Genomic DNA, 67,598 nt, shown 5'->3' on the forward strand with positions numbered 1-67,598 from the left:
TGGGTGACTGAGTGTGGTTCTGGTGGGTTAAAGTCAAAGTTTATGTGCTGGTTTGTTGTTTTGAGAGGGTTCATATAGTTCCCACAGCCTCTCATTTGAATTCAGTCCGGGTGCAAGGCCTCCTGGGAGCAGGGAAGTGGTTCCCACGGGAATGGATACAAAGATAGAAAGGGGAACAAATACAGAGTATGACCGGGACAGATACAAATACAAGGTAAAATAGTAACATCTAACAGCAGAAACAAAAGGCAAGTCTTAGAATTCTAATCTTCCAGGTTCAACAACAGACTAACACAGGGTACAAATACAGAGTATGATGAGGAGAGATACAAATACACTGCTGTTGGTAAAATAGCAACATTTATCAACAGCAACTAAAGGCAAGTCCTAGAACTCTAACATTCAATGTCCAACAACAGACCAACACTTCAAATCAAGACCTTATCAACTTCATTAACAGCAACTCTGAAAAAGAGCTCTCATCTCCAGGATTTCATTCCTTACAAGCACCTCAGGCCATCCCCAGCGTTACAGCTGGGGACATGTCCTGGTGCAGGACGAGGCTGACCAAGAGCTGCAACCAGCGGAATAAGAGGGCGAACCCCAACTGCGGTGAATCCCAGCTCTAACCAATGCCAGGGAACCCAGCAGAAGAAGACGAGAAGGGCGAGATTACAGCAGGTTTTAAAGGGTGAGGGTACAAGGGAGGAGTCAGTCTCTGGACCAATGGGGACACTGTGGGGAGGGGGATCCAGGGGACTGGCATGAGGAAAACACCAATTCAAAGGAGGGGCCCTGGTCCCTGAGCCAATCATTCAGCTCTCCGGCTGGAAGTTTCTAGAAATAAAGGAGGGAGTGGAGAGTGAGTGGCAGGGCACCAGGAGGGGTTGGGGGAGGATGCATTTGGTCACCAAGACAACCAGGGTGGAGTTGGGGTAACTGACAATACCTGGGAAGGAGGGAGGAGTTGGCGCAGAACCATCACAGAATTGGGGGAAACAGAAATTCCAACTCCACACAGCACAACACCACCCTCTTCAGCTTGTAGTAGTAGGTTTAAACAATTAAAGGATGTCCAAGACATACCAGGAGAGGAGTCTTTTTTCTCCCAAAATAAACCCACAACTTTTTAACAAACTCTACTTTTGTTTTCTATATAAGTGCTATGATTTCCCCTTTGACATTTAAGTAAGGATTTGTATTTAAACTTTCACGTCTGTAGGATGTTTTACAGCATACCCCGTGCACATAAAAAACCATTTTCTGTTCAATACACTCAAAATCAAAGAAGCAGTAATCTGTTAGGCACTTATTCCTCCAAATAAAATGATAATTTATGTCAGTATGAGTATTTTTTTTCCTGTTGCTAATTGTATAGTTTCGTGGTGAGCGCATAAAAGCTGCAAATGAACATAATGAAGTTTCCTTTGATAACTGTCTCTACTGCCAGATGTGTTCAAAGAAGGAAATAAGGAAGGCAGCAGGAAAGACAGAGGGAGCCAAGTAATCCCCACAATGCTTGTATGAGCATCATTTCTCTATGGGATTTCCAGAAGAGCAATTCCAGTTTTGCATCCTCACCACAAGCACCATTGTATTTTGGACAAAAATGTGTCATTCCTCCATATGCTTACAGAGATGAAATACCAGCTGGAACATAAGGCTAAACCTGCCTTAATTCTCAGAAGAACAAACCCCTGTGGAGATATAAGGTGCAGGGAGCCTGCAGACTCTTTGCCCTGCACTCAAGACCACTTACCTCTCCTCAGATGGCAGGTGACAACCACATGCACCACTGCAGTGGCTTAAGCACATCCCAGAAATGCATCTCAGTGGATTCTCCCAACCGCAGAGAACAATCTCACTCAGCTCCAAGAAAGCAGAGATTGTCTCTTACTCACCTGTATGCTGATTTTATCCTGCTCTCACTCCTCTTTTCTCACACCCAGCCAAATGAGCCAGCCATCTCCACCTGGATTTCCCAGTTGCCACTGATTTTAGTACAACCACACTGCTGAGATACAAGCCTGTTGCCCCAGTGCACCTCAGAGCTCAGTCCTGACAGCGCTTTGGCTCAGGCCAGTGATGTGCTGCAGGAAAGGGAGATGGTGGAGGTGTGATGGGGAAATGTCCACAAAGCAGTAATGCTGTGACCTTAACATTTACTTACACTTAAAAAGATGCTTCTGAAGTCCTGTCTCTGAGCAGGTTTCTTTCTCTCTCCCCTGAAAGTGACTGCATGCCTCATGCCCCACACTCATCCCAAAGCCCTAGAGGTCAGGACAAGTCCAGTTTAGCCAGCAGTGGGTGTTACCTGCCCTTTCTAAGACTTAATTCAGCAACCCAGGCAAGGAACAGCGCCACTGCCAGCTTTCCTGAGCACACCTGCATGGAGAAGTAGCCTCATGAACCAGGTTGTGGACTTGACTGGAAGGTGAAATTTGCAGCCTTTTCAAAAGGATTCCTTCCTCTCTTGTCTCTTTGTGGACCTACGGCAGCTTTTGAAAAATTAAACAATGAGGAAACACAGAGAAAAACATAGATGGCTGTTTGGTTTTCTAAATTGTAGTCCTCATAAAGTGTCCCTGAAAGCCTAACAAAGCACTTGCACACGTGAGTCATGAAACTCTGGACATTTTTGGCCACAAAATGTTTTTATAGAAAAAGGTTTTCATAAAGATTTGGAGAGAAGCCCAAGTACACTGAAAGATAAAAAAAAAATTACGAGGTAAAACTCCAGAGTGTGGTGTGATCAGGGAAATTATTTGGAAAAAAAAAACTGCAGAAGAACAGGCATTTTAAAGCTTAGAAGATTCAGATTTCTTCACAGTATTTTGGCAGACAATGTCTATACTATTATTAAGTTCCTTAGTTTTCTGGAACAGGATGGAGCACTGAGTGACAGCGAACACAAGAGTGTTGATGGAATAGCGCACAAGTGGATGCATGTCAAGAGGCACTGCCTTTGATCTGTTCTTTGCTATGAAGGATGACAGGGAGTTGTTATCCCAAAAGCACTTTGCACAGGAAATCAGGATGTGGCTGTAACAGATATTAATCCCTCAGGAGAAAGCTAAGGAGTAATTCAAGCACGGTAAATTGCAGTGACTGCGCAGTATTCAGCTACAGTAGGTGTAATACTGGAGGTTTTGGTAATGCTTGCACTCATCCCTGTGCAAAGGGGTACTGATATCTACTTCAGCTCTGACTTAGGGGTCTTAAAGAGTTGTCTGGGGGAAAAAAAAAGCTCTCAAGGCTTCTAGAGGTATTTAGCAAACACACAGGCATGACATGGCACCACTGTAACTTGGGTTTGGAACTTATGTGCATTAAATGCTAAGTAAATATTATTGTGAACTAAAATCCAGCTAATATTTGAGCTCATTGAAAATACTTTGTTCTACCTGTAGTCATAACAACTTTATCAACTGAAAAGCATTTTGTCTTGTTAAATGGCCCAAAAAGAGCCCATCAACTTTTGCAGTGTTGTTGAGCCCCTCCATATTGCTCTCTCTCCTTACTGAAAAAGCAGTGCAGAGACCATATTGCAATCAATACTGAGCGATCCCACAACTTTTGCTTTGTATTGCATCTCTGCACCCTCTAATGACTTTCATATTATCATCAGCATGCTCTCAGGAAGTTTACATGTCAGGGCTAATTAACTAGGATGGTTGTCTTCCCTTATTAATCCCTTAAGTACTGAAAACCCATTCCCCTTTGAGCAGGAGCAGCTGTGACCAACATGGCATCAGAGATGCAAAGCCAGCATTTTACTCAGAAGCACTTACTGCAACATTTCTGAGAAAATAATTAAAGTAACTGTTGCTGTAATTCCAGTAATAAGGTTAAAATTAAAGGTCTTTACAAACTGACTTCCCAAAACTCCATCCAAACGATTTGTGAATGTGTATGTGAAAGCCTGTCATGCACAATGTTGCTCTAAAAATTGCTACCTTCCATCTGCAGAGATACTTTCCAAGTCTGTACTTTTGCAATTAGGCTCTACCTAGAGCCAAAAATTTGCTGAAGAATGAAGCCCTTGCCTTTTAATTGTATCAGTATTGCTATTTTTAAAAAAACAAATAACTTCTTTTGATAGATCTTTGTTTTGCTTACTAATGCATGTATCAAGTAAAGTAGCCTATTTTCCGTAAGGAGATTATAATTCTTTTGTCCTCATTTCTTAAAGGGAAATAGTATAGGAAAAAGAAAATTAGTATTTGCATACTAGTTAACACATATTTTTTGAATTTAAATACATTTGGCTTGTTTAAAAAATGACTGATTCAAAACAAGGGTTATCTAAAATACATTCATATTATGGACTAGAACCAGAGTGTTTTTCAGCCCGTAGAAGCATCATGTGGATCATGGCTACCATGTTTCTTTAATTAAGGCGCAGAGGTTCACCAGCTCTGCCACTACACCTGTGACTTACCAAGTGCTGGGCTACAGCTCATTTTCTGAATCCTCTCTAAATGCTCAAATTAATTTTTTTTCCAGCTTTGACCAGTTCCTCCAATACAGATTTACCTCCTGGGGTAGGAGCACACAGGCTCCCACCTGAGAGCATGAGAGTTATAGCTCAATCAGCTCCACATGAAGTTCATTCCACAAAATCGAAGACTGAGACAAATGGTGCTTTGCTATGAGAATAGGACAGAGCCTTAACTGTATCTCTAATACAGCTCTTGATAGAGATAATTGGTATCTTTTAGTTCAGTCTCCCTGACACATGTGGTACTCAAGATGCATTTTTATATATACAAATTCACTGAAATCACAGAATTCTAAAAAGAAATTAAAAAAAACCCCAAAATTGGTGAAGTACATTTCATTTTTACCCCACAGGTATTATGGTTAGCAAAGCCAACAGTCTGCTACTATAGTTCACATACATATAGTTCACTGTACTTAGTTACAGTTAAGACCAACAGAACAGGGTGTTCTGATTTAAAAATACATGTTGTTTTATGTTTGATTTACTAATTGAAATTAGTTTTACTTTGAAATGAATGAACCCTGTCTTTACAGTACATCTTCTACCCCTCTACACAAGCTCTCCTTTAACTCCAAATGATTACACGATGCTCTTTCTTACCTTCTGCAACAGCAATGAAAAGGGGTACCTCATTCAATATGGAAAATCTGTTCAGAGTCTGTCTTAACGTCTGTTGTCTGAGAACAACTCTATTTGAAACAGAGGGACAGAAGCAGATGGTCTCTGCAAGTTGTATTTATCAAGTAATCTTGTTTCCTATTCATTTTACCCATTTATCAGTAATTTAAAAGTTTTCAGTTAAGAATTTTCAGGTAATAAAATGTATTACTTTTGGTAAACTGACATTGTTATTTATCATTATTTGCAGTGTTACTGCTGTAGCATCCTTAGCTTTGGTGATAACTTGGTTTGTGCTCCCAGGCACCAGACAAGGGTTCACAGCCTGAGCCAGGGGTGCACAGAGCTCAGGCCCTCTCTGCCCTCCCTTATTAAGACAAATTCTATGATCATTCAGGAGATGCAGTCTCTCCAGGCATTGCATATTGATTGATTTGGTAACTAAACACAAGAAATTGTTCAGCTGGAGAAGGAGATACAGGAACTGCTATTTTTACTTTAGGCACTCTGCATCCTCTTCTTATTGCTAGACTGTATGAGTTCAATTCCACCAGCTTAGTTTTCCTCTTTAAAAGGAGTTTGAACCTCAGCAGAAATTTGGGAAAATGACATGAGGACAAGGACATTACTCTTTGTATCTCCTCAAAAGTAAAATAGTTCCCATTTCCCCTCTTACTCCCCCAGTAGCCAAGGGGCAGCCCCAGAGATGTGGCCACTGTCCCTGAGGCACTGACCTAAGGATGCTCTCAGACTGTTCTGTCACCTCCACCAGGAGTCACTGGGCTGCCTTTTGCACCTGTGTGGTCTAAAGATATTCTGCATCTATTTGTAAATGTCTCGGGTCTGTGTGCCATTTGTAATAATGCAAAACTGTCAGAAGCACGAGACACAATGATGTCATCTTGCACACTAGATTTAAATCCCCAGAAGCAGGAATGCTGACAACACAAGTAAAACTTCCAATCCCTTAATGTGTGTTTTGGTATTGCATGAGGTTTTAAGGAGGGAAGAAGTGGGTTGTATAACTTGAATGCAGGCTTATTCAAAGAAGCTCTGTCAAGATAAATTTTAGAAACAATAGGGAATTATATAAACAAAAAAACCCCGGACTATGACACTTCTAATTGCTAGGGAGTTGAGACCAAACATCTATTATTCTATGTATCAGTTTTGTGCAATTCAATAAAAGAAGTAGTAGCTATTTTTTGTTATATTATTTAAAATCTACTATTTGCTCTGTGATTTTCAAGAGTTGTCAAAGCTAATTAGTACAGCTACCATCTACATGTCCACACATATCACAGGCAGGACTGCTACAAATACCTTCTATAAAAACTTCCCAATGCCTCCCTTTATGAGACTGGGCTTTACTAAACTTGCAGCTACCCCATTTGGGGTTTGAACAGAACTTCCTATATCAAGTGTCATTTGGATAAAGCTAAGGAAAATCATGAAGCTCAGTATAATACAGTTGCCTAAAGAAGAAAAAGTTAAGGTTGAAAAGGCAGCCTTAAGTTCAAATCTTTGGTCAATAAAAACTAAAATTGAAGTCATTACTACAATTGTGGAGTGAAGAGTGAGATTGGGAAACACTAATGGCAAATACCTTAAAAAAAATTGAGGCAGAAGACTGAGTGTGTTTTTCACATGAGACTGACACAACAATGATGGTTGGTAACAGCAACACAGCTTTGGAAACAGTTTCAAAATCTCCCACTGAAAACACTAAGATACAGGCTTCAAAGGAACATAGGTAAATAAAACGGGATATTCTCCACCAGGTAAACATAGAAATTTCCAGCTAGTCAGCAACACAATACTAAATTTATAATGGCAAAAGTCAAAGTAGAAATAAAGCAACCATAAAGAAGCAACAAAAAAAAAAAACCACACACATTTTTATTTATTTTATTTTATTTAGAAGTAAAATAAAACATGACATTTCCATCTAGAAACCATTGGGATATGCTGCAGTAAATTCAAACATGGAGAGGTGGGCTTAGCTTTTGGATTCCTCCCAAATTCAGCTCCCTCTTGTTGCACTGGAGCTCTGTGCAAGCTCTGATCCACCTGAGGACACAACTGTTTAAGGCAGCCGCTGGAGCTCGAGCTTATCAGCAGATGGTGCTTCAAAGACATCATCTTCAACACTCTCCTCGATGGGCTTCATCTTTGCTGAAGTTCTCAGGTAGGGAGATGTGCGGCCTGGGCCTGCCACAGGTACAAAGAAATTGCCAGTTAATTTAACAACACACACCTGCTACATAGACCTGTTTGTGACAAAGTGGACACAATCTGATGATCCTGCCCTAGTTGCTTTATGAGAAGATTTCTAAGTGAAGGTTTCTTTGTTATCTGGCCATAAGCACCAGGAAATTCTAGACATGGAACAGCCACACTGCTACAAACCAGCAATGCCTGCTGCTAACCACAGCCACAGCAGGTGTAGAAACATCTCCCCAGGTTCAGTGCAAACCCCAACTGCAGGGGGTGCCCACTGCTTGTTCCCCAGAGACCATTTTCTCATCCTTACACTCACTCACTGACTCATCTCCATTCAGCTGCAGTAACACGAGAGGCTGCCCCAGGTACAAAGGGTGTGTGCATCTGCACCTGGCCTGGCTGCAGGGAAGGCTCCTCAGTGCACTGGGCAAACCTTGGATGGGCACAGCTTCAAAGCCACAACTGCCTTTAAAGCATAAGGTCATTGAATGGGCTGAGTTGGAAGGGACTCATGGGGATCAAGTCCAGCTCATGGTCCTGCACAGGACACTCCAAGAGTCACACCATGTGCCTGAGAGCATTGTCCAGACACTGAGACACTCTTGAACTCTTCCAAGCCCAGTGCTGTGACCACTCCCCTGGGGAGCCTACCCAACCACCCCCTGGGTGAAGAGCCTCATCCTAAAAGCTGACCTAAACCTCCTCTGACACATCCTCGTAAGTTTTACACAGCATGATAATGTAAAACTTATACAGATTTATACTCCCATAAACAACCACAGAGAAAACAAGATTTACAGGCAAAGGCCACATAACTTTCAACTGACACTGATTTCACTGCAAAAAAACCACCTTTCAGAAAGGCAGCAACTTCTCTGCCAGAGCAGGGCTCACACCACAGCTATCCCTGTTAAGACATCAAATGGAGTTTTTGTGCAAGTTACCACTGCAAACTACCTCTGTTACAGTTAAATTTTCAGTATGAGGGTCAAACCAGAGAACTCCTTTGAGTCATCAGCTGAACAGTTCTGTTTTCCATTGTTCATTCTGAAATCGAATCTACACATGGACATGTATTTTTCTCAGTACCCTCTTGTAAACTTAGACACCACAACAGTATGAGGTTGCAAACAGCCAGTATATGACGACCAAAAAGATTATGGAAATCTCTGAAATCCCATTTGAGAAGAAAACAACAAGAGATAAAGGCCATGCAAACAGACTGCTAGCATACAAGCTAAAAATTTAAATATTCTTGAAAAAAATACTGATAGCTGTAACACACTCTTATTTTTAAGAAATGTTTATCAGATATACAGTAAAGTGCTGTGTTAAGGAAGCTCACTTATGGGCAAAGACTCATTTACACTGAACTGGATCACATTTACACTGTATGTGATACACACAGAGAACAATATACAGACACAGGCTACACCAGCAAGTTATGACACTAATGCATTTTAAAGTCACATTGACAAAGAGACTGTTTGGAATTGGAATTTTAACATAAAGAGTTTCAGAACTCTTTATATTAAAAATGTATTAATGTTTTCTTTTGAGATTCAAAAATTACTTAAACTGCCACAATACAGCGTTACTCAAGCACATTTTTAGACACAGAAATTATGAAACATTTCTTCCCAGACAGATGTGTTTTATGGCCTAAGCAAAGGATAACTAGATCAATTATTTGGTGAATGTGCCACACCCAGCGTCTGTGGGTACATTTGGATACAAAATTGGCTTTTCTGGGAGATACCTAAAGGTAAAAAGGCGCCTGAAAATGCTGAGTTACAGTTCCAGCTTCTTTTTTTTTTTTTTTTGTAGCTCTTTGTTTCTGTGTAGTTTATTGTTATTTTTAAAATGGTTTTCTTCTGCTTAAAGCCACTTAATCTCTCCAGAAAACAGAAGTAAGCAGCCATAAGTTTGTACAACAGGATCCAATATAAGGTCTAATTCTCTCAGCCTGTTTGTTTCAAAGATGCTCTTATTTGCTCCAAATACAAAATTTTGTCTACTGATGCCATTATCCAGTGTTGGACAGATGTTCAAGTGACTGAGTCAGATCTTCCTTTCACTACATTTTGTTGCCCCTACTTGAGGGCCTAAACCAAAATATATATTAAAATTCCTGTGAAATCCAATCCTGCTTTTAACCACAAGCAGGGAGCATATAATTTGATAACACCACTAAAAGCATTACCAAACCAAAACCTTTTACATTCCTGCTCAGCTTAGAAGTTAGCAAATACAGATGCATACACCAGCAAATCTGAGATGTCTAAAACAAGTACCACAGAAGAAGAGAACTGTATCTCTAATAAATTTTTGAGTGGCTGTCAAGCAAGAGAATTACAAAATAGAAACTAATACCAAAATATTATTTAAAGGACTGACATTCAGGTGAAACTAGGCTTGTGATCAGGATAAACTATTTTGGTTAACTAAAATTCTGGAAAAAGAGATACCTCTATTTCACTTTCTAATGAATTACATACAGGTGGACCATGGATGTCAAGCACAAGTGTCACATGATAAACAAACCCCACTTTAATACCTTTTTGAGGATGCCTGCTGAGTTAATGTGATGTTATCAACAGAAAACATCATGCTGCAAACGACTCACTCCGTAAGCATTATAGAACTCTTGTTGGTTATTTCCTTAATATAAAAGCAAACAGTTAGTTTGGTTTCTTAATTAATTAAATGAAAAACATACTTTTATTAGTAATTGTAGCTTGGGACCTACTAATTAGTAATTTTAACCCTTTTATTCCTAAACACTTTGAAATAGGATTAATTTCTCAAGAAAATGAGTCAAAAGCTTATCATTTATAGCACTGATAAATGCATAATTTTAAAAGATGGGATTATACAAAAATATAAATGCTCATTTTTTCAAGAATGTGGAAATTGGGAGAAGAAAACTTATTTGGATTATAGTAGTCAAAGTTATATTTGTAGTGGGAGGCTTTGTCCACACAACAATCACCTAGCAATGACAAAACAGTATTCCTACAGAGTTCCTGTACAGGTAAGTTCCCTTCATTCATTTTTTATTCTAATTTTATAAAAATAAAATAAATTGACATTTCCATATGTTTCTCACAAAATCTTTTGAGGATTTTGGATTGTGCTTGTTTGTTCTAAATCAACAAATGTATGCCTGTAGAAGGAGGATCCAGGGAACAGCACTGGAACTGGAAGCCTCAGCATGTACCTTATAGTAAATCTTAAAAAAACAGACAAAAAAAATACCCCAGCTGTTGCACTGAGAGCACCCAGCAGAAGATTTTTGAAAACATACCAGTGACAAGGCAAATGGCAGATATTTTTTTCAGTTTTCCCTGTGATCTGAAAAAAAGGGCATACATGGCCACAATCCACACTGAATACAAATCTTCAAGCAGAGCTCACCTTGGCACCAACTCCATCATTGCAAATGACAGTACCCAGGAAAAACTAACAAGCTATCTTGGCAAAAACAGATATTGAGGCATTACAGTTCAAGGAGATGAACAAACCTTTTACAGAAGTCAGAAATTTCACAATCAAAATACAAAGAAGAAATAAATAACAATGCTTCCCAAGGTGTGTGTTGCACTGCTGTAGGGGCAATCCCTCTGCCTCCCCAAAAGTAAAGGAAAGCATTGGACTTGGGAGGCTGCTGCCTCAGCTGGGCTGACGAATTTCCGAACATAAAAGACACATAAACCCCTTCTCTTGGGTAAAGCACACCCTGTATACCAAAAAAAGGTACACAAACCAAGGAAAAGTACAACAGAGGAAAGTGTATTTATCAAGAATGTGCTAAGCACAAGTGCATCTTGGAGATTTATACAATTACAGCTCAACTTGTCATGCATTTCAAGTACTTTCTCCCAAAGCTGAAATACTGGTGTAAGAGTTTTGCTGTTAAGCCTGAAAGAGACACTTTAATTCTAACTAATCATACAAACACAGTTTTACAATTTCTGAGTGTGCAAGTTCACCCAAAGGCTCTCTATGCAAAGGAGTGGCTTCAATTCATGGAGCTTTGCTGTGTGTGGAACAGGTGAAAAGCCACTCAAGGGTTTAAAGGCAAAGATCAGAGAACAGACCAGCACAGGAGACTTCTCAGCAGGAATCTCTACAGGCTGCCTGATCAAGAAGAGCAAGGAGAAGGGAGCCTTCTTTCAACAACTGGATCACAGGCCTTGGTGCTCCTGGGGAGTTTTAGCCACCCTGGTATCAAGGTGGGAGCAGGCAGTCCAGGAGATCCCTGAAGGTAGCAGGCAATTCCTTCGTGATGGATGAGTCAGCTAGGGAAGGCGCTCTGCTGGACCTGTCACTGATGAACAAGGGAGAACTCATCAGGGAGCTGAAGGCTGCTGGCAATCTGGGCTGCAGGAGCTGGTGGAGTTTAAGATACTGAGTGGCAAGACAAATAGCTGAATTACAACCTTACAGGACAGGGAACTGTGGCTTGCTCAGGGTTTTACTTGGCAGGAGCTCATGGGACAAGGCTGCAAAGGGACGTAAGGACAGATGCTTGATCTTCAAGGACACCTTCCGCAAAACACAAGGACAGGCCGTTCCGGTGCACAGAAAGCTGAGCAAGCGTGGTAGAAGGCTGGCAGAGATGAACAGAAAGTTCTGACAGATCTCAAACAGACACACACGAAGTGTAAGAGGGTATGAGCTCCTTGGAGGAAACACAGAACCATGGCCCAAGCACGTGGTGATGAAATGAGGGAAGCCAAACCTCAGCTAGACCTGGATCTAGTGAAGGGCAACAAGAAAGGCATCTACAAATAAATCAGCAACAAAAGAAAGACCAGGGTAGCTGCGAGGCAAGAGTTCAGTGATGCACAGGACACAGGAACACGAAAAAGTCTGAGATGTTCAGGAACTTTTTTGTTTTGAGTTTTTTCCTTTAGAGGTTTGTCCTGAGGCCTGTTGGGGCTCTGTATCCAGAGGCAGAGACAGAGAGTGATGTTTGACTGACAGGAAACCTGGACTGAATTAGGAACACCTCAAGTCTAAAGGGTGAACACAAGATTGTGGAACCACACGGGCTGCATCCAAGGGTGCCAAGCATTGCTGATACAATTGCAAGGCCCCCTCTATCATCTTGGAAAAGTGATTGAAGTCAGGGGAGACAAATGGAAATGCCAACATCACAGCCATTTTAATGAAGGGGAAGATGGAACACCCAGGCCTCATAGTCTAAATTCATTTCCCAGGAAGATTATGGAGCTTGTCTTCCTGGAAGCCATGCCCAAGCAAGGGATGGGAAGGTGACTGCAGAAGCCATCATGGATGCTGATTGCATCTGACCACTCTGGCCACCTTCCACCTTTGGTGGTGAGATGATGGCCTCTGTGTATGAATGGAGTACAATGGATGTTGTTTACATGGATGGTAGCACAGCCCTCCACAGTCTGTCACTGGGTCCTTCCAGACAAATGGGAAACAGACTGGATAGATGGACTATGGCTTCAATGGAAAATCTGCTGTACTGCCAAGTTCACAGGGTGGTGAACAGCAGGACAAAATCCAGCTGTCAGGTGGTTGGTTACCAGCAGTGTTCTCAGGGGCCAAAGCCAAGGCCTGTAATATTGAAGAGATGAATGACCTGGTTGATGGGATGGAATGCACTCCTGCCAAATTCACAGACAGGAGCCAGGTAATGAGGGAAACTGCTGACAGGCCAAAGGGTAGAGCAGTGAGTCTGGACAGCCCATTGGAAAAAGAGAAAAGAACTGACAAAAATGACAAATCCATGAAAGACAAATCCCTGAACCCATAACACACCTACACAGCATTACAGCCTAGGCGCCAGCTGGCTGGAAAGCAGCTTTGCAGAAACAAACTGTGGTGGACACAAAATGGAACAAGAGTCAGCAGAGTGCCCCTGCAGTGAATATAGGCCCATCCCTATATTGGGCCACATTAGCAGCATGTATTGAACGCTACAAGCAAGAGCATAGCCAGAAGAGATTAATTCTCTCTAGCTGGCAATTGTGAGCCAGGATCTGGAGTGCTGCACCAGTTTTGTGCCTCCCTGTACAAGAAAGACATGGACATGCTGGAGCAAGAGCAGCAGAGTGCAACTCCAGAGGCTGGAGCAGTGACGGAGAGTCTGCAGGAGCTGGGTGTGCTCTGCCTTAGGAACAGAAGGCTCCCAGGGCTTCTGACTCTTGTCTTTGGCTACCTAATGGAAGAGAGAGCCAGACTCTTCTCAGAGGCATGCACTAAAAAAAGAAGGAAAACAAGCATGAGTTGCAATAAGGGAAATTTTTTCACTGTGAGGGTGGTAAGTCCCTGGAGCAGGTTGCCCAGGGAGGCTGGAAAATCTTCCAGCTTGGAAATATTCACATCTTCACTGGACATGGCCCTGCTGTAGCAGATCTTGCTTTGGATATGAGGCTGGACCTGGTAATGTCCAGAGGTCTCTCACTACCTCAACTACCTCTGAATGTCCTTGCAGCAAACAGAGGAGAAAAAGAAAACAACACTGGAATTTTCATCAAACTACATCCCAGGTGTCACCCTTGATGTTCTAGTAGGGTGAAGCATTAGTAGGGCTTTTTCTTCCATTTATCTGGGCATGCAGACTACACCAATGTTAAGGAGTAAAACCAGACAGGCCCTCCAGGTCTGAAGGTGTTACTGGATGAGAACTGTGAGGAACACAATGGAAAACAGATAATTAAACAGAAAGATGCAAATATTTGAAAATATTTCCTCTTCTTAGCAGAGACTTCAACCATAACAAATAACATATAACAAATAACAATAACAGTGGTTTTTCTCTCATATATTTGAATTCAATTCACTAAAAATAATATTTCCAAAATCAAAAGAAATAATCCTATATGATCCTTTTAAATGCTGTTAAACTAACAGCTTATGCCAAATGAGAAAATAGAGAATCCTCTGTGGCTTTTTAATTTAAACACTGCTTTCAGAATTCAGGCTAATGTTAATGTTTAGAGTCAGATGATCTAAAAACACATGACAGCAAAAGCCTAGAAAGAATAATTTAGAATGTTTTCATAAAGAAATTAATTAAAAGAATAGAAGTAAAAAGGTCAGACATGGTTTCTTCTCTCACTTCATCTGTTCTCTACTACTCCTGTCATACAAAGCACAGCAGAGGAGAACCCGCAAGGATACTTGGAGATTTTCCAGGTAACATCAAAGTATTGGTTGTATACCACATTCCTCCAGACTCTGCCAATACAAACTATCTCAGGAGGAAAAGCAGGACACTGAGATGCTGAAGGAAAATGTTTTGTTTGGGTTTTTAGTTTCTACAAGCACCAGTGACAGAACAAAGGACATACTACTGTGACTGGCACTGTACCTTCAGTTTTGCCCCATTACTATAAGCATTCCATATCATGCCAAAGATTATCACTACACATGTTGTGGTCTTTTCCCAGTATGTACAGGAGGTATCTGCATTTAGAACACAAAACCTCATGCACCTGACTGCCCTATAGTTAAGTCCCTTAATTCAGCTGATACAGCAGCACCAAAAAGCTGCAGTGTGCTCCCACAGAGGGCAACAGGAGTTCTGCAGTGTCTCTAATGGTCAGCCTGAGCCATATCCAAAACTGGCACAAACTATCCTGAGCACTCACGAAGAGAGGACGCAGAGGAAGTCCCACGAAGGAACATCTGCAGGCCGTCCTCGCTGTCACTGGTGCTGGCCATGCTGTTCCTCATCTGCATCACCGAGAGCTGAGAGCAGAGGCTGGGCTGACGGTCAATCTTCTTTGAAGCCTAAAAAAGAAAAAAATGATTACTTGAAAAAAAGATATCAAGCAAATTAAAATAAAAATGGAAAATTACTACTTCCCTTGTGATAGATGCTCCAGTCTCAGCCGTGATTATACAAGAAAATTGTTATAGGAGAAGATTCTATGCAGTGTAAATCAATTTAAATGACAATAGAAAATGCCAGTAATATACTGGAACTGGAACATTGACAAGTATGAAACTGCACATTAATTATTCAATCTCAAATCGCTTTTGTACTGAAATTTTCATGTATTTTCTTACAGTAAGCTTGGGGTTTATTATCTGGTAATTCATTATTTAAATATAATGCTCTGCAATTAAATGTAGTCTTTATGATGAAGCTGATCCTCCTTGCTGAACAAAACAGCATGCTATATATAGAGGCAATTTATGCCTTAACAGAAGCATGGTTATTTTCCTGGCTTTCCATATCAGTATGTTAGAAAAGTGGTGAATGTCCCTCCTTCCCAGCAGATGACCATTTGGCTCTTGATCCTACTGCAGACTAAGTGCATCAGGTGAGCATTATCCTCTCCCTGTCAAATGGTCTGAGGAGCTTCCATTTTGCTTTGAGTAGCCTTCCTGAGAAGCCTTTATACTATAACATTTATATGAAGCCATACATTGTACCTTGTGAGGTATCACTGCAAGCCAGAATGCTATTTTAGGTGTATGTGAAAGGTAGCAATCAATGACAAAACTATAATGGATAACTCCATTATAGAATTTGACAAGTCAGGAGCTAGTATCCTATTTCATGCAGAAAGGAATGACAATTTTTCCAATATTAGTGAAAGTCTCCTTAGGCAGGAAAAAATCACAAGTTTTCTTACAAAATAAATTATATTTTAATAATATATTTAATAAAATAGAATATACTTTTAAAAATAAATGTATTTTAAAAATAAATATACTTAAAAAAATAAATATACTTTTTTAATAAATAAAATACACTTTTCTGTTTTCCAACAAAAATTATTTGATAGTTTTACCTTCTTACTACCATATTGAATAGGAATAAATCAATACTCAATTGATTTCTGTAGTCCCCTACGTACACAAGTCAACCCCAACATTTTCTGATGAGATTGACAACAGTTAAAAGACATCAAAGACACCAATAATATTTATATGTGAAAGTGAAGCTTTCAAATATAATATATATGTACATATATACAATGTATATGGCAATGGGAAAATGAAGAATTTATTTAACAATTCTCTTGCCGAGTTATGTAGGAAGAGCTCATGCGACAGGATTTTTATTTTAGGAAGAATAATAAGATACTACAAGTTTCCCAAATGCTCACTCAATTTCTACAACATACATTTTCAAAACTTACTATAATAAACCAACTATAATAATCTTAAATTTATGTGCCTTTTGCAACTAAAAACAAAGACAGCACAAAGTGAAGTTGAAATGTGCAGATGTTAAGTCAAAAGAGGGGGAAAAGTTGTTGGATTGTCTAATTCTTCAAAATTATGATAAGGAATAAGTAAGGAGGCAAAATGAAACTAAAGCAAGGTAATTCATATTCATGAATATGAGTACACCCAGACCACCTAATGTTTTATATATTTATAAATATAAAAATTATATTTTAATTATATTTATTTATATTTTATATGTATTTCATTATTCCTTCCACTAACTGCATCACACCAACATAATATTTGCTTTTTTTTTTTTGCATTTGCAACCCTCAAAGACATGTTGAAATTGTTCTTCCTAGCAATCAGTACTACATAATTATTTGCCCCCAGTAAGAAATTTTTTTTAAAGGGAAAAACTCTGAAGCTTCTTTTTACAAAGACACTAATTTGTTAGTGAGAAGGGATACCCAGGGAGAAGCACCTTTTTAGCTACTGGCATCACATCTAATCGTTTGGCAGAAATATTTCCACAAGCTGATCAGTTCTGAATCTCAGTTACTCATTTTTCTTGTACATTACTGTGCTAACTTTGCTAAATATTGCTTCTGACAGAAATGTTGCACTGACTCACACCTTGGCACTAAAAGGGAAAAGTGTGCATTAAGCAGCTGATGGCAACAAGTTAAAATAAGGTGCTTTAAGAGCATTCAAAATTGAAGTAAAACCACATTTGTATGTGGGAGGAAAATTTCCAAACAAAACTTGAAGTTGCTTACCTTGTCATTTAAGGTTGGGTCATTCAATGAATAAAGTTTATTTGTAATATCTTTGCCAATAAGGTACTTAAAGATCTCATAAAGAAATGGCTCAGACTCCAGAAAGAAAGTCAGCCTTTCCCTGGACCAGCACAGGAACTTGCAGTTATCATCTGCAATAATGGTAACCTGGAAAAAAATACATGCTCAGAATTAGCACATTTAAAAATGTTTTAAGATAAGCACGCTTAAACAGGCTTTAAAACAAGTGATTACATTTTATTTGTGACTCCAGTTAAAATAACTCTTAAAGCCATAAAGCTTTTTGTTATCTCTTTGTTATGAATGTGATATTTACAAATGTAAATATTCTCAGCAATTTATTATCATTATATTTTTAACTGATATGTGTATCCAGTTTGTTTTACAGAAAACTTGTGGGACAATAACAGGGGAAAATCTCTCATGAGTTCCCAAACCTAAAAATACTTAGGTAAGAGGAAATTTATTTATGAAGTCAGTCCTATAGTGATGACAAGCACTTGCAGTAGGCCTATATGTAGCTTAGTTTTATTTTACGTCGCTGTCACCAAACAGGAACAACTGGTGTCACCTAAAAGTCTCCATCAAAGAGTTTTTAGTAATTAAAAAAAAAAAAATCCATTTTCTCTCATAACTGTCAGCCCTGTGATGCCACAAGTACAACCCAGTAGCAGCTGAGCCAAGGCTCTGTTTGCTCAGTTATTGGTAATCCAGTTCTGGGCAGTTACAGGGGATTTTGCCCCCTCTCATGGGAGGATGGACTTGGCAGGTTCATCCCCCTGTGCCAGCAGAGGGCAATGCCGCACCAAAACCCACACTGCTCATAGCCAGGGGCAGGTTTTGCAAGGGGGAGTCAGGCATCTATGAATAAATCAAAATCAGGTGCTCTCTGCGTTTACAAGATAACATTACATCCTTTAAAAATTTTAAAAACCCATTAAAATAAGTCCTAGAAACAATGAAATTCTGTTATATATCCATGGATTTTCAACTCCATGGACTGTAATATAAGCCCAGGGGCTGAGGAAGAATTCACCAGCATTGCCAGCAGATGGGGTCCTTAAGACTGAATCCGTGTGCTCCTGCAAGTCTGCTGGTGTTCACAGGGCAGTGACAAGCAGAACCCACGAGTAAAGGACACACAGATTAACTCCTAAGGCAGGCAGGAGCTAAGCATGACCCTTTTCCCTTGGGAGGGACCGACTCCTACTCAGCTGCTCCCAGGAGGAAGGGGCTGTGCCAGGAGGGATGTGGGAGGCCCCACTGCTGCGGGGCGAGTGCATCTGGGCAAGTCTCTCCCCTGGCACTGAGCCCAGTGTTTGACTGGAACATATGACACCAATCACTGATTTTCGAGTCTGCACTGCTCTGCCTCCCTCCCCTCTGCCACAGTATCAGTGTGGATGCACCAGTCAGTCACAGTCTGGTCATTACTACACACACCTAGCTAAACATCAAGTAAGAGGTAGCAAAATAGCCATTTCTATGGGAAAGAAACACCCTTCGCTAAAAGTATTCCACCTCCCCAACTACAATAAAATATATTTAATATACCAGCATAATTACACTGCTAGAGAAATATACCCTTATTGTTCCCCATATGAATATTTTTATTCAAAATACTGAGATAATTTTCAGCTTATGTTGCTTTAACAAATTGCAAAATGACAGAAGTATTCATACACTTTTATAAATACCAATTTCTAATTACTAGTGCCAGAACTTCTAGACTTTCATTATTACAGTACCTCTTCTTCCCTTTTCTTTTTTGAACCACTGATGAAACCTGTCCGTATCATCTTTTTCTATCAAAACTGCCTCTTAAATTATTTGTCCTGAACAATCTCTTAATACAAAACAAACTTGGAAACAGTAAAAGAGAAAATAGCAAAAGCCAGACTGCTCAATACACACCATTATAGTACTGTTTAGCAGCATTTAAAAGTTATTCTTGACATGGTCCATTTCCAAAGAGCTATACTAGAAGGATAGCAAAGTTATGCAATTCAAACAGTTCACTGTTGATCAAATTTATACTCTATTTTTTTCATGGTCTCACTAGCTCATGTCCAGTGACATTTAAAACAAAATGTACCTGGAATTTCTCACCCCGGTTCATCTGCGTTGATCGAAATTCAGGAGAATCTATAAAGGCACAGGGGTAAATATTATGCAGAAAATGCCCTCGATAAGACACCTTCATTCTGGAAATAAAAATGGATGAAACAACATTTTAAACTCATGGAGGCTGATTAATTTAATCAAAAATTGGGTAGGACTACTAACAACAGTAATGCATTAGGAGCAGGAATAAATACATTCATCTTCTGGAATATCACTCCCAGAGCTACCCTGTTTTCTGCCTAACTGATTCCAAGCAGAACAGGCTGCCAGACAAATAGAGAATTGATGAACATGGCATGTATCCACAAAACATTGTTATTCAATATGAGAAAGGTCATGTTACACAGCCAGACCAGAATCAGGCTTCCCTTAGGTAAGCAGCTTTGTGGTAATGAGTAAGAAAAGCAACGAAGCCTGACATTGCTGCTGCTGTACACAGAAACTGGCTAAAATACTGGCCAGAATTTAGCAGGAGTTTCAAGATTACAGCTTGGCCATGGGCATGTTTTACCCTTTCTCACTTGGATTCTGTCTGCCTCTGGGCAGTGCACCTGCCCCTCTCTACTTGCATGTACAACTGCAATGAATCAATTCCAAAGGCCTGCTGTTTTAAATCCTGCTGGAGACATACTACTTCTTCCCTCATGCACTGTATTTTTTAAACTTAAAACCTGAGAATGGACAAGTAGGATATCTAAGACTCAAACAAATCTCTTGTTCATTTTGCATGAGACACTGCCTTTGGTATTACACAAATATAATTCCCACTAAAATCCATACAGCTGCACACATAAGCACATTGTGGATACACAATATGCTCCCAGTAAGAGATATCACTGCCACGTGAAAATGGTGTCACAAAATAGACTGTAAGTATAGATTATTTGACTATAGACCATAACATACTACAAACAACTGCAACCTCAATAATTTACTAATTTATTTAGCCATGACACAAAGCATACATATAAAAGCTTGTCCCCAAGCTTTTATAGAACCTACTTCCCCTTCAGCAGGATGCTTAGCCTATCATCAACTGATGTTTTATCTTCTGCTGCATAGGCTTGACCTGTCTTCAAAGTCTGAATGTTGCAGAATTGTCCAGTTAGTCTTTGGAAAAGCTCTGGAGGCACATGGAGAGGTTCAAACATTCTCTTGTAGAGGCTGCTAAGCTCCTTCTCTATCTTGATCTAGATTGGAAAAACAAGAGAGATCAATAAACACAGATGCATTAGTTAAAAATGAGTAAGACTGCACACATGATTTAGCTTGAGGGACATCTTTGGCTTCATTATGCTTAAGCAAGGAAAGAAGTGGTCAATGTGTGATGTCTATCCACAAACACTGCCTGTGATAGGGTGACCAAAACCTTATCTAAAATGAGCCAGTTTGGCACACTGGTGCTTTAGAATGCTGTCCCATCCAAGTGCCACATTAAATCACACACAAGGAGCCCTCTGACATGTCTGTTGATGCAATAGTGAATAGGAAGGACTTGGGCAAGAATTAAGCTTTAAAAAAAAAAATTAGTTTGTCTTTCACACTGCATGAACACATCACTGTGGCTATCCCTCAGGCCCTCCTGGGAGCCCCTCTCATCCCTGAGCTTCCTGGCTTACTTGCAGTAGAAAAGCAAGCCCTGAAAAACAAACCAATTATATTGAAACCACATGTGATGAGGGAGGACAAAAAAACCCAAAAACCACTGCCAGCTGAACATCCCACATCTAAGAGCCCACCCAAACTCAGGCAGCTGCAGTGAGGGAAAGGATGTTGGCTGAAATCCTAAGCCTGGAAGCCTTCCTTGAATGAAGGGAGGGGATGAGACATTACAGCCTTCCTGAAAGCAGGAATACAGCCTGCATTCAGGCTGCATGAATACAGGAATACAGCCTGCATTCATTTACCATGAGGAAGACAAATTAGAACAATAAGCATCAGATAATGAAAAAAAAGAAAATATACATAGAAGAGAGAATAAGGAAAAACAACCAAGGAAGAATGTCAGAAAAGAAGAGACAGAGGCAAGTTTCTGACTCATATTCAGCTCTTCCCCCAGGACCTGCAGGTCCTTTTCCACAAAGCTGCTTTCCAGCTGGTCAGTCCATGGCATGTGCTGATGCATGGTTATTCCTCCCCTGGTGCAGTTCTCCACACTTTCTGTTGAAATCCATGAGGTTCCTGTTGGTCCATTTCTCCAGCCTGCTGAGGCCCCTCAAGATGGTTTCCCAAGCCTCTGGCCTATCAGCCACTCCTCACAGTTTTGTGTTATCAGGGTCCACATACGCCCCACCACCCAGACCATGAATGAAGATGTCAAACAGCACTGGGACCAGCACTGGCTCGAGGTTACACACCACACGCTAATGTATGTGTAGCACCCAGCTCCACCTGGACTTCCTATCTCTGATTACCACACTCACCCTGCCATTCAGCCAGGTTTCAATCCATCTCACTGTGTCCTCTTCCAGGCCACACTTCAACAGATTCTCTATCAGGATTTTATACAAGACAGGGCTGAAAACCCTGATGAAATTAGGGCTGAGGATATTCACCATTCCCAGTCAGTCATTCTCACCATTCTCATATATGGCCAGTCATTTCATCGTGGAAGGTTATCATAAATATGGCTTGGGTTGGAAAGGACCTTAAAGGTCCCAACCCCTCTGCAATGGGCAGGGATATCTTTCACGAGACCAGGCAGCATCAGAGCTTCAACCTGACCTTGAACACTTCTAGGGACAGTGCATGTACAGCTTCTCTGGGCAACCTGTTCCAGTGCCTCATCCACCACACAGTAAAGATTTTCTTCCTAATATCTAATCTAAACCTACTATCAGTTTGAAACCATTCCCCCTTATCCTATCACTACAGGGCCTTGTAAAATGTCCCTCTCCATCCTTCCTGTCATTTCCCTGCCAGCAAGGAAGGCCACAAACTGGCCATCCCAAAGCCTTCTCTTTTCCAGGCTGAACAACCCAAATTCTCTCAGCCTTTCCTCACAGAGCACCTCTTGTATCTCTGTGCGCGGGACCTCAGAGCTCTCCCACTCTGATGGGATCTCATCAGAGCAGTCACTTCCCTCACTCTGGTGGCTATGCTGCTTTTGATGCAGTTCAGGATACAACTGGGTTTCTGTGGCTGTGAATGCACATTGCCAGGTCAAGTCCAGCCTCTCATCCACACCCAAGTCCTTCTCTGTCCATCCCTCAGCCTGTGTTGATATTGGGGGTAGCCCCAACCTTGTGCAGCACCTTGCACTCGGTCATGTTACATTTCATGAGATTTCCATTAGCCCACTTCTCAAGCTTGTCCAAGTCCCTCTGGATGGTATCCCATCCTTCAGGTGTGTCAAACAACTCCACTTGGTGGCATCTGTAGACTGCAGAGTGCACTCAATCTCTTTGTCTATGCCATTAATGAAGACAATAAATAGCACTGGTCCCAATACAGACCCAAACGGGACGTCACTTGTCACTGATGTCCATCTGAACCTTTGGCCATTACCCTCTGGAGGTGACCAATCAATCAGTTTCTTATCTATCTATCTATCTATCTATCTATTATCAGGCTGGTTAAGTGTGGCTTCCCTTTGGTAAATCCTTGTTGACCACTCCTGATTACCTCCTGGTGCTCCATGTGCATAGAAATGTTCTCCAGGACTATCTATTCCTTCTTTTCAGAGATCAAGTTGAGGCTGACCATCCTGCAGGTCCCTGTTTTCTCCTTCTTGCCCTTTCTGAGGAAAGGAGCAACATTTGCTTCCTCTGTTCCTCACTCACTTCTGTCAGTCACCACCATTATTCCAAGATTATCAGGAATGGCCTTGTAGTGACACGAGCTCTTGTGGCTGTGTGACATCAGGGCTCATGGACTTACTACATGCAGTGCATCACCTGACCTAAAGTTACACTGGTTTCACACTGAATCAATTACTAGTTAAATATTCCACAAGCAACTACACTCATATGAAACCCAGGTTTTGAGTTTCCTGCATGTTCCTTATGCCACAATCTTTAATCCCTCAGAGGACATCTACACAGACAAAGCAAGGATTAAAAACAAACACACAAGAGAAACTGTATTATGTTAAGTCCTGAGCTGTTTGATTTCAAAATATGTTCCATATACCCACAAAGCCAGATGACTGATTTACCATCATGCTCTCCAGGAACTCCTACATTTTTAACAGCTGTACCAATGTAATTTGCACCTTTCCATACTGCAACTTAAGGAAATACATTTCCATCTGAAAAAGGAATTTATGTAGCTCCCAAGACTCCTGAACCCAAAACCAGGCACAGAGTCATGAGGGCAAATTTTGGCTCTGGAGTGTTAGACCAATCCCTTAACTAGCACATGGTTCATGTTTCCTGATCTTCCTCTAGTGTGTAATACTTTGAGGGGAAAGCAGGTGTAGGCACTTTCTTAAAGACCGATCAGATTGCAGGCTGGAGCTGTGCTTCAGATGGGCTCCCTGTAACAGAGCATTCCCCTTCCCAAGCACAGCTGATGCTCCTCCAGTCATGCTCGTGGGTCATATTCCAAACAAACCATATGGGTAGGTGTAATGTTTTCTTCAGCAGGGGCTGAAATATTCTGGGATGCTGCCAGAACTCCGAGCCAGACTGATTAGAATCAGCTTCCACTCTGACTAAAAAAGCCAAATTTGTAAAGCTCCAAGGAATCAAAACCACTGAAATAATCTTTTGGTCAGAAAAGAAACTCACTGTGATTTTGCATGCTCCATTTAATAAAATAAATATTTAACAACTAAACGTATCAATTATTCATTTTGTAATATGACTAACTTGTAATTATTCTGCCATTCCTTTCTTTCCTTGGAAAAATCTTTTGTGAGAATTACCAAAACTGATTGAGATGGGCAATACAATAGCTGCAGAGAGAAAATCTCATTCAAAAATTAATTCCTAAGAGTTCCTTTAATTTTTTCCCCTATTCCTTGTCCTCCTGTAGGAAAAACACTTAAAACAGCCTTGGGGTTTATAATAAAAAGACTTGCGTGACTATCAGGCATCACTTCAAGTATGCTTGTTGATCATAGTTTGCAGCAAATACTCATATATTTTTAATAATTACTGAAAATATTATGTATTACAGCAATTAAAATAATTTTTTCATGCAGTGTTCATAAACAGTGTAATTTCTCAATGGAAAGAAGACTATTGAAATGAAGCCTTAATATGCAAAGGAACAGCACTACCTGGCTAGTCTATCAGATCTAATTTTTGGCTAAGCTTTTCAGTTTCTCAAGTCACAGCACAGCTGATGGTAATCTTTGTGTGAACCTGTGTTCCATATTGGAGGAACACGGCTGTAGGTAGAGCCTCTTCCTTTTTTAACACATGTACTCAATTTATCAGCTTGTTGTAGACAGATGCAATTTAACCTTTAGCCTCCTTTTACACGCTGTGGTTGCCTGCCAGAGTGTGAGCAGGGCAGAGTTTATGGGAGAGCCAAACACCCCAGTCCTGCTGTGGTTACTCTGACACTGGGCAAGGGCTACAGAGAGAGAAAGCAAAGTTAAAGGAAGGTGCTCCAGGCCTCCCCCTCTTAGATGCAATTTTTTACCAACTTTGGTGACTGAGTTTATCAGTTGAGTTTCATATTCTCACAAAAATCCTTCTTTTTGTATCCACCCACAGAGTACTTGAATCACTTCTATCATTTGACCTAACTCCTACAAATAATTCTGCTAAGAAATTTTTTAGAGGATTTAGTGAAAATAACTGCCTCTTCAATAGGATGAAACCTATACCATAATGCACAAATCTGTGCCAACACAGCTTTTAGTAGACAACTGTAATTACAAAATAATGTATTTCCTTCTTCATTCAGTATTGATTTACACATTGCAGGGTGATTTTTTTGTTTGGTTGCTTTTTTCACTCAAGGCCAAACCAGCACATCATCCTCCCAGGATGCTTTTTCACTCACCAATAACATTTTATTTAGATTTTTGGAAAGGGTTGGAGAGGTACAAACTCAAGGACCATTACCTATTAAGGATGGCACAATTCACTTTTAAAATACAGGTAAAATGAAAGGTTTCCCAGGGAAATGGGTTTCTCTCAGCTGAGCACTCCATTTTGCAATAATTTCTGACTTTGGTGGCGATTTCCTGTCCCATCTGACAAAAGATTAGAAGCCACAAGATTTATTAAAAAGGCTTAATTGGTGGGGGTTTGAAGGGAAGTACAGCATGCTAATTTGGTTGAGAGAAAAGACTGCAAATAAATTAATCCCATATTAGAAACCAGAGTTCCTGCATGGGATATTTAATAGTGGACAGCTACAGAGTAGGTGGAGTCTGGCCTCACTGGCTTCTCCTTTATCTATCTTCCTTATCAGAACTGCTATTCTGTGTGTGTGCTGGACAGCATGGCCATGGCCACCTAGCAGAAGTACAATGCAGTTTCACAGGTGCTGCATCTCAATGGTGACATAAATCAATTGAATAGGCTGAAAAAGTAGCATTAGTAATTAAATTTAGTAACTAAAGAGGAAGTTACCCTTTAAGTAGTAAGACAACCCTTCAAGAGCAATTTGAACTAGAAATATTTACTACACAACTGCAATTGTCTAGTAACATTTCAGTCTAGCTTGTTTTAAGCTACCTGCTAGGCAAGACAGAAGTCAAGCTTCATGCTGCCTTGCCAGCTAATTTCCTGGCTGCTTTCTTGCACAGGCAGTGTTGAATTGGTGAAGAGCTTATTTCCAGTTAGGTTTTGTTTTATCGGGTTTTTTTGGTACAAGTTGTTGCACATTCCCAAAATGTGTCCAGAGTGTGATTTTGGACCAAACACAAAAGCATTCTGTTGAAAATGTGGACTAATCCATTGGTTTGCCCAGCAAAAATGGGCAAACCTCCCTTTTCTTGCATCTTCCTAGAGTGCTGGTGAAATTTTTCTGTTATACATACCGGTCTCCTTTTATACACAAGGTATATGAAATGCAAAAGGTTGACAACCAAAAACACAGAATTCCAGATCATTATGTCCAAGGCACAACGATAGAGTGTAGCCCAAATGATGAATAATGCACATCCTGTAAAAAATTAACAAAAAAAGAGGAAGTTAGATTTCACCAAATAACAAACATTCCTAGAAAACCATCAAGAATATATCCACTGAGTGCAATTACACTGAAAAGCAATCTATTCTACAAACTTTAATACAGTTAAGCTCTCTGGATGAAGGCATGCAACAATAGCTAATCACTGCAATGCTGCAAACAGGCACTGAGGGCAGGTGGACAGACTGCAGCACTGATTGAAATCCCAGCAATTCAGATCAGGAGGGGCAAGCAGAAAGGTGCAGTCCATTATGATTTCTTACTGAAATGAAGTAGAAAAGAGATGGGGGAAAATCAGGCAGCTCACAAAAAATTGTATCGCATTAATTAGACAAAAAAAGGCCTAGAAGTTAACATTCACATCTAATTAGCAAGGGAGAGTTGCATAAAAACTTCCTAAAGTCATATGCAGATATTTTTGAAAATTAAAAGAAACTTTTTTTGCTTATGTGACAAGGTCACATCAGGAACTTGAATTCTCCTGTGTAACATCAAAGACAAAATTTCCAAATGCTTACTCTTTTTTGAGTTGCCTTACTTTGAATGACACTTGCTTTAAAAGACAAGGCATCGTGTATGAATAGGGATTCCATTTTCAGCCTACAAAGACAATATTTATCAAATATTGTATTATTGGATTATGTATTAGTGAGCCTCTCATAGATAACTGTGAGCCTACCATCCAACAGAGATGGCTGGAGAGATCACAGTTATATTTTCCCTTAGGCTTCCTGCAAAGACAAAAAAGAGACAGTGCTAAATGGGTGTTCTAACCCCCCTTCTCCCTGAAAATGACCTTGACTTAATGAACTCAGTACTGTCTAGTCTGTCTGGGTTTTTAACTGATGAGGCAGCACTTACATATGGATTAGAAAAATCAAAATATAGTGACTCTTGATCTGCTTAATAGTTAGACTGCTAGCACAGGAGGATATGAAGTCTGGATGTACTGAAGAGCAGCAATATTGCAGAGAGCAGCACAGGGGTGGGACAGGGCCAAACAAAGGGAACAGGTCCCCAGGAACCAGGCCTCATTACTTGTTCTGCCCACTGAGTAAATCTGCTCCCTGCTGCCAGCCCAGCTTGCAAAACTCTGATTCCCTATCTGCTCAAAATACTACAAGACCTACAGATCAAAATGGCAGGCCCAGCAAGTGCAGAGCTCCTTTTGCTTTTAAAGCCAAGACAAGAAGCCTTGCAATGCTCAGATCCTTGGTCACCAGTGCAGTGTGTTTTAAGAAGTTACCCTACCATAACTATAAAACAGAAAATGCAAGAGTGTTGTAAATTCAAACAGTTCTATCATAAAATTGACCCACACTATAATGCCAATAAGCACTCACTTAAAAATACTTGAGCATGCTCTTGTTGGATGGGATTTATCCTCCTTACACTGCAATGAGTCACTATTCCTGCTTTGATCACAAGGATCTTGTCCCACACAAGGTACAGAGGCTTTGAAATAGCTGTGAGACTGCAATGTTACAAATTGAACCACATTCACTCAGTCTCAAGCATGCCAAATTTAGGTTTTCCTCTCAAGTCAGATTCTGGTGTCACAAGATTCCTACAGTGGCAGAAGAAACACAACTGATATCAGAACACAGAATACACTCCCCATGGAAAGGCTGCACTTCTAAAGCAGCAATGGAAATAATGCTGGTGACCCACAAGTGGCACAGGCTTAAACCCACATTAAAAGAATACTTGGGCTCACAGCAAGCCCCTCAAGAAAAAGTTCACCTACCTCAGACACTAAATCAGTGCACCTGCCAATACACATTCCCAGTACTTACTTGAAATCTAAAATAAAGGTCTTAACGACCAGCCATAACTGATTTGAAATAAGTGGATTTTAAACATCCAGTCACATCTGACATAAATGATGACCACTTGTTTTCAAGCTGACATCTTCATAGGTTTGAAATTGCAAATTGCAGTTCTAGAAAGTTTTAAGAGCCAAGAGTAATATAATCTTTCTAAAAAAAGGTATAATAAGGTCAAAACAGATCCAGTCTTAGACCAAAACCACCTTCATCACAGCACAATGGCCATTAATAGAGGCAGTAATTTCACTATAAGCTGCAGGGACCAGCTCCATAATGGTCAATCCCAGCCATCTGTATCACATTCCTGTCTCCAGAGCAATTCTCCTACCTATGGTGAGCAGGCCTCGCAGGAGAATCATATGAAGGTTCAAAGTGGTCGGAATAACCAGCCCAACTGCAAAGCAAATGTTTGCCACGTGGAAAACAAGATGATGAATCTCTTTCCAGTTTTCACAGGCAGTCTCATTAACAGGATCAAGGGTGGAATTTTTTAAGTCTGGAACAAAACCTAGTGGAGTAACAGTGAGTGGGCTCATTGCTGTAGTATTCATCCTGGAGACTCCTGCAAGGAGAGGAAAAACATTCACTATGCATTAAACTGAAACACAGTAGACACATATTTGGATTTTAGGGTTATTCTCTCCCTTCCCAAGATATATTTTCCATTAGCATTCATGGGAAAAAAATATAAAAAATGCTTTAAAATGGTAAGCTAGGTCTATAGTTCAGTAGTGCTCTTTCACTTAAATCATAGCTACCAAAACAGAGAGGCTGCTACATCTGCTGCCAGTCTTTTAGGGAGATCACTTAGTCTACACAGTCTGAAAAAGCCTGCAAGACCCTTGTCTGTGTGTGGGAGTACTGGAGAAATTGAGACAGCTAAATATTATTTCTAATCTAAACATACATAGGATGTTTTTGTCGTTGTAATAATAAATATAACACCTATACCTTTTGCCCCAATGAAATGGAAAAGTATCTGTGGGCAAATCCCAATACAAAACAAAAAATTACTATTAAGAACAAACTACAGAAACTGGAAGATTTCAGGACACTGTCTTTAGAATACTAAAAGCTGGTCTCTCTGGGTAGCTGCAGTCAGTGCTACAAGCTCTACAGAAGGTCTTCTGAACCCAGAGCAGGGCTCAGCTGAAGGAACATGACTGCTCCTAGAGATGTCTACTGCCAAACACAGGAGAACCCTGCTTCCAGCAAGGCTTGTATGGCCTCTCACTGCCACAGCAGTAGGAATTACATGGAGGTGGGCTTGAGTCTCATTAATGAACTATATGCACTTCATCACTGAGCCAACAAGTCCCATAAAATACAATACAGCAGGATTTGCATTTGATTAAATTCTGTAGAGACAGGGCACGTCCCTGATGTGTGTCATCACTAACTGCCATGTAATTCATCTGCTCAGCAGACAATCTTGGGTCACAGTTAATACACTCAATTTCCGGCAGACTTGGATGCACTCTGAAGCATCTCTGGTAACTGAGAGTGCTTCTTGGCCTGTGAAATAAATTTGAGTTGCTTCATCCCTTCCTTTTATTGTTTTCTTGTGATCAAATTGTATACAGGGCATAAGCAAGCTGGACAGTTTTCAAAATTAATCAGTGTTTTAGACCCCTTCTGAAAGCAGCAGTAAGAAAGAAATCCTCAACCCTCTCTTACAGTTCATCTCCTATGCCCAGAGCCTGTCACAGCCAAGGGATGCTATAGAATGTGCAGAGGCATCCTGCAGAATCAAACACCAGCACAGATGCAGTGTATCTATATCTGGTTTGAAATGATTTTCAAGGAAAAAAAAATTAACTAATCCTAAATATCTAATCCAAAATACACAATTCACTTGTTTCTTAAGATATCACTTTCCTCTTTTCATTTCTACATTAGTTATCCAAAGATTAAAATGTGGGGATTTGTCATAAACTCTACACTTAACTGTTAGCAAACATCAGGCCTATCCAAACACACTCCTACTTTCTTTCAGCTCTTGCACACGAGTTCATCAAGAGAGTCATTAGAGCAGTTTCAGTGTCCTGACAAAGCCTCTCACACAGTGAGCCAAAGGCCGAGCCCACGAGAGGCTGCAGGACTGGCATTTTAACGGGCTCATAAACAGGAGGGAATTGCTAACTGGATAACTATGTCTGTGCTCATCTTACACACAGCTCATCTGCTGCTCCTGTTGTTTCCAAACAATATGAACTCCTTACACTAGAACAGCAGGATCTCTAGATCTTAAAAAAAAAAAACAAAACAATCAGCTGAGTTTCTACCTATATTCAGCCTTTCACTGCCCAGTCATGTGCCAGTAAAGGCACCACTTAAAATGCCAACAGAACAAGTAGAGACAATCAACTCACACAGAGATACAGAACCAGGTGTAAATCTCTAAGCTCAACATCAAAAGAGGCTGCAAGAAATAGTTTCAGCTACATCTGGTTACAGATCAAGGCAGCCTTCCAGATGCTTGATATTTTTTATTAGCGAAATTTTGTACTGCTCCACTGTGGGAATAGAGGCTACCTGACCCTTTCAGCTCAGCTCTGAAGCATCACACATTAGAAGACTGCAAAACCAATGATCCAAATTAAATATACAGCACCTGACAATCTCATTCTCCTCACAGCCCAGCCAAAACACTGCTCCCCTTGCTCTCCCAGACACTGATGCAACAAATCACCAGCCATAAACTGAAATAATGGGAAGGAGTTTCTCCAAGTTTCTCCAAAATAATTTAAAGTGTCCACAGTTGTAAGAGGACATTTAACACTTTTAAAGGTCAGGCTTACCTACTAGACTGCCTAAATTAGAGCCCAGGAACCTAAACCTGCCCATGCCCAGCTTTTTTATAAGCTTTGTCTTTACATGAATACTTTTGAACTTCACTTGCTACTCACAAACAATAATCACAGCTCCCCTGACATACTGGAAACAGCAGAAACAAGAACTTCTCCATCATGGTGGTATTAAACAGCTGACAGAAATAGCTTGATGCTATCTGCAAAATGACACAAGGACAGACTTAGACACGGGCTCTGAATTTCAACTAAGGAGATTGCTCTGGGGATCAGGAGAGAAGGCAGACAGGCAGAGCTACAAGCTGTGACCTAAAGTGCTTGTCTACAGGTAAACCCAGAAAGACAAATATCCAAAATGTCAAAAAACAACATCACTGTAATTTTTAGATCAATTCTTTAATCCTAGCACCTACTGTTGCAAAATAATACTGAAAAATTAGGGGAAAGTCTGCAGTTCCACAAAAGAGCAAGCAATTATTTTTTACCTTATGCGACCTCAGAAAGCCAAATATTAATTTGGAAGTACAGATTCAGGCCTTTAAAACTTTAATTATGTTTACCAAGGACTAATATAGCACAAGACTATTTAGTTACATGCTTAAATCTTCAATGCAAAGACATGTATTAACATCAGGAATTAAAAAAACAACTAACATAGTCAAAACATTTTGGAAAGTTGAGTTAAAACAGCATTCACTGAAATGAAAGCTTTATGGGGCATAAGGCAAATCATTAAAAGAGCATTTTTAAATATCCAGTATATATCCATCATATGGAGTTAGATTTACCAAACAAGAATTTGAAAATTCAGATGATTGAGAACTCAAGCTGATTTGTTGTTTCAAACAGGAGGGAAAAAAGAGGATATAAAAATAAAAAGAAAAACCCATTGACTCTTTAATATTGAGCCTAACAGAAACTAGTGTAGTTTAAAAAAAGGCTTGTTAATTGTTTTTGTGCATGAACTTGATAGAAAGTTAAAGTAACACATGATGATCTTAGGTCAGAAAATACAAATTCTCAGAATATAAACAAGGTGGGCTTACTCTAGGATTTTGCTATACTCAACAACAGCTTTATACAATAGACCAAACATTTGAAAAGCTTTATACAAGAGACTTAGTCTACAAATATTTGGACACCAAGATGGCTTTGAAAACAGTGTGAATTTTATGGATACCTAAACAACATTTACAGAAGACAGACATGGCAGAAAATTGTAAAGCATTTGGTTCTACTATGAGAACCAGTCAGCCAAGCTGATAGTGGGACAGTGCTGAGTGTCCCACTTGTGTCACAACCCACTTTATTGAGGTTATTCATACCCCACAGCTTTACTGGTCAACATCATTCAAGTGAGCTTCTTAAATCTTTCAGTATGTTTCTATATACTTGAGTAAATACTTGAGTATGTTTCTATAACTTTACAGTTATACAAGTATGTTTCTATAACTTGAGTATGTTTTCTATAACTTTGAGTACGTTTCAATAACTTCACAGTCATTAAAAAAATAATTTAATTATACCTGCAGAACTTTAAACTACTTTTCTATGGACTTACAGCACAGAAGCTGTGTAGATATTTTAGGCAATAATTCTTCTAAGAAGACAAACTACTACTAGACAAACTCAGCTATGCTACTAGAGGTAACATAGCTGAGTTAATTACAGTTTAAGTTACCAATTTCCTCTTTTACAATGCAGTAGGTACGAACAGGAAAGCGGTATAAGAAAGTGTGCTCAATATGCTCCTTGCAGCAAGTCACATTCAATTAAATGCGTCAGCAACTACAGAAATTTGTTACTCTCTTCAGTCACTTTAATCAAGGGAAAATTTAACAACGTGTTCATTCTTCGTAGTCAACAAAGCATCCACACAGTGAGAGCACCCTCCCCCGCGGCAGCGCAGCCCCGCAGCCCCAAACGGAGCGGACCCGGGGCTGTGAGTGCCTTGGGGCTCGCTGTGCCCGCGGCCGGCAGCGCCCACGGATGTAGAGGTGAAAAGCCAACCGAGCTGGGTGACAGCTGCTTGCCTGTGAAACGAATCTAAGTTCACTCTTAATTCTTCTCCAAGGAAAACCCACAAACCCTAATGAAGGGAATTAAGAGGCCGCCCGAACCCAGGGGAGCGCCCCCGAGCCCAGGGGCCGCCCGCAGCTGCCGGCGCCCAGCCCCACTCTGCGCTCCGCAGCTTCACTTCAGCCCACGACGCGCGAACGCCAAACCCACCCTTCGTACCAAACAATCGTGAAAATAATTTTTAAAAATTGAAAAGAGTGGAGCAACTGGTCCCTTTCCCCCCAAAAGAGCCACTTTGAAAGCTGCAACCCGTCCCTCCTCCCCGCGGGCAGGGCACAGGAGAGCGACCGAAGGCAACGAGGCACCAGGGACGGGACCGCGCGTTCTCCTCGCTGGCCGGGCGGCTCCACAGCGGGGCCCGGCGCCCACCCCTCCTGCCGCCGCCGGTGGAGCGGCACCCCCGGCCCCGGGACGCTCCGATGCCGGCTCCCGCCGCCCCCCACCCGCGGTGCCGCCGGCGCACGGCAGGACCGCCCCTCACCTGCCCCACGGAAAACTTTCCCGGCCGCCCGGGCAGGACGGCCACAGCCCGGGGCTGCCGCTCGTCACCGCTGGCGGTCCCGCAGCGGGCACGGAGCCGCGGCTGTGACTAAAATAGGCAGAGGAGCCGCGGGAGCTGCGGGCGGCGCCAGCGGGGCCGGCACCGAGCGGCCGCAGCGCGCAGGCGCCTCCGCCGGGCCCGGGGCTGAGGGCGCGCCGTGAGGGGCGGGAGTGGCCGCGGCCCCCGCGACCCTCAGAGCATCGCCCCGGCCCCCACAACCCTCAGAGCATCAGCCCGGGCACCCCCGCCCGGGCCGGGGGCTGTGGCTGCCGGGCAGTGCTCAACCGAGGCGCCTGAAGCAGGTGCGGAGAGCCGCCGCGCTGAGATGCAGCCAGAGCCCCGCGGCCGGGCAGCCCGTCCAGCTGTTGTGTGGTTAAAATTAGAAGAGTGAACTCTCCCCTAAACCTGGGGCAAGCAGCGTTGCCCCTACATGGTGTGTCAAGGAGCCTCAACAGCCTTTATAAAACTGTTTTCTTCTCAACTCGGCACCTGCTGTGGTTGCCTGGTCACGAGCGTGATGTTTAAGGAATGTCACCAAGTTTGCTTGTGTGGCAGCTCCCAGAAACGGCATGATTCCAAAGCAGGACGTGTCTGTTCCCGCATGTTGGCACCGACTCTGCCCGTGTCCTGTACCAGTGTGACAGGATGGGCAAAGCAGTCACCGAGCGTGCCTTCATCCCCAGGAGGCTGAGGAGTGGCATTCAGTGGTGAAAGGCATTCCAGCCCATCTCAAAACCTGATAAATGAGGACTGCCAAGGCAGAAAAATCCTTTCAATACATTGATGAGCTAGATACAAAGTGGGGTTTTCAGCAGCCAAGAGCATATGGTCAGCATTATTCTTAAATATTTTTGGGAAGCATACAGGATCCCAACTTGTTTTTGAAGGAACAGTTTATACACGTACACATCGCATGTGCCCGAGGAGACCCCGCCTTTGTCACTGTTATTCTCGGTTTTGCACCTTGGACAAGAGATCCGGATCTCTTCAGGAATGTGTGCCATGTGAACAGGGGTTTTATGAATCCTGTTGTCTTGTGTAAGATCTGATTTTCAAAAATATATTATGAAATAATTATGAGTGACTTGATTTGGCACTACATTTCCTCTGACTGGCCAGCCATTTTTATGGATGTACCTTCTCTTTTCTGAGTTATGCTGAGTGAATGAACTGGAAAAAGGGTAGAAGAACGAGTCAGGTAGCATGGCTACAGGAATGGTCATGAGTGATAGCGTCTAGCATGTGCTTGAGATTGATAGGATTCAGCTACGCTTGCTGGAGCAAAGCCAGGGAGCTTCCAAAAGCTGCACAAAGCAGCCTGTCAGAGAGTTTCTACCCCAATCCAAACTGATGTGTAAGCCTTTTCTAGCATGTTACTGAATATTATGTGTTGGAGAAGCACAGTTTGTTCTACTGGTTGTGTCTTCTATAGTCTTTGTCCCTCTCTCATTTCCCCCTAGGTATTCTCTAATTTTGGGGAAGCCCTGGTGGTAAACAGGGTGTGCTTAGCCCAATGCAAAAAGAAAAAAAAAGTTTGTTAAAAAAGCTTGGCAACAAACTAATAATATTTGCAGCCACGTGACAGTGTAGAGCTTTGTCCTGATTGCAGCTAGTCTCTTGGGATCTTCATGTATATTCATGATTAAATGCCATTTCCCCTCTGCAGCAGGGCAGTAAAAACCAAGGTTACATGGAGGTGGTGGCATCCACCAGTACAGCTGTCAGGAGGAAGAGGGAAATGGGAGAGGAGCAAAGAGATGCCCCTGTATCCTGTCTCTCCAGGAGGACCATAAGTAGGTGGAGCACACAGACATGGCTCTGACAGACTCTAGTTTTGGGCTGTGGTGTGCACCTGTGCATGGAAGAAAAACTTCCCTAACAGAGAAAACACTGGCATTAATATAATAGATTATTGGCCTTTAGTTTTACAGATAATGTTAGATAACATTACCTATACTTATACAGATAACAAACATTCTCTAAGTAAAAAGTACTAAGTAGAATTTATCCCCTTAAAATAAGGTCTCATGTACTGTAGGAGAGTGGGCTGGTTTAATTAAATTTATGTCCTACTGCTAAATTACTATAAAGACTGTTTTAACCTATCTTTGTCAACAAGCTGCGGGTCCTTTGAAGTCTGCAAATACAAAATAATCTGGCAGAGGTAAGAAATAAAAACTGTTTGCATTTACACAGAATGAGGAATTTGCTTTGGATAGACAGACCAATTTTTGGAGATTTGTGTTGAATTGATGCATTTTGTTAGCTATTCATTGATGCAGCCTTCTTCCCCTTCTTCTGCTATTAGATTCTTGATAGCTTAAGTACTTTCTCCAATCATACAGTTATTTTCACAATAATAGTCCACAGTAGAAAATGTCACATGGGTGTTGCAAATTGCTTAGTCTTGTCCTTATCTCCAGCAGCCAGCTTTGTGATCCTCAAGAGTGTACTTTAATCTCTTGGTGCCTGCCTTTTCCTCTGTATTCCAGGGAAAATGTCATCCTGCTGATAATGCAGGAAGGTGTTGGACCTCAGAAGAGGGCAGGCAGGAGTTCAGAGGCACAGCTGAGACCTGAACCTTCCCCTCCTGTCTCTCAGCTTAGTTTAGATAAACTTAAAGGAAAACTTTATTAAGCAGATGAGGAAGAAACTTTTTGTGACACTGCAAGCACCGTGCCTCTTCCAAATGAGAGCCCAATGTCACAGCCTTTTTTAGGCAAAGTTTTCACCAAAGAGAACAAATGCTTTGTATTCAGGATCCCAGATGTGCCAGGCTGACAGGGCTATTTTCAGACAATGGCAAGATCTATGAAATGTTTCCATTTATAGTTTCAGGAAGCGTACTCAGCATCTACTCTAAACTAATCTTTTAAATTCCCTCCATAGGGTCTGTAAGTGGGCTCCTTTAGAAAGCAATTCATCCTGGGTGTATTTGACAACTGTCTGGAGTGGGATGAAATACACCAGCAAATCTCATCCCACCTGCTGAAATTTTGTGCTGTATAACTGAAAAATCACACACATTTTCTGCAGAAAATTTATTTATATGTCTTTTTCCTGAAAGCATCCTCAAGAATTATGTTTTATGGGAAGGAAGTTTGTATGGAAGAGATTGTGAATGACAAATACTCTCTCAGCTCTTAAGTATTCTGGAGGTTCATTTAACAGGAGTATGTGCATTCCAGTGCATGTTCACCTCAGCCCCTCTGACAGACACTTTCTGATGTATAGTCAGGCAGTTCTTCCAATGCAAGACCTGCAGGAAGTGTATCTCCTGTTAATACAATTCTTGTTTGAATCCAAGATATGAAACACCACATCCCAGGGCTTCCAGGTACCTGACTAATAGTATAGTAACTGATTGTGGCCAGCTTAGAGCCAGAAGCCAACCATTTTCTAAAATAATCAAGGTATTCAAAGTTTAACAGATGGTTGATGTAGATGTTTATCTAAAGGGTACATGATCCTGAGGTATAAGGACAGAGCAAAATTGTTTGCCATTAAAGTTATCTAAACTGTGTGCTGTAAACAATTTATTCAATCACACTGAACAATTATCCCTGTTCCCAAATTATGCACGAGCAGCTCCCTGCTGACACTTTATTTTCTATGTTCATTATTTGAAATTGCACAGTGAACAGTTTCTATGAACTGCTTGTGATTTTTCTGGGACTTGATAGAAGGGCTGGCTGTGCTTGCTCTAGCTCTACCTAAATCACATGGTTCCCCCCAAAAAACAGGAGAGCTGATATAAACCAGGTTGGATTTCCTAAAGCAGAGCCATGGCACACTTGTCACTGCCCTGCCAGGACAGCTTGCTAATGGCATTGGGGAGTAATGGGAGCCTGTCCCAGGGGCTTTGCTCCTTTCTGCAAGTAGAGGAATACCAAATATGGAGTCTGACCACATTGCCTGGAGCTCAAATAGTTATTAACACTGTGCTCTCTGTTAGCGTGAGGCAAAATGGAAGACAAGTTGGAGCCATGCTTTTGCATTGCATCTGTCCCCTCCCTGGGGGACAGCCCATTTTTAGGGGTCCTCACTACAGCAGATTTGGCAGCACTGGATGAGCTGGCTGTGATTTTTCTGTTCCTTTTTTGGACAACTTCCACGCACAAATAAAGTTCAAAACAATCATGGAGAGAAGTCTGCACTAATCCTGAAGTGAATGCAATTCAGCTGCAGCTCTCAACATTGTCTCTGCAGAGATCCCTATGAATTTGTGTGAGCCTGTGTCTGTATAGACCAAAAGAACCACAGATATTGTCAGAGTACAAATGTATGCATGCTTTTGGGTGTTGGTACAGTGACAAATTATGTTTTGCTACAGCGTTGATCCTTTTTTAGCTGTGCATTTTAATATCTACTGTGGCTGGTTTTGAGAAGCAAAGGCTAAGATTGAACCTTCAGGGTGTTGCATATTGGTATCACTATCAACCATTTTCTAGGAATTTTAGAAATTATTGATAAGGATTTAGAATTTTACATAAAGATATGAAAAAGAACTAAATAACAAGTGTTTAACATCTCTAGACAGACATAACTAAAAAAATAAAATAAAAAACCTAACAAAAAAACTTAAGGAACAATGACAAAAGAGAAATAGGGGGAGGCTGAACATGAGTGTAAGGAATTACTTTAACAAGTGACAAAGAAAGCATAGATGATTTGATAGTGAAGATACTCCACAGTGAGGGGAAAGAAAAGATAACCACATTAGCTCAGAAGAACTTTGAAATGGAAAGAGATAACTTGTTTAAATTTAATAAACTGTGCATATTGTAAAGGACTATCAACTGCTCCTTGCTACCCTGATCTTTAACAGTAAAGGCAAACACAGATTTCTTTTTTAAATATATTTTCTTCTAATTCCAATGAATAAATAAGACCAGTCTGCTGAATGATGTTTATTATAATTCTTCGTTCTGTAAAGAAAAAATCAACTAACAAAACCCTATTATATAGGGTAAAAAGCAGGGATACAGACTGCAATATACATACATTTATATGTGATTATTGCTTTTGCATGTAGCTGAAGTACATAGATCACTGTAAAAAGCACTTTTGGAACTAAAATGGCAATCAATATAGTTAACAAAAAGATACTAACAGTTTGTAAAATTAAAACCAATGTAAAAATATTTTATGTAGCAGTATTTCCTGTATTTTTTCTATGAGTACTTACTCATTAATTCTTTAAATAATGAACATATTCCCTGTAAGAACACTGTATTTTTTAAAAGCTGTAATTAAACAATAAAATGGAGACCCAGTGATAAATAGAGCAGAGTGCTGGATATCTGACTGTTTTTAAGAAGCACTTCATTCCCCTCACTAGTGAGATCTGCTTGAAAGTATCATTTGAGAGGACTCAACTTTTCTGTAAATGAAAACAGGACAGTTTTGCTTCATATTCAAAATAAGTACTCGGGATATTTTCTCTCTTAGTAAAATGGAATAGCTACTACAAGTGGATTCCATAAAAGCTTTAAAGATTTCAGTGTGAGAGAGTGAGATGACCAAAGCACAGCAGGGAGGAATTCCTGCACAACAGCTGTTCTGTAGGAACTGCTGGTACCCAGCCTTGGGTATCCTGGCAGATGTGAACTGGCTTGCCTCACTTTTGTTATGGATTAAGCTGGTTTTTACTCACTCAGTGTGAGAGAGCACATATGGGAAGGTACAGGTTCATATCTAATGCGTTTTAAACTCATCCCAAATCTTACCTGCCAGTATCACACTCCTGTCCTACAGCTGGACACAGGAAGTCCAAGTGCAGCATTGGGTATCTGGATTGTCCTGCATTCATCCTAAAACCCACACAGGGAAATTTTAAAGAGATGTGTGTGCTTCATCCCCACTGAGCCCAGACTCCTGCAGGCTGCTTGGGATCACCCCACAGAATCCCTGCCTGGGGGCAGGAACCTGCTCCCCTCCTTTCACTGACCTGAGATGCTTTGATGCTTGCCTGAGGGGCAGTTCTGTAGAAGGGGATGGTGCTGCCCACGTCTGTACAGTTACATGGTTAGAGCATTTATCCATTAGATGGGATTTTTGCCTCAGTGTCTTTCTTGGCCTAATGCCCCTTTTACTCCCAGAAAATTATTATATCCCCCAGATTTAGACAAGTTTAGATGGAGAGTCACTAGTGGATACAATGAAAAGTATGGGATTCACTGCTGAAATAGTTTATTTATCACCATTAGTTATTTATCACCATTATTTTATTGCAGTTGATTATTTATATGACTTTGATATCTTAGTTCTTGGTCATCTATCTTTTATCACCATTTGTCTTCAAAATCCCACTCAGGTAGTGAAAGAGTCCTGTTCCTACAATACACCACTGATCCCTCAAATTAGGAGCTGCAGTTCAACTGACAACTTAAGAAATACTGCCTGTGAATCCACAGCAGAAGAATAACTGCTATAAAATCCCTCTGCTCTCACAAGGTTTTTGGAAAGTCCCATTTTTTTTTTCCCACTCCAGAGCAAGGTTTAACAACACCTGTAGCTTGCAGAAAGATGGTTTGGGTCCAAACCTTTTGCTGGCAGAACCCTCTGCCACATGACCCTCTAGGAGGGCATTGCCAGCCATGGTTTGGGACACAACCCCAAAAATCTAGAGCTGAGTGATGACATGCTTGTGCTGCCTTTCTCCTACACACTCCTGCTGATGAAGCTCCACCTACATGGTTTGATTCATCACCATGAGGTGGCTTCATTTACATGTCAAGTTCAATGCATCTTTTCATTCCCACAGAAGCAGAATTACAGCAAGTTGAAACTGATGGGATAAAAAGGTCTAAAGGAAAGGAAAGTTAATCTGAAATAGACAGAAAGAAAGGGTGTTTTTCCTTACAAGCCCTGAACTTATTATGTTTTAATGAATATTAATGTAAATAAGGTAAGCATTTTCAACAGGGATTAACAAATCAGTATAATATAGTATTTATTTTGTTGTATAGTTAAAAAAACCTGTTCTGCAGTAACAGCTAGGGAGGAAAAATATGCATTCAATTATTACAGGAATAGAAAGAAAAATATTACTCTGATCATGTCTGAATTCAGCAAATAGATATTTTTTCTTTCCTATTCAAATAGTTTTCTTCTATATAAAGAGCTGCAGATTTGTTTCACTTTCAACACATGGTTTGCAATATCAGCTCATATGAGCAACACAATATTGTGTTTTAATACTTCATGTACACTGAGACCAAATATATCTTATATTTATCACTCACAATAAGCAAAATCTGTAGAGCACTTTTTTTCCTGAAAATGTAACATCAACATATTTTTTAATTACTACAAGCATATGTCTTTTTTATGTGGTATGGAAAATCTGTGCAATATCATCCAAGCATGTATTCAGCTTCCCCAGTTTAATCCTAGGAGAGCTCATATCTCTATGTGTATAATTTGCTTTGTTGCAAGGAAAATAGTTCCTGAAAACAGATACTGGTTGGCTCCTCCTCAGCCACAAAGCACAGCCTCTCTTATCACAGGCAGCTGAATAAAATAACCTGTTTCTTTAAGCACTTTAAATTTGCCTTGCATAGTGTATTAGCTACAACAGTACATTGGGCTGTATCCTCTGGTTTTTCCATAGTTTCTGTAGATGGAACCTGTTACCTGTACTTACACTATTAGTAGTTAAAAAGTACTACACAATGAAAGAATTGCAGGGTCAGTCCCATTCTCCTTAGTAGGCAAGACTTACTTTGAAGCTCTAACTACATATTGCTGCACCCAACAAACTAATTAGCCAGAAGTCCAATTTGAAATAAACCTCTCTTGGATAAAATTTGTATGAAATTTTGTTGTCTCTTCCTCTACTCCTCCTCCCCCTCTGTTTTGGACTGTCCTAGGCCATAGTTTCTTACCTTATATAAATTTGAACCCTTCTGCAGGCTGTGAGGGCAATTCCAACATGATGTCCACATAATTACAAAAATTTATAAAAATCAACTGATGAATGACCACATCATGTGCACAAATGTGAATGACCACATCATCACGTGCACAGGTTCTGCCACTCTTACCTATAGCAGCATATAAATGTAGACATAACTCCACAGAAGGTCATGAAACTGGTAAAAATGTAAAATGTGAGTAAAGGGGAATCACTGCAGGATCAAGAAAAGGACTCACTGATAGCAGCAGGGACTCAAGTACCCACTTGTTTAAACCAATTATGAAGGAATCTGGTCATGTCACTAAATTATTTCTGAGCTGTAACACAGGCATAAATTGGATGATGCTCAAGTCAGAACTTCATCTAGCTGAAAATATTTATTAAGTTATAAATAATCCTATAAATAATCCTAGAATCATAGAATGGTCTGGGTTGGAAGGGACCTTTAAAGGCCATCTTGCCCAATCCCCTTGAATAAGTGAGGATATCTTCAAATAGATCAAGTTGCCCAGAGTTCCATCCAATTTGAATGTTTCCAAGGACCAGGCATCCACCATCTCTCTGGACAGCCTGTTTCAGTGTTTCATCACACTCATAATAATAATAAAATTCCTCCTTATATCTAAATATATCCTTAAATATATTAATGAATTTAAAGCCACTACCCCTTGTCCTATCACAAGAGGCTCTGCTATAACAAGTCTGTCCTCATCTTTCTTGCAGACCCTTTAAGTACTGAAAGGCAGCAATAAAATGTCACTTGGAGCCTTCTCTTCTCCAGGCTGAGCAACCTCAACTCTCTAATGACTGGGTGTTTATGAGCTCACAAAACTTGTCTAATTTCACTGTCATCATCCTGAGCATGTCTTCATTTAGGGAGACTATACAGCCCTCCCAAAACACTGCTTTATGAATCACATTCCAGAGCATATTTCACTGTATGCTTTAGAAGTACTGTCCAAATTAAAATAAAAACAGAGGTAGAGAGAACTTCTGTCTTGCTTCCAGCCCTTTTGTGTGTACTTATATTATTGCAGACATCTATTTTACAGCTGATTTTTCCAGCTCAAATGTTCTGCTAGTCATGTCTCAAACAGATGCTGGAAAACTAGAAACAATTTTTTAAAAATGACTCAAAGCTCAGAAAGCACAGCAGCAACACCTAAACAAGATTAGCTAAGAGTGTGTTCAGATATTGACTCAGACGTGTCTTGGTAGAGATTTCTGACAGTAACCAATTCCAGCAGAGAAAAGCATCACAGAGGATTGTGTTTGGAAAGTGTGACAGAAACCAAGGCATACAACAGTCACAAAAAAGAAAAAATTATCAAAGTATGTCATGAAGCACCCATCATTCCCCAGTATCTTTCTAAGCAGTATGCTACAGCTTAAATAGAATACATAATCTTGACATAGAAACTGGGTAAGACTCCTTTGTCTTATTTTAAGGTGAAGATGATCAAGCTAATCAACTTCAGCAGGGTCAGAATTTAGTAAAAACAACTTTTCTTTAATAAATAGGTCAAACCAAAATATCAAAGAAAACCAAGGAGAACACTAATAAATTATTTCTATTACACCTAAGTCTAGAATAGGATCTCTTTTATGCATTTAAAATATTTTTATGTTTGTAGACTGTTACACAGATGTACATCCTTACTACATGCTGCCAGCCTCTGGCACTTTGTGCCTTAGTTATCATCTGAACAGGTTATTAAAAGCCATCAGTGAACGGTTTGCATTTTTTCCAATTCTCTTTCAACCAAGACAAAGTAGCTCTGTGTCTCAGGGACTTCATGCATTAAACAGTACAAACAGAATACATTGCCTGGAAGGGTTATGAGAATGATTTGGGGATTATCACATTGCATTCTGGGGTCTTTATGTTTGGCTGGTTTTCCTCTCAGAGGAAGCAACATAAAGCTAAAAGCAAAACTTGTACAATCTTATCTGCTCTACACTAAATGTCCTTCAAACAGGTCGTGTTTCACGTCACTCCTAATGGTGTTTTTATACATACAGCATGAGTATCCTTCAAGTGTAAGATTGTATCATCATTTTAAGTCCTCCAGAAACAACTCACAAGATCTGAACTTACATGTATACCCACACATAGAGAAGCACACAGGGGTTGTCATCCTACCAAACAAGCCAGCAATTTTAAAATATTAAAAATATTATCTACTTCCAGACATATCAAGCAGCAATCCATTCTCATAAAATAGTAATGCTTCTTACTTTTTGATTACTGGCAGGCATCAAGCAGAGCAGCAGGAAGGTGAGTTAGCAAAGACATTTAGACACTTCTCTTCAAAGGCACAGTGACCCCGAGGGTTGGAACGAACTCCCTCCTACTGAAGTGCAATCTGAGGCTCCCTTATGCCATTAAACCACCACAGAATTAGGGAGAGAACATGTTTGGAATCAAGAGTTTCATAGGCACAGAAAAGTGACTCTGGAAGCTAAATAACGTGTCAGTTAAAAATTGTATTTATTGCTGCGCTTGTTTTAGTCTCTTCCCAACATAGTTAAAAGGAATATTATAAAACAAACTCCAATGGTTTGGCAGTAGATTGATTAATGTTATTTATTGTACATGTCACAAAGGGCGCTGACACTGCAGAACCCCAGGTCCTATAGCATCACATTCCATCAGAAACGCTACACAACATTTCCCTAAGCTGTGTTTGCAGCAGTCACAGCTCTTGCATTTTTCTAATGCCAGCAATGACACTTGTATTTGTTTTCACGTATTACCTCTTAAGGACAGTCAGAGAGAAACCAATTACTCATGGGACACAATTTGTTGTTTTGTTTGGGTTTTTAACCATCTTGCTGTGCATTTCAATATCTTTCATTTCTTTAAGAAACAAACTCAATGCAATAGTTTCTTAGTCTTTTTTTCTGCAACATTATTCATGTAAATTGAGAGAATGTTCACATGGCATAAAAAAGAACATTATAAACCAGTTGCTATATTTTGAAGATGACTTAGTTGTTTTCATTGACTATTCTGACCATACTTCATTGTGACAAAATTTTTTGAGGAAATTATAGTTACAAATTCCATGGGCTTGCTTTAAAAACAAAACAATACAAAAATACAACATGCCACCAGAGAGGCGAGCACAATTGCAATAAGACCTCGTACTGTTATGATTTGTTCTACTCCAAAAGAGATGAAGGAGTATCAACAGAAAATAAACATATTGCACAGACAGTCAAAATGCAGAAGCCAAACCGCTGGCTTGAGATAAAGAAATCAACCTACTCCAGTTAATGAAATAAACACCAAACATGGGCAGGAGACCTTTCTCAGGCAGAGGAGAACCGAGGGGTCCATGCTCACTCAGCTGCTGCTCCCAGGAGTGACCCCGAGGAGGAGGAAGAGTGCAGCTTTGTCCACTGGTCTGTGGGCAGAGCTGCAGTTCCCATCCTCATGAGAGCATCAAGAGACTCCCCGCTTTCGGATTCAACATTCGAGGTGCTCTATCTAGCCGACATCTTTTGTCGTTAGGGTGATGGGAAAAAGGATCTTAGCAGATACTGGATTCTGTTCCTCACGTCTAGTCATCATTTTGATTCTTCAATTTTGTGTTGGCTCGTTGTTTTTAGGGGTTTTTGGTTAGGTTTGGTGAGGGGCTTCTCCCGTTGCATGCTGGCTCCATGCTGGATGTCATTTCCATGCCAACTCCGAGGTCTCCTCCTCTTCACCTTCCGTCTGGGTGCCATCCTCCAGGAAGCAGCAGGGTACCACTCGACAAAAGGGGGAATTCTTAACCATCAACGACAGGTAGTTAATGACAACGACAGGTGATTACAATAACAAAAGGTTAGAACTCCACCCTGGCAGCAACTAGCCCAACCTGTGAACTCTGCAACCTTTTAAAAAAATGGACAGCTTTTCTACTTATAACAGTTAATGGCACTTGTCAGTCAAATTTGGCTTCGTCTGCTTCCGTCTCTCTGCCCCTCTGCTCCGCCAGCTCCCGTTTCCTCCAGCGCTGTGAGGAGTGCCTGGGGCAGGGTGTCCCTGCCTAGGAGGGGGCGAGGAAGGAGCCGCAGTTGGCGGGCGCGGCGGGCGGGCGGCGCGGCGAGCCCCGCTGCAGGCGGTGCGGGCGCGGCGGCGGCAGCACCGGGGGCGGCTCCGGCAGCGCCACGTGGTAGAAGTTGGGCAGGCGGATGTCGTACCTGAAGCCCTGGCCCACGTGCACCCGGTCGTTGAGTGCGTACAGCTTCTCGGCGATGTCGCTCCCGATCAGGATGGAGAAGAGGCGGGAGATGAAGCGGTGCTTGGCGAACAGCAGGTAGAGCTTCTTTCTCCTCCAGGCCACGTACCGACAGTCTGTCTCTGCTGTGAGTGTTACCTGGGGAAGAGAGAATTGAACAGCCAGGTGACAAGGCAGTGCTGCCCTTGCTCAGAAGGCACCCCCTCTCCCAGTAGAACCTGTCTACTGCAATTAGAGACTTTTAACCGAGCCAGAGAGCCCTGGGAGGTCTCTGGCTCGGTTAAATCAATCTTAGTGGTCTCTTCCAATCTCATTATTCTGTGATTCTGTGTGGGAGGTTACTGCATGCAAAAGACAAATGAGAAAGGTGACTGGCTATGGAGTAAGCGATCACATCTAGTTAACCTCACTGGCAATATGCCTGTGCCCACATGGCATGCCTTGTTCAGTGCCACATGGATGCCCCTGATTCAGCCTTGCATTCCCTGCTCCACTCTTGGCAGCCTCAGCTGAAAAGGCAGGTCTAAAGAAAGCTCTCAACAAATGCCATTTGTTCTCGTGACAGCAGACATCAGATCCAGCAGGGACGGGAGCCAGCGTGTCAGGCGAGTGGCAGCAGCGCAGGGACAACGCAGCTGACACCGTGTCCTGTGCTGTGACCTGTGCCAAGCTGTGGCCCAGGCACGTCCTCCCCTGGCTCCTCTCCCACTGGGAAACCTCTTGAGCACCAGCTTCTTCCCACCCAGAGGAAACCTGGCTTCTCAGGGCTGAATATCAGCGCAGCAGAGAATGCCAACAGAGCCTACCTCCCAAATTAACCTCCCAGATTGGTTTTTAGAAAACCCCTGCTTGTTGTAACAAGGCACAGTCTAACAGAAAAAGAGGGCTTCCCAAACCCCTTAACTTTTACCTGGAAAATTCCCTCTTCTGTGGGCCTCAGTGAATCCCATTCAGGAGAGTCCAGAAATTGAAGAGGAAAAATATAATGCAGAAACTCCCCATCAACTGTCACTCTGATCCTACCAAGATAAGATGTGTTAATTTGTTAGCACTACCTGTACATCAGCAATGACTACCACAAGATTGTGCTATTTCTATTGTCTGAGGAATTCAAATATGGCTTTGAAAGCATGAAAAAGCAATCAATGGCCAATTATAATTATCCTAATTATATTTTTGAACCCAACTTGCTCAAGCCAGTTGAAAGACAATACAAGACAATCATGCAACTGAAAGGGAAATCTTTCCAGGCCTTTTTCAAACCACATTATTCTCTCTGTGGTAGGTCTGTGCAGTGATGCACAAGCTTTGCCATTAAAAGGCCACCATGCACTGAAGAGGTGAAAGACCAATGCCCGTAACAGCATTTACCTGCTTCTCCTGAAAACCATGGGATTTACTTCTAGTTTTGGCAAATACTCATTTTAGAGAGAACAAAGTGGAAAAATTGGGAGTGGGAAGCAGGAGTGCCCCCTGGCATGTGTCAGGTAGGCCTCTTTCTGTGTTAAACAGGAATGCATGGCCACAGGACCATGTCTGGAGCCAGAACAGCCTGGCATTGTGGGATCTCTGTGTAAAAGCTGTGGCCTTCTGAAGATGCCAAAGAAGAACTTCCTTTCCTTGCTACTTTTAAAATAACATATACATTTGAAGGCACACAAGCAGCCCTGTACCACATGGTGAAGGGCAGCAGGAACTCTGGGTGATCCCTAACTGGCTGGGCATGTAGAAGGATGGATACCTCTCCTTTGGTAAGACCAAAAGCAACTTCCATGAGGTACTTCTTTGAGAGCTCCCAAGAACTCTGTGAACCAGGGTTCTGGAAAACTGCCGACAATCCTTATTGTTCACTGCAGGTAGTCCTAGATCAGCTGAGTGTCAAGCTGCCCACAGGTTCCATGTGTCCATGCAGCAGAAAGCACCCACCCATCAAGGTGTCCCATCAAGGACAGTCCATGTCCATCACCTCTGGGTGTCCCACCTACTCTTGGGGCAGTCTGGGACTGCACCAGCCTCGCATACAGTACAAAAGCTGCTGTTTCCCTCCAGGACAGCATCAGCAAGGCTGCCAGAAGCCTGTCCTGGAAACAGGGAGTACAAGCAGGTGGATTTGCTGCCTCAGAGTCTAACACAGGCCACAGTATACAGTAACTGTAGACCCAGGTCTGCACGTCTTGATGAGGTTCAGCTACATCCTCTTGTAATGAAAGGGAACTTTTAAGTCTTTTTCTCTTCCTTATTGATACCCTTCTCCCACTCCCTTGAAAGCAACTGAATGCAATCTATATCAAAGTCAAGATCTCTATTAAACAGTTTATCTCAGTTTTGTAACTAACTTTTTGTCCCATTTCACATGATACTAGTAAAGAAAAATAGGCCAGATGCTGTGCTCATCAGCTAGGCAGTAGATAGACAGCAAGGAATAACCTGAACACTAAAAATCCACATTTATTCCCTTTATCTGCCTAACCTGTTAAATGATATGATACAGCAGCCTGAAAAAAATCTTTTCTTTATGCTATTTCAGATTCTGTGCTTTGTGTTTTTATGCTAGTACTATCCTAGACAAGTGTATTTAACCTATTAATATTTATATTACTTGCATTAATATTTAATCTATTGTACTGGAAACTAAACAAACAATACACAAACCAGGCTTTTTCCTTTCTTTCTTTCATTTTCAATAAGGAGAAGAAAATAAAGATATTTGCAGAAAGCCTGAACAAAGCAATACCAACCTGCCTGACACAAGCAAGGACAGTTTGTCAATAGGTGTTTTGCCCTGCATGGCGTAACAATGCTCCTTCTCCAGGGTAACCACTTCTGCATCACAGCACAGGACAATCTTCCTGTACACAGTCAAGGAAATCCCCAGAGGCTGGAAGAGAGCACTGTAGAGTTCCTGGAATTCCCTGTCAAAGGCAACACTCCGCACTTGGTAGGTAACATAAACAAACTGGACAAAGCAAATGGCAAACAGTACAAAATTCCAGGAGAATATATCAGCAGCACACACATCCAGCCAAGCCCAAACAGAAGAGCAGAGAAAGCCCAGTCCAAGCAAGCTGAAGACGTAGAGGAGCCCAAAGAATCCACTTCCACCCATGAAGCCCACGACAAAGAAAATACTGGCTAGGTGGTAGATAGATCCCTCTGCCTCTTGCTTCCAGCTGGTACATGTAGGATGTGCATATATCAGACTTTCCCAAAAACTTGCATTTTCTCCCATGGCTGGAATAGTTTTTTGATTCAGCTGAATCTTGAAATCTTTTATTTATGAGATGCTACTAGTTTTGGTTTTCCTTTGGTTTTCCATTCTTGCAAACTGTGCTCAGTGATCACATAACATCAGGGTCTCTTGGTAGTAAAGTTGCACTTAGGGTTTCCAGCAATGAAGAAGCTGAAGTTCTGAGTGCTGTTTCTCATCAGTTCATGCCTTGTTTTGACTTTGGTCATGTCATCTGTAGCTTCATCTGATCTGGACAAGTGAAGAAGAGATGAATTACTTATAAAATTATTTTCATCAATTAAATTTTATCAAAGTTTTATTGCCTAAACCACAGACTGCATTACAATCCAATTACCCTTGAAGCTCTGTGATTCCAGGATCAAACTTTAATATTCACTCAGCTGAAGATCATGTTTTCTGTATCTGTGATCTGAGCAGCAATCACTGAACTGCCACTGAATCCATGTAAAGCTGTGTGTTGCATCCACAACATCCTGTGACAAGCCTTTGCACAGCCTCACTGCTGACAAGGATTTGTTGGTCCAGCCCCTGCTCCCTGAGAGCCTTTTAAATGTCCTACCCAGCTCTTTAACAAGAAGAGACATTGAACCCTTCTTCCTTCTTCTCCTCCTCCATCTCTCTCTGGATTTTGGTCAAATCATTCTCATTAATGGGTTGAGCATTCTCTCAAATCTCTGCTCTCTGCCCCTGGGGACAGCAAACTCCATCCCCAAACCCACAAGAAGGGTAACCCAAGTGTCACAGGGTCTTTTCTACTCCAAGGATAACAGGCAAAAAATCCTGTCATATATAGGGAAGACTACAAGGCTTAAAGGCATCCTGATACAGATTATGCTTTTAGAACATGAAGTAGGTAGTCCTGCAAAATATGACTCCAGGGACATTTACAAAGCAATTTTACAACATTCAAAGTTCTACATCATAGAATTTCATGCCACGGGCCACATAATTTTATTGTTCAACACTTTAAAATGTGAAACATGGTATTCATTTTCATATGGTGATGTATTCCTAAGAGTTTTCAAAGGAAAACACAGAACCAAGAAGTATGAAAGAAACTCCAAAATAAATCTAAAAACAAAAAATCAAAACCAGCTTTCCATATCTGTCTTTAAAAATAAAAATACATACCTCAGTGTGAGATTATACACGGTAGAAATTGCAAAACCAGAATATATTAGTGGTGTAATCAGTATTGAAACCTTCCCAAGCCTTACTGTCTGGTTCTTTTCCTGGCAGAATGGCAAGGAAACTAAGAACTACCTTGTTATCAAAATTATCAGATTCTCTAGAATATTAAAGTAGTTTGGTTTTTTTCTCCTCACAAGAGCCACAGAAGTCAATACTTTAAAAGCACTGCTGTTGCAGTGAGGCATGCAGCATCATTCATCAGGGCTTTCAGTGGTGCTTCTTTTACAGTGACAGCTCTAAGAAATTAATAAAGAAAATTTGTATCATATTTCCTAGCCACCACAGCATTACTTCTTTGAAGTTTATTCAAACCCCAACATTAATTCTATGATTGAATAACACTGGTGCCAAATAGAGACATAAAATCCCACACAACTGAGCAGGAGAGCTCAGAAGAACAAGTTAGGAGGAGACTCTCCCTCTCTGGGAGTGGTGATAGGAAAGTCACTGGCCCATAAAAATACCAGAGCTAAAGAGCACAGAATCTTTCCAAATTACAATGCTCAAAATCCTCCTGTAAGCATAAAAATCAGCATTACAAGAATAAGGTAGTTTACAACTAAAACCTTTGCCATTTGTTTCTTTATCCAAATACTCTCCTCTGATACAGGATTCCCCTCAGATGTTGGATTTATCCCTTGGAGACTGGGAGATGGAAGATGCATCAGTTATAAAGAAGTTACCTGGGTTTGGTAAGGTCAGGAGGAATTTTAAGTGGTGCTTCTGTGATCATGGGGTAAGATTTGTGAATCCAAAGAAAATAAAACTGGAACATGCAGTTCCCAGACCTTGTGTTCTGAATCCACTCACCATTTCCATTACACAGTCAGAAATCAGTGGCAGAAGTTTTTTTGTTTGACTGATTGTTTGTTTAAAACAGAATCACTGATAATAGTGATTTTGGATTATTGCTAATACTTCTACTCTCCTGCCAACGTTTTGCTCTAAGCAGTTTTACTGAAGACCCTAATTTCTAAAAGAAAACAGTAAAAATCAGTGTTTTGAAGGGAACCATGACTGAGGAGTTAGATTGGAAACTGTATGAATGCCACAAACAAAACCACGGTGAAGCAGTAATTTGCTTTACATTACAACATCTTTTCATTGTGTAATGTCACACATTACAATAATGTGTCACAACACAATAGTAATTTCACAGAATGTATGCACAATTTTTAATTCACTTATTCCTTTCTCAGTCTGCCCACACTACAGCTCACAGCATTTCTGTAAAGCATTTATTCATGACAAGATGGGCCAAAATAATTTGGAAAGAACAGCGTACCATTAGGACATGGATATAGGCTCATCACACACAAAAACAAAGTCCTGAGAAAACTGTTCTGCATTTGTTCATTTTCAGAATTGGACCTATCTTCCAAAACAACTGTGTGGAAAATTCCCACTTATTCAATTAGTTCTACACAATGAGAACTTTTACTGTGCTGCAGCATCTCCCAGACTGGAGAGGGCCTCTCTCCTTCTCCTTCCAGGCAAGAGGAAGGGCAAAGGAGAGAGGCCAGTGCTAGCCCAGAGCACAGCCTTACCAACTCAACACTCTCCTGAGCTACACAAGGTGTGCAGGAAAAACCAAACCCTCTGGAAATACTGACAAAACCCACTCCTAAATGGGACTCATTTCTCAGAGCTATGCTGAAGAGCAGGCATGCTTGCAGGCAGAAAGACAGGATGCAGCTCTTCTCAAATAAGAAATTATTCTAATGTTTAGGAGCTAAAAGTCATTGGCAGTTGTAAATAGAGCAGGGACAATAACAGGTAGAAGTTTAGTAAAATTTCCAGTTTTGAAGGGTATTTAGTGCTAGATGAGGCCTTTCACATTTTTCTTTATAGTTCCTGCAAGTCCAAAATTTAAACTCTTGAAGGTTTCAGAACAGACACACTAATTAAGCCATTCATCTACTGCATGTGAGGTTGTGGACGAGAAATATCCCCCAAACCAAAAAACCAAGCAGCTGTGATACCAACTGAGTCACCCTGCACAGCACACAACATCACATTTGTGAGCACCTGGAGGGGACACCATGCTGTCACTGAGGTGCTTTGGCCTCCTGCTTTGTTGGATGTCCTGCTTTGATTGCCCTGGCTGTGCTGAACAGCTATTGCTACAAGTTCATCTGGTGGTGATGATCCAGCAAGCAGGAAAATGCATTTAAAACCCGAGCCTTGGCTGCTAAAGCTGAAGAACTGTGTCTTGCCAAGCAAACACTGAGCACTTTCTGCTCCATGCCCTGCCCATGGGGAAGAAGCAGCGTGCACAGCACATCCCTGCCACGATCACAGTGACACACATTGACATCTGCAGGCTGCCAAAACCTGAGCAGCATGCACGATGAGTCCTCCAGCTGGGGAAGGAGATGTGCCCTGCCAACACAGCCTGAATTACTGACATGCTTCAGAGTGTCCTGCCCCACCACATCCCACCTTCTCCAGCAGGAGCAGATGAAGTGATGCGAAAAACCAGCGCAGGCTAGAGGTGTGAGCAATATACACTGGCATGGACTTCTTTAAAACAAGCAGCAGTGCTGAGAGGACTGAGTTGCCATCAGAAAGTGGTGAAATCACAGAGTTTGCTGGAGTTTCAAAGCAGAAAATGAAGTATTTCACTTATATGCTACCAAATAAATACCTGCTGGCAACCTAAAATTTCATATAAACAGTACACTGAACCAGTCAAAACAGAAAGAGTTTGCATTGTACAAATTACAACCTTCCTCTCCTCAAATGGGTGTTTCCCCCCTACACTGCAGTGTTCACACAAAGAGTTACCTATTATTATGTACCTTTTTAATTTGCTTGAGAACCATGTGCTTTACCCCATTTTTGTCACTGATGATTCAAATTCAACTCTGAGAAGCTCTGAGTGTTAGTTACTGTGTCTGGATCACAGTAATTCCTGCAAAAAAGAAACCCTAAATGCCCTGAGGCCACCAGCAGATCTTTTCAAATTAAGTCAAAAGTAAAGCTGTTCAGAGTTTGAATAGTCCATTCTTCAGTTGCCTTATCCCAAGTACTCTGAAAGAAAGCCCTCAGCACTTTCACACTGCACATGTGGACAGGCCATAGAGCTGTACATGCTAATCATGTAACCGGCCTGGCTGAATTGTTTGCTACAGATTTGGAAGCAAAAGTAAAGATTTTCCTTTACAGCATGTGCACGTCTTAGCACAAAATGAGATTATGATGGGTTTAGCACACCCCAGTGTGTATGTTTATACATGAGCTGGGAGTCACAGCCTGGCTCAACATTCCAGCAACTCCACCGGGGCCAAGGCAGTCCCTCCAGCCAGGGGGGATCCTCCTGGCCCAGACATCCCCACTTCCACAGGGATGAGCTCTGAGCACCCTCTCTAGGCTCACAAATTACATCTGGTCTAACAAATTTAGATTATAAAAAGAAACTGCTCCTTAATTTCATCAAGTAGTTTCACATGCAATGTAAAGGCATATGGCAATTGAGATACCCCTTCCTTCCACTGCCCTACATCCCTGGAATCCTCTCTGTGGCTCCTACTGACACCTATCACTGCCAATCCCTGTTTGTGCTGCATACTTTCCCCAAGCTACTGTCCTTCTGCAGTGGGGCCAGACACCCCAGGGACCAAGAGAGCCAAACTCTTAATTGCTTTGCAGCATCTAACTCAGGGCACAGAGGAGCTCTGCATGTAGAGGCTATGTGCCTCCAGGCAAGCATGGGCAGGTAAACCTGCTATTTTCAGTGATCCACTGTCCCTGGACACACCTCAGGCTGAGAACATTCATGCAGCAATCAGAGCAGCAACTAACAACACAAGCTACATTACCTTAAACTTCTTGAGACTATATCCTAGAGAAAGCTGTAATTACAATACTGGAAAACACAAGGTTTCACCAACAAAATGCAGTCTGCAGGAAGGTGGCAGGAAGGTGAGGAAGAAAAGGACTACCCAATCTAAAAGACAACAGTATCAAGATAACCAGTCACTATAAAACTAGAAATATTCTGATTTCAAAGACACACAAGCATACATAGCAAAGGTAATTAACTAGTAGGATGGCTTTAAAGATTTCCTCTGCTAGGAATTAAAGAAGTTAAGATGCTGTCTGGTCCCTAAAATAAGTCTGGGTATACTATTAAAAAGATTATTTACTACAATTCTATTTTTTATGCTACAGGGAATCACATTAGATGATCGCAGCAATGTTTCCTGGACTTTTGTCTTGAGTTACTTGATATAAAAAAGTTGTTTATACCTAGAAAGTTTTGGAGCTGGCCTTCCCAGAGAAATCCAGAAGCCTATCTCAGATACCAACTAAGAGCTACTTTAGACAACAGAAAACACTGAAGACAGATATATCTCTGAAATTATTCCTCCTGTAGACATTATAGATGAAATCTTCATCTGTGTGGAGCACGCATCCCTTCCTGTGAATGGTTTTCAAAGAAAGGAATGTGAATGCTTTACCTTGGAGCCTGTCTGCAACCTGAGCAACCAAGCCTCAGGATCCCACTCCCTGGGTGAGTGTCCTCATGAGTAAGAGTCTGAAAGACTGTGGGACTCCAGGTGGCTCTTCAAAATGCAGTTTATTCCATCCAAGTCCAGGGTCATGGGTGACAGAGCCTGTGCTACAGCTGTCAGCTCCAGCTGCAGGCAGGCCTGGAGACCCTTTTGGTTACAATGCATTATATACTTTTCTTTGCTGAGCATCTTAATACAGAAGAACCAATCTATCCTGTACCTTTTATCTATAGCTTATCATAAGTGCTATAATAGCCATATTCATGTTTCTATTCTCCAATCACTAAAAGTTAGTACATTGTTGTTTAAGCTAGAAGTTGTTTTTCAGTTTTCTTGCAGTGGAAAATTTTGAAACCTGTTTTCTACTTGCAACATCAGCAGGCTTGTTTGCCTGTGCTTTCTGCTTGGCAAAAAATTATTCTGTTTGAGGTGGGTTTATCCTTTGCTCTAAGTCACAAAAACCCCTTCTAACTAACATAACCATTCCATCCTTGGTTATCCAGTAAGACTGGGTCAGCAATTCTTTTCTTCTATATCAAAACTTGCTTTCATTTCTATTCCTTCTTCAGATTCTACATTCAAAAATCTTTCTGCCAAGCGTACATCTCTGTGAGACTTTCTTGTCAAACTTGCGTGCTTCCCAACACTGATGGCAGAGTGAAGAGGGACTGCAGAGCAGTTCTGTGTCCCTCCTGCACAGCACCACAGCTGCAACAAGAAGGGCAGCAAGTGACCCACCCACAGGAGTCAAAATGAGTCACTGGGAGCAGACTCAGGGCAGGAGAGAAGATGGATTGGCACTCCCTTGGTTGGGGCAGGCATCCCGTGTCCCATTCATGTCCCATTGCTGCCTCACCCACAGGATCAGGCTCTGACAGAGGCTGTCACATGGAAGGTGAAGTGTCTCAGGCCTTAGGAAGAGCAGTCAGACCACACTCTGCCCAGCCCTTCCAGCCTGCCTGGGCTGCAGTTCCCAAACTGGACCTGCCACATGAGATCATCCATGTGATGTGATACCCCCCAGACAGTAATCCTTCCTTCTGGGAATGCTCAGAGCTGCAAAACAGGCAGCTGGGGACATGTGCAGCCACCAGTGGTGCTTCACTGCCTTCAGGGCAGCTCTGAGACACGACCACAGCCAAGCAGGACTTCCCAGGTCTCAGAGTCTCTGCTGCTCAGAGTGACTCTGAGATACGTACATGCCTCTGAGATATGTACAAATCACTCTCAGAGTGACTGAGATATGTACAAGCCTCTTTTTCACAGCCCAGCAGCCAATGGAGGAGTCAGGATTCTTCTGTTCTCGTTCTCAAGGTTGTTTATTATTTTTCATCTATAACATTCTTTCTCTGACCACTGAGGTCTGTCTGGCAGGTTGGCTTGAGGCACACTGTCTGCCTCAGAGGCCGTGTTATCTTTTTATACTAAAAACTACGTCTACATTATTTACCATAACTTCCCAATACCTATCACCTATGTTAGACAGTGAGTTTCTACTCTAAACCAATCTAAAAATGCCAACATCACCCAGAAGATGGAGGCTAGGAAGAAGAAGGAAAAAGGACAAGGCACACCCAAATTCCTCCATCTTGGGAAGCTCCATTCTAAAAACCTCAAAAATCTATTTTTCACCCCATGACAAACTAACTGTTATTCTACTTAAACTTTCTTGAGTTGAATTTCTTCACATAAAGGTTGGCAATTGTTTTTCCCAAGGGCTAAATCAAAGGCACAGGGGTCTCGGGCTCCGTGCCAAGGTCTCTGAGCCCCCAGGGCAGCCAGAGGAATTCCTGGGTTCCCACACCCAGGGCCAAAGCCCTGCCATGGTCAGGCAGAATTCAGGCTACCATGCTTAAGGCTGTCCAACCAAGCAGCCCCTTCAGCCAGCTGCTGCCCAGCCCTGCAGACACCCCAATGCCACCTCTGCACTGAGGTCAGCACTCCACACAAAGACCCCACCAAATGGCACCAGGACAGCGATTGCTTGTCCTCCTCACCAAGCTGGGCCTGTTTGCATCTCCCTGGTGCAGCAGATGCAGAGCTGCTGTCTCCAAAGCACAGCTCTTCAACAGGAGATGTTTATGGGACTTTCCACTCACTGAGCTTGTTTGGGTGCAGCTGGGAAAGCCTGATTCTGCCTACAATTTTTTTAAATTCCTACCAATCATTCATTCTAGGAAGTGGAAAAAAGCTAGGCAGAAGGAGGCCTTGAGACAAGAAGAAAGCCCACAATAATAGAGAAAGAACAGCTTGAGGGTCATTAGGAGCACTGCATACAGTGAAACTGGTATTATTTAATCTTTAATTATTTAAAGATCAGCTAACTATACACAACTTCCAGTACTTCAACAATTCCTCATTTATCACTGTAAAATACACAATGCAACTCTTTGTGGTTGCAAGCCAATGTTGAAGATGCTGTCTATTTTATAACCTAGACAGTGTCTGAAATGAAAAATAAAATATATCTTTCTTTCAATTTGAATCAGAATTAATGAACCATAAGTAGATGTGGTACTCCCACTAAATTAAGAAGTAGAATCCCCTCTCTCATTTTTAAAGCCCTTTTGCTCCTAGAATACAGATTGGCAATCAGACTTTTTTTTTAAGATCACCAGCACTTGAATAAATTTGAGCAAGGCTCTTGAATATTGAATGGCATTACCAAAAAACAATGAGGTTGTCTGTTTTCTGGTGTTTCAGAAAACAGACACAAAAGAAAGTACAAGTTCAAGCTTCTCTCCAGTTCAACTTTTAAATTAATAGTAGAAAAGCAGCCACAAGGCACATTTCACAAGTGCTTTAAAAGTGGGTTAATGAACTGCAGCTGAACTCTGCAGAATTCCGCTCAGATGAGTTTGTGTGGTGCAGGAGTGCCTTTCACTGGGAATGTGTTCCCATGAAACCAACCACCTGACATGAACTTCATTTCCCAAAGAAGAGCTTGGCTCACCACCCCATAGCTGCACGTACAGCTGGCTTACAGGGATGTGCCATGAGCCCAAACACACAAACACAGGTTTTCTGTCATCATCTGGAGACTCTGACCAGAGCTCTTCTTTGCAAAGTAGGGGAACACACTCAAAGGACAAAATAAAATCTCCTCTCTGAAGAACCCACACCCTTAATAAAAAGATCAAATGTACCTTCAGTTAATACTTTTCTTGAATCCTTAATAAACTATCTGTTTCCAACTTGTGTCATAAGAGCTTTAAGATGTCTGTGAAGGCAAAGTTTTTGTCAAGAACCACAACTGGCCACAGTTACCATTTTCTTGTTTCACTAGAGGACTTGCACTGCACTTACTATTTTGCAGGCAAGACATTTCTTTAAACCTTGACATTTTAAGCCACTTTTTATTTGGCACCACACAGAATTTTGTGGAAAGCCTGAACAGGACCAGTTCTGCAGAAGTGGAAACAATCACTTGTTTTGCTGTGGTCAATGAAGACATTTAAACTTGTATGTGTACAATCATATTCCCATCAAACAACAAAGTTAGCAAGAAGCCCTAGCTCTGGAACCAAGGTTTCATCAATGACATCTCTGTAACACTATCAGGTAGTCCGTGATTCAGTATTACAATAGATCTGCTACATAAAATATTTGCCCATAAAGTGATTGACAGTCTAAAGGTACACAAAGATTTATAGAACAGATGAAGAATATGTGATAAAATATTAGAGTTTGGAAGAATATGTGTGGCAAAAAGAAACTGTAGTTTGGGGAAGTGCTTTGTGTCGCTCGTTCTATCTTCGGAAAGGAGCAACTGCAAATGCGATTTCAGGGTTCATCTGCTCTTACCATTAGTTGATGGAGAGGGAGAAGACTCAAATAATGCCAGGCTACGAGGCAAACCCCCAGCCGCAGTAAAAATTCCCCGGCTCCCGAGGTGGTTTTGTGACAAGTAGAGATACTCCCGAGCCAGCTCTTCTGTCAATGAGCGGGAGCACCCGGGCAGAATCAGAAACCCCGCTGTCCTACGGGACAAACCCTGACATGGGACACACAGCGGAGGGTCCCACTGCAGAGCGAGCCCCGGCGAGGAGCAGCGCTGGGCAGCGAGCCCGCTCCTCTCCAGAGGGGACAGAGCTCTCCAACTTCAGCCAGGGCTGGCTCGGGAGCTCCGGTTACCCGCGCCGGGCACGCAGGGAGGGAGGGCTTCCCTCCCGGGACAGTGACCCCTGGTAACCCTGCTCGAATCCCGGGGCGGGCGGGCAGCCCTCCCGGCACCGCCGCTCCGCCGCCGCCCCTGCCCCGGCGCGGCCGTCCCGGAGCGCGGCGGTGCCTGAGGCGCCCCCGGCCCCGCTCGGCCCCGCTGGCCCCGGGCAGCGCGGGCGGCGCTCCGAGCGCTGCCGGGCTGGACAGCGCCGGCGGGGGGCGGGCGGAGGCAGCGCCGAGGCTTCTGCCCGCCCCGGCTCGGTTCGGCTCGGCCCCCGCCCTGCCCTCACCGCTTACCTGCCCCGCGCTCCGGGAAAGTTTCCGGGCAGCCCGGACGGGACGGGCTGGGGCTGCTGCCGGTCGCCGCCGGCGGCCCCGCGTCCCGCGGCGGGCACGGAGCCGCGGCTGTGACTAAAATAGGCAGAGGAGCCGCGGGAGCTGCGGGCGGCGCCAGCGGGGCCGGCACCGAGCGGCCGCAGCGCGCAGGCGCCTCCGCCGGGCCCGGGGCTGAGGGCGCGGGGCAGCTCCGGGAGCGCCCCGGGAGAGCCGAGGGAGCGCTCCGGGGGAGCCTCAGGAGAGCCCCGGGGGAGCTCCGGGGGATCCTCGGGGAGCGGGGCCGGGCCGGGGCAGCCGCGGCGGCGGGAACTGCCGCCCGTCCCGCACGCCCTCTCCTGCGGCGGCGGCCGCGCTCCCCGGCCCGGCCCCGCTCCCCGGGACTCCCTCGGGGCTCCCGCGCCGCCGGTGGCACCGAAGCTGTTGTGGGGGGTACGGGAGAGGCCGGGGCAGCCGGCGGCGGGGAACCCTCGGGGACGGCAGAACCCTGAACCTGGGCACCCTAAAACCCGCTGCGGGCGCAGCCCAGGTGCCGGGATGGACAGGCAGGGAGCACCTGCCGCTCCTGGCGCGGCTGTCTGGGGTTAAACTGTCTGCAACTCGCGTTTGGAATAAAGGAAATTACAGTTCTCTTCTCTTTCACCTACTCACCCCAGCAAGGTGTTTCTTCAGAAGGGAGAAGGACGCCTGCAGGATCGCCTTCATCACCCGGCTGGCTCACCGCTCATGCCCGGTTTTCGTTTACTTCGTTTCGGAGGCAGCGAATGCCTCCCCAGGAGCACAGAGGTGTCACTGCATGAGCCTTTCAGTGAGCTAGCCACGCACTTGTTCTGGTCACTACTTTGTGTCTCGGGGAGAGAGAGTTTATTGACGGGGGAGGAGGAGGAGGCAGATTTACAAGTTGTTAAGACAGAAAACCCACAGCCTATTAAATGAGCAATTCCTGTTACTACAGGAGCTATTTGTCAGGAACTGGAGCAATATAACCAATAACACATTCTAAGTAGTAAGGGTGTAACAATAAGCAATAACATATTCTAAGTAGTAAGGGTGGAGAAGCCCGGGTGTGTGGCCAGCTCTGAGGTCCCAGGGCAGGCTAGCACGCTCATCATGCAGCAGGGTGATGCAGGGCAGGGCACTGGGAGCATCTTCTCCAGGAGTCAAAGGACAGAGCAACCTGTCCTGCTCTAGATAAAAACACTTCTGAGAACTTCCTTTCCCGAGGAGGTTCTTTATTTTCAAAGATTTTTTAGCTCCATGTTTGCCAGGGAAGATGATACATACATTTTTGAAATAATTGATTCTTTTAAAACTTGAGAAAACAACGAGCCAGAGCACTTTAAGTTGTCCTGAATTACATATATTCAAATCTTCATTATCTGATTGCAGTATGTATTTTTATATTTATTATTTTTGAGGGAAAAAAGTATTTTTATATATCTATTAGAGTATTATTAAAGTTCTTGTAGTTAATGAAACATTTAAAGGGGTTTGCAGTGTAGCTCCAATACTTACCTTCCAGGCATGCTTTTTCACAATTAAGTTTAATTTTAGCAGTATATATATATATATATATATATATATATATATATATATAATATATATATAATATATATATTATATATATAGTTGTGAAATAGGATAAAATATATATATAGGTATATATATATATAAGTTTATGCTATTTCACAACTAGTTTAATTTTAGCAGTATAAGTTGAAAGACTTCTATACTGGCAAAACTGAGGCAATACTGATTCAGTTTTTTTCTCCTTTTTGTTCTTTATACTTGGGTGGAGTTGAAAGCACTTATTTAGATTTATACCCAGTGGCATTAGGCATAAATTTGATAATTATATTTACTCTTCACTGGAATGATAACAAAGGGATGAGGAAATACACAATAAAAGAAGAATCCTAAAGTGTTTTATTTGAGCTATGTATCTACTGAGATTACATTATTCCAATAAACCACTGTTACATCAATTAAATTATGTTCCCTCTAATCACCATTAAAGAAGCAAGGAAATACTCATGGCATATCTGTAAGGTACTTTTTGAGTTGTACTTAGTTGGAAGCAATGGCCATCATAATCCTCCACAGATATATAGATCACCAAGGAACAAGAACCACTATCATATTTTTGATTTTAACTCAGTCAACTCCATGTCAATATTATCTAGTGCTGTAAGACTGAGACTAAAAATGACCTTCTCAATCTAGCCTTGGAAATCAGACCTGGATGAGGGACCCAAGAGAGGCAATAATAAGATGGCAAAGCCACAATGTGGTACAGAGAGACTGGCTCTGCCCAGTGTGCTTTGAACCAACCACTTGAGTCACCAGACTACGCTGATATTTTTTAAACTGCTGGCTGTACTTATATAAAAAGTCTATTTCTAAAAGGTCAGATAATCTGGTAAGTGTAAAGCCAAATTATAACCAATATTATTCTTTGCAGCAGTATGGCAAGATATAAAGGCCATACTTAGAGACAGCCTTACAAGGGAGCCTGTGGTAAGGCTCAGAAATCCAACATTGGACTCGAGAAGCCGTAGGAGACTTTGTGGCCCTGGATCAAGAGAGGCTCAGCTGTGGCAAATGCTCTGCACAGAGGGTGGGAAGGCAGCTGGCCAAGGTGCCTCAGGGGCCAGCTGGGAACACATAGCAGAAAGGGCAGTGCTGGTTCCAGTGAGGCTGGACAGGAACCTGAACACTTGCACAGGCATCTTTGGGCCAGTCCCACTGCTTAGCCACGAGTCTGGGCATCATGACCTTCTGATGGCTTGTAAATCCCTCTTCTCACACCTGCTGTTGGGATTTTGGCCCTTAGACACACCTGTACCTGGACATGATTCATTGTGCGAGAAGCCTGGCAGCTCTATAAAACATGCAGAGAGCCTTGCTGTTTGTTGGCCTCTCTGCTGCCCTGTCTCCAGATGCCTCTTGTACCATTGCTGCAGCCAAGGCAGGATTGCCCAAGCAGGCATCCAGAAGTGCCCCCTTAGAGCTGGCACCAGACCTTCCCTTGGGTGTGCTGGCAACTTCCCCCAGAGAGAGGGAAAAGAAAGTTCAGTCAGTGATTTCACTGTCTAGCAAACAGGCCCATCTATTTCCTCAGCAAGTGCTTAAGGAGGGTCTGACTTACAGCATCAGATGGCTGCCTTCTGCATTATCCCTGGAGGAAAGTAATGGTGTTCCCTGCATCATGCTGTCCTCCAAGAGGAGAAGTTATCAATAACTGTTTAATGGGAAGATTTTTTTTTCTATTTTATTAGACTTTTTAAATGTTTAATACATCTCTACTGCATTTTTCTTTCCCTGCATTGTCCTTGGTCAATAAAAATAAGTTATGAAGCATGGGGACATGGTAGCAGGTGGCATGATGGATTACCTCTTTAAGAAGTGATGTTCTTTTCCACTGTGGATGTAATGTTCTTCCCAGGTAGTCATAAGAGGGCTCTTCTGTAGGAGCTCTTAGTCATTTTGGAAAGAGAATTAAACTCTCTGTGTACTTTGAAAAGGTTTTAGCAGACTTATGTATAGTTAAATTCTAATGAAACTTCTCCCTTTATTTGTGAGTAATGAAGTAAATAGAATCAGGTTTGCATTTTTATAGTGAACTAGTTATGTTGCTAACACTTCCAAGCAAGTCATCATCAAGTTATGTCATAACACAGCATAATACTGTAATTCCAATCGTACCCAGCCTGCAGAACTAAGCAAAATTCAAACTGGAAACCTTTTTTAAACTGTCATTCAACTAACAGCATTCCCTGCCAAGTAAAGATTAAAAAGTTTTAACTTAAAGTTTAAATGTAGGCAAAAGGTGCCTTTTTTTTTAAACACATCAGTAAAATAAAATGCTAAATAGCACATTTAAGTTTTTATCTTTCCACATGTAAAGGCTCTCAGATAATAGACTTGGAATTGAGTATCTCAGTACCTTCAGCTTAAGTGTGGGGTTAAGGTGGAGAGCCTTAGCTGCTCCTTCACCCAGTTTTCCATAAGGAAGAGTCTGGGAGACATAGCTCACTGTCCAAGTGGCCTCATGCCTTGAAGCAGCCTGACCACAGAGATTTTTCCTTCTGGAAACTGTCTCTTCCCATCCTGAGCTCATTTCCAACACTATTATCCATAAGTACCCAGTGTAGGATTTGGCTGTAACAAAAATACACAAATCCCGGTCAGTGGCTGCTGCTGGAGGAGGTGTTTAAATTCACTTAGTGAGTACTTTTTTGTGTTTAGGTTTGTAGATGGCCTTCTCTGGTTTCTGTGTGTGGCCAGAGTCACTCTGCTCAGGGCACTTTCCACAGCCCTGGCTGGGCTGGACCACGGCAGAACCAGGGTTTGGCTCAGAGCCTTCTGCTCTTGCCCTCAAACTTAGAGCCCTGCAAAAATTTCATCTGATGTCAAATGCAGGAACAAGAGAAAGCTCTAAGAATTCTCTGGGACAAAAGGGTGCAAAACCCAGGCATGTTTTGGAAGCCCAGTGTTCAGAGCACTCTGTGTGGGAAAGACCTGCATTTTTTCAAGATTGTCTCCACTTTGCAGCTAATATAGTTTAATGCCAAGTTACAGAATCAAATCAGGAAGATAGCACTAAAGCTGGACTGTGCCAAAGCCCCTGCCCCATGGCATCCCTGCTCATCCAGGTGCATCCCACAGACCCTGGGATGTCCAGGTTAGGGTTAGGGTGTGCAGAAGCTGGCAAATAGGGCACAGTAAGTGCTTGTATGACAAAAAGGAAATTTAGATTTGGATTGTTCTAGACCTCCAGCTGCTTGGGTGGGTGCTTTAACCATGAGGCTGTTGGGGATGTGGCTGAATCATGGCTCTGTGAGACGAGCTGCTTCACTGGGCTGATGTTTGTTGGCATCACTGCAGAGCTGCAGTTTGGTTCACCCCCGAGTAAGGTGTCTGCTCAGGAGTGAGAATGTGAAGTTAAAAATACACAGTGTAAACCTAAAAGCTGTTCAAAGCATTATGTAACTGTGGAAGATATCAACTGTGAAAGTGAAAAAGTTATATTATAGTCAGGCAAATGAAGCAGGTACCTTCTATCACAAATGTTTAAAGACTTCAGGAGTGGAGATTATTTCTGTTTCTGATACTGTCTTGCTGAAGTTCTGAGCTGTCATCAGCCTCCTACTAAATGTTGCTGGAAAAAGGAAGGAAACCTTTAATTCCCAGCCTAAGCTTTCATGTCAAATATTTCAGTAGTTACATAAAGTTTTCAATAGTTGTTAGATTTACACCTTTTATTTTTAACTATACACTCTGACTGATCATTTTGCTTTTTCACCTTCTTCTGGCTCACCCTTCATCTGTTCCCAGAAGCCTTCTGCCTCAGTTCTTACCAGTCAAGCCACTTGCACAAGCACTGTCATTAACAATGGATAAAGATCCTTTAAATAAATTATTATCTTTACTTCGAAAGATCCAGATGACCAGATGTGCTAATGCAAGAGATCTGTTTGCCTGGGGGAGCCTGTGTCCTTGTTAAAACCATGTTTGGCCTGGCTTAAAGTCACGCCAAATGCAGTTGACACACACACAAATGCCATTTACCTCTTGTTTCATCCACTGTAGCTCTGTGTTCTGAGGGTGCATCTACAGAATTGTGTCAGATTAACTGCAGGTGGAAAATCTGTGTAACATCAGTCACTGAGCCCCAGCAGTGAACTGAACCAAGGTGAGCCCTGGTGGGCAGGCTTGTCATAAAAAGCTTATGAAGTTTAAGAAATGCCACCCAAATATTTATCAAAAAACCTCCTCTTCAAACCAAACTTTTTGTCCTGAGGTATTCAAAGAGAGAAAAATCGTGCAGCATGCCGAGCTCCATGTAAATACAGAAGAGCGACACGGCACATGGATAATTCTGTCCATATCTGGTTCCATTGAACTGCAGCTGGAGTATGGAAAAATCATTGCAAATATCTGTTCTTGCATGTGCTTGCACTAGTTTAGTTGTAGACTTACCTGTCAAGGGGTTGTCAGTAATACTGAGATGTGGGGCTGAATTCCACCACAAACTCCATATTTCTGATCTGAACAGTTGAACTCAATAATCATAAAGGTCTTTTCCAACCTAAATATTCCAATGGCTGTATGAATCATGGTCATCAATACAAAGAGAACTCAACCCTGTGAACAGCTTCCCCACATGATTAACCATCTCCATCATGGTCACTGTTCTTACATTCTGCTTCAGACACAAAGCTTTGCAGAGAGCCACAGATAGCAAGGATGCAGTTATATTTAATCCAAAGGTATAAAAATAGGAAGTGAGCATTCACTTCATTATGTTTCTAATGAATTATAAAATGTATACCATCAAAATAAATATTCTTGAAATTGCTTCCTAATGAATCACTTACACAATGCGCCTACTCAGTTGTGTCAATGATTAATTACATTCTTGCCTCCTTCCTGGAATACAAATGCTTTTGTTAAAGCCATCCAACGTCAGTAAGACAACAGACTCATTCTTATGGTCATTCATTTGGTTGTGGATTGATAGAGTATTCCTTTCAGCATCTTTAGAGTGCATCTGAACAGCTGCAAGTGGCTGTGACATAAATTAAAGTTCATGTCACCTTAAGCAGAATGAGATGAAAGACAGTCTATTCATCCAGTTTCAGCTTATCAGTGCACAGTCATTAAATACTAATATTATCTGGAGCACTGTGATAAATACAGAGCGTACCGTGCCAGCTGCGAGTGTCATCAGATGAGAGCCTTTTTACAACATTCTGATGCACAGAGGTGAATTATTCCAGCTTATTAAACATTTCATTAGCTCTCAGCTTCAAGATACAGCTTTAGAAGTGGTCAGTCTCACAGAAAAAATCATTATCGTGGAATGCAATACTTACAAATTGGTATTTGTGAAGTTCAGCAACTGCCAGTGTGAAAGAGCCTCAGAAACCTTTGTGTAGGTGAGTGACATCGTTCTGCAAGGCTGAAAAGCAGTTGCTTATTTGCATAATGGCATTCACATCATTGTTGAAAGATTAGGATTCATTTAATGAAAGTGGTCATGGCCAGAGAAAAATGCTTTTGTACTGAATTTAAATAAGCCACTCCTGAACTTAGGTATTCCTCTTTGGCTTCCTAGTACAAGTCACGTGGAAAACCTTGACTGCCAGCTGTCCTTGACACTGAGGGCCTTCATGTCAGTGAAGATAGTTAATAATGTTCTTTCTTATGCCCAAGTACTTAGATGTCAGGAAGCAGGATACTTTTATCTAGTAACTCAACATCTGCAATTACATGGAAAGAAAGGAGCACTGGAGAATTCATTTAGTACAGTCTCTCTTGCACACTGCAAAGTGACCAATTTACAATGACAGGAAATGAGGAAGGATGGTATTAACAGGAATATACCACATATGGCTGTGGGGTGCAATACTTTCAAGGTACATGGTTTAGCTAAAATTGATTAAACTTAAAAGAAAAACCAAAATACAATCAGGCCAATTTGAAGAATACCCAAACATAAAGAATCCATCTTTCATGTACTCTATGTATTAAAAACATTTGATTCAAATGAGTTGCTCAGTGTTACCTTGTGCATAGGCTGCAGCAAAACAAAACTGGTAACTTACAGATGAAGAAAGCAAAGGTTTTTAAAATGTGCGTATTTTGCAAATGCTTTAGATGATAAAGAAAAGCAGAGTGCCTGAACCACAGCTGACTGCATTTGATAGTGCTCTTTTTCTTCAAAGTGCAACAATTACATGTAGGGAAAATGACATTTAAAAGAAAAAAACGCAGCAAAGAAGAACACAATTTCCTTCACCTATTAACATTCTTCTTTCTTGGTTTAATCCTACCTTTGTTTTTGCACATGAATCTCAGAAATTTTAGTTAGCAGCCATCTGGATGACCCCTCTGCAAGAGGAGAAGGAGACTCTTGCTGAGCTCAGGGGAGTTTAGGGGTAGCTCTGGACGAGGAAGGATTTGGGGTAGGTCCTGCTGCTGAAAAGCACAGGTGGCAGGGCCATGTCCTGTTTGCACTGACGTGTCCCTTTCAGCAGTGAGGTCCCGGGCAAGGCAGGCTCTCACCATGGGGGTGGCAGGACAATGGTGCCCCACAGGCCTGTGCATGGTGGGCAGCAAATCCTGCAGGATTTGTGGCAGGGAGGGAGGGAAGGAAGAGCCAGGTGAAGGCTCTGTCCTTGCAGTCGGCTGGGGTTGTCCTGT

General features: G+C 42.0%; 1 protein-coding gene across 1 annotated transcript; it reads right to left on the bottom strand.

Annotated features, from left to right (window-relative positions):
• Window positions 1-10,014: 10,014 nt before the first annotated feature.
• BVES (blood vessel epicardial substance) lies at window positions 10,015-49,303 on the bottom strand. The gene is given in 13 exon segments (XM_058801195.1): window positions 10,015-11,533; window positions 11,535-11,658; window positions 11,661-11,675; window positions 14,977-15,118; window positions 17,290-17,457; window positions 19,406-19,514; window positions 20,437-20,624; window positions 26,378-26,502; window positions 28,687-28,920; window positions 45,901-45,922; window positions 45,924-46,076; window positions 46,849-46,957; window positions 48,677-49,303. Coding segments are annotated over 13 exon segments (2,103 nt in total). The 5' UTR covers window positions 49,168-49,303; the 3' UTR covers window positions 10,015-11,310.
• Window positions 49,304-67,598: the final 18,295 nt, after the last annotated feature.

This window comes from Ammospiza caudacuta, chromosome 3 (assembly GCF_027887145.1).
Source record: "Ammospiza caudacuta isolate bAmmCau1 chromosome 3, bAmmCau1.pri, whole genome shotgun sequence".
NCBI lineage: Eukaryota > Metazoa > Chordata > Aves > Passeriformes > Passerellidae > Ammospiza > Ammospiza caudacuta.